The sequence below is a fragment of the Xenopus tropicalis genome, chromosome 2, assembly GCF_000004195.4.
Source record: "Xenopus tropicalis strain Nigerian chromosome 2, UCB_Xtro_10.0, whole genome shotgun sequence".
Lineage (NCBI taxonomy): Eukaryota > Metazoa > Chordata > Amphibia > Anura > Pipidae > Xenopus > Xenopus tropicalis.
In genome coordinates, this window is record NC_030678.2 from 30123588 (window position 1) to 30195676 (window position 72089).

The window sequence follows — 72089 nt, forward strand, 5'->3', positions numbered from 1 at the left end:
CAATAAGGGGCATTGGCAGCCATTGTATCTCATTTATTTTACATGATCCCTCTGGTCAAAGTGCTGATATCATATTGCTTTATATTTAATAACGTCTATTAAGGGAAACACTACTGATATACGTGGAAGCAAAATAATTTGTGTTTTGGGAAAATAAAGCTGAAATGATAATAGTAGTGAAAGAACTAGAGATGTGTAAATGTGTAATGGCATTAGCCATGCTAGCCACGTACCTGCGGCTATACAAAACAGGATCACGACTCTAAATGTGATTAAATAGAAATTATTGTCTGTTCAGGGATTTTGGTTCACCACTTTCCTCTGTAATCTAACAAATAGTTTTCAGCGCCAAATCAGCAAAAAGCACAAAGGCATTTTATATTATGTATTAGTATTATTCAGTTTTATCTTGGCAAGAAAGAACTTTTTAAATGTAAAATTAAAATAAAGCACTAAGGCTACAACCACACGGGAGGATTATTTTGCATTTGAATAGAAATGAAACCTTCTATACCCTTTCATTATGCTTCATAAACTCTTCTCTTGATTTTCTTTGCCTTTGTTGCTTTTAACTACTAGAAACCAAAACTGCATGTTGTATATGGGGCATTACTGTTACTTTGTAGAGCGGAAGAATGAACCTCTCCTTCCATGAATATATACCCTTTAAATACAGAACAATACCTTAGTGGGCCTTACTGCCGGAAAGGTCAAACTCCACTGTCCAATTTCCCACTATAAAAATGTACATTTGCACGATTAATCCTTTATAAAGCCATGGGCATTCCTGTGTATAATGCCACCATATAATCTTGAATGTGATCTCACTAATCCATTAAATAACTACAGATGTCAAATTTACAGGCCTATAATTCTCAAGTTGACATCATAATTCCTTTTTAAATATTGGAATTAAAAGAACTTTCCTCTTTTCCATTGATACCATGTCAGGTAAAATAGAGAAAATCAGAAATAACGTCCTGGATAAAAATGAGCTAAGCTCTTTAAGTACTTGAAGATGTATTCTTTAGACCAGTGGTGCTGAGGACTGGAATTTCTCCAGCATACATGGTGGAGGGCCACTAATGGAAGCTAGTTTGACCACTCCCTTTTTATAAACCACACCCACTTCAAACCACACCCATGTTATCACAATGGTGGTAGCACATCAAAAACCCAAATGCTTGGTCCTCACTGCAGGGATATCAACCATCATTCATATGTGAAAGAATTATATTATGTCATATTAAGACACACCCTTAAATCTATATGCCTCCTCCCCCCCTGTGAATAGCACAGCAACCCCCATCACATAATTACACACCTTAGGGACCATTTAATTGCTATTTTCAAATGTTAACAAACTCCCAGAACAAATCCCCGCCAGGTTCACCTCCCACAGGCAGCATAGGGCAGGCAGAGTATGGCACACACAGGCAGCATAGAGCAGGCAGAGTATGGCACACACAGTCAGTACTCTGCCTGCCCTATGCTGCCTGTGTGTGCTATACTCTGCCTGCCCTATGCTGTCTGTGTGTACCATACTCTGCCTGCCCTATGCTGCCTATGTGCCATACTCTGCCTGCCCTTAGCTGCCTGTATGTGCCATACTCTGCCTGCCATATGCTGCCTGTGTGTGCCATACTCTGCCTGCCCTATGCTGCCTGTATGTGCCATACTCTGCCTGCCCTATGCTGCCTGTGTGTGACATACTCTGCCTGCCCTATGCTGCCTGTGTGTGCCATACTCTGCCTGCCCTATGCTGCCTGTGTGTGCCATACTCTGCCTGCCCTTAGCTGCCAGTATGTATGTGCTATACTCTGCCTGCCCTATGCTGCCTGTGTGTGCCATACACAGTACATACATTGACACAATGCTGGCACTGCTCCTACAGTCTGAGGTGTGAACAGGTGAAGAATGTGGGTAATTACAGCCTGAGCCTAAGGTGTGAACAATGCAGTGGTTGAACAATACAGAGATCAAAAGGTGTGAACAGTACAGGGGAATACATGTTTAAATAATACAGGGGAATTACAGCCTGAATCTGAGGTGTGAACCATACAGGGGGCAACCAGACAGGTGGGGGGCCACACAGAGGGGGGTTGCGGGCCGCAAGTTGGACAGCACTGCTTTAGACCATTGATTCCCAACCAGTGGCTCAGGAGTAACAAGTTCCTCCCCAACCCCTTGGATGTTGCTCCCAGTAGCCTCAATGCAGGTGCTTATTTTTTAATTCCTGGCTTGGTGGCAAGTTTTGGTTGCATAGAAACTAGGTGTACTGTCAAACAGAACCTCTTGTAGGCTGCCAGCCCACATAGGGGTTACCAAATATCAAATCACAGCCCTTATTTGGATCTTCTTTAATTCTGTCTTGCTCCCCAGCTGTTTTTATATTTAAATATGGCTCACAGGTAAAAAAACATTTGGGACCCCTTTAGACACTGCTGCTTTGTTCACATTAACTTTCATTTAACATTTAAGTACCATATCTTGTGTCAGCCACTGCCAACTTGTTTGAGTTAGTCCTTCTGTACGTTAAAGGAGAAGGAAATTTATAATCACCGGGGGAGCCAAATGTTATGCACCCCCAGTTATTATAATCACTTACCTGATACCCCGGTGCTTTTGTTAGCTATTGGTTAGAAAACTGTACTGGGCAGGGTTACATCTATAGAGCTCTACATTGCAATCTTCTTCCTTCTTCTCAGTTGGTGCACATTCAGAAAGCACAAAGTCACCTTTCTTTACATGGGCCATTGAAGAATGAAGAAGAAGATGATTGCTCCATGGTGATCATAGAGAAGTACCCGCTGCCAGGGGCTCAGTGCCAGAGCACAGTGGGGCGCATGTAGTTTAGCAATGAGCACTAAGGGAAGTGCTCTCTGCACTGTCACACCCACTACTTTTAATGATGCTTTTGTATTAGAACTCTCCTCTAAATTAAAAGCCAAAGCTGGCAGAAGGAAGATAAACCTGAAAATAGTGAACAAGTAAAAAAAAAACAAGTGAGACAAAGCAAGCAATGAGGCACTATCCTATGTAAAATAAATACTTGGAACCACCATAATGAGGGTTTAGCAATTTTGTGATTGCACATGTTCTTGAAAATGCACTAGCAAAAAATATTAAAACATACGGTTAATGAATGGCATTGGCTTGTTTGTATGGACCATTATCAAATCCCTTGCGTTTACTGTCATTCAGCTTTCCCTTTAACTGATTAAAAAGCACCTATCAAAAAAAAATAATTTCACCCACTGCATGTATGGTCTGCTAGGTCGGAGGAAAACCGCCATTCAGTAAAATACTTCCAAATATGCTCTTTTCACATTCATTTAGTTGCACTCAGCATATGGCTTAGTCCTTTCTGCCTCCCATCCCAAATTGAGTGCAGTTGCACCTACTGACGCAGAGGAACCCTGAAACTACTACCTGGTCCAGAGGTGGTGGTAGCTCCAAGGCTTCTCTGGGTCAGTAGGTGCAACTGCACTCTATTTGGGATGGGAGGCAGAAAGGACTAAGCCATATGCTGAGTGCAGAGGGAGTGCTTTGCATCAATAGGCACAGCGCATTTGCACCTAAAGCATAGGGGAGCACATTTCAAACTCATATGGACTCCTGTGCAATTGTGTCTGATGTGCAATAAAGTGGGAACATAATCACTAATCAATTGTGACCCATTGGGCAAAATTGTGTCAGGTGCAACGTCCCCGGCATGTGCAAAGATGCTGGAATTCTGCACTTTGTTCACAACACCTGTGGCCCTAAATGACCCCTTTAGTGCTTATAGTACAGTACAGATACAAAGTCTGTTATGCAGTAAGTTATTGATCTGGGTTCTCATTCTGTAATTTAGTGTACCATGCTCTAAGGCACGGATCCCCAACCTTTCTTTTGTGAGCCACAGTCAAATGTAAAAAGACTTGGAGAGCAACACAAGCACCATAAAAGTTAATGGAGGAGCCAAATAAGGGATGTGATTGGCTATTAGGCAGCCTCTATGCACTCTATCAGCTTACAGGGGGCTTTATTTGGTAGGAAATCTTGTTTTTATTCAACCAAAACTTGCCCCCAAGTCAGGAATTCAAAAATAACTCCCTGGTTTGGGGGCACTGAGAGCAACATCCAAGGGGTTGGTGAGCAATATGTTGCCCCGGAGTCACTGGTTGGGGATCACTGCTCTAAGGATACTAGCATTTAAGCAAAACAAAAAAAGAAAAACAATAGGATTGTGTTGCCATCAGCACTGAGTTATACTCTCTTTGCTGACATTAAGTGCAAGGCACTCGAAATAACTTTCATTTAAACATAACTAAGGCGAGTAAGTGGAGATACTGCGATCCAACGAGGACCCAAGCTTTTCAATCTAATTTATCACTACCCTTTTACTTTCATGAATATGTTATAGGAAAAATGACACTGAGTATTTTTCTTGTTTAGCTTGGGAATTCATATTATCGTTGTTATATCTCATTTGTAATAGAACTGAAGGAGCTGAAAATATTGAAATGTATGAAGATTCTGCAAAGCCGTAATGACTAATTTCAGAGCAAACACCTGAATGTTCCAATACACAGCAATTTACTGGCCGTTTGCTGGGACTTCAGTGCTGGGTCATTCAGGGGCTGATTAAATAACGTTGAAAAAAGTGAGAACTTGTAATACTTTGTTTTTTTTCTGCAAAAAGAGATTAAAAAGCATATTAAAGTTTAGATATAAAGTTTAATATGTTTGTATTTATGTATAGGTTCATTATTATAGTGCTATTTGCCGCATTAGTGCCACCTAGAACACTATATTTATTCTGCAGAAAGCTTTACCATACCTGAGTAAAGAGCCCTAGAAGCTCCCTCTGATAGCAACTGCCATTTTAGCTTGGTATCTTCCTGCTACAGTTATAGCATTTAGAAGCTCAGATCACACATTCCTAAGGGTGGGGGGGGGGGAGAAAGGGGGGGAGAGGGAGAGAAGATAGAACTGAGCAGACTCAAGCCCCAAACCTGAAGGAGCCCTAAAAGAGAGGAAGTCCAATACAGAAGAAAATGTTCCCAAAAAATGAGACAAGAAATCCTGTGTTTCTTTCGATACAGGACTCAGTGCAGCGTTTCTGTGAGTGCTTATGGCTGTATTTACATAGACCTTTCTGATAAAGCTTACGTAGTTTTTACCTTTCCTTCTCCTTTAGGTTAAGGGTTGGGGGTAGAGGGAGCTTATATCAGTGTACTGTTTTTGAATATATCTGCTCAAGCTGGGGTAAAGGGGCGGAGTAAAGGAATGGGGTGGTAGGACTTGCACAGGAATTTTCTTTTGTTGTATTTATTATGTGTATTTATTTATTATTTATTGGGATGCTTACTGAATGAATATTTTAATAATTGATTTCCTATACATTTTTTGTCAGTGAATGAATTGCAATTTGAAATTACTGGTGTATATATGTATATAAAATATGCGTGTGTGTTAATATATATGTACTAAGGGTCTTTGTATTTTAAAGATAAAGCAATCTGCGATTCACTTAAAGGGGATGTATACCATAGATTTTTACAATGTAAATAATAAACCATGTAAAATAATGCAAAATAGAAATAAGTGCTTTTATTTTAATACCTTTGGGTTCAAATATGTCCATAAGTGCTTAAAAACTGTGCTCTACCCAGACCCTTTGCCAGCTTCGGGTTTAGGCTGATGCCAGACGAGGCGTAGGGCGGATATTTTCGGCAAGCGGAAAAGCGATTGCTGAAAATACCGCCCTACGCCTCCTACATGTGCCTGCACCCGAATGGATGAGATACGCTCAGGTGCAGGCACATGTAACCGATATACGCATGAAAACGCAAGAGAATGCAAAGTCTCGTGTTTTCATACGAATATCGGCTACATGTGCCTACAACTTCATTCAGGTGCAGGCACATGTAGGAGGCGTAGGGCGGAATTTTCAGCAAGCGCTTTTCAACTTGCCGAAAATATCCACCCTACGCCTCGTCTGGCATTAGCCATAGACTCTTCAGTATGCGGCCGGCCCAGATAGACTTCAGTGACACAGCAGAGCTACTTAAAGTACAGTAAATATGCATAGGGTGGGCTCCTCCCCCCCCCCCCCCCCCCCGGCAGCAGCACAAGCAGAGAGACACAGAAGGAGGAAACTGGGAGGGGTTTCCCTGCTGCTGCTGAGTAAAGCCTGCCAGTCAGTGCTGTGACCACTAAGGGGCTGATCTACTAAGACACGAATTTGAATCCGAATTGGAAAAATTCCGATTGGAAAACGAACATTTTGTGACTTTTTCGTATTTTTTGCGATTTTTTCGGCGCCTTTACGACTTTTCGGAAATTGTCGCAACTTTTTCGTTACCAATATGATTTTGGCGAAAAAACGCGAGTTTTTCGTAGCCATTACGATTCGCTTGTATCTTGTCGCGACTTTTCCGTATTGAGCGCTTGTAAGCGGCGGGCGAAACTTTCAGACTTAGCATGATTTTGGAAGCCTCCCATAGGGCTCAATGGCACTCTGCAGCTCCAACCTGGCCCAAGGAAAGTCTCCCATAGGGCTCAATGGCACTCTGCAGCTCCAACCCGGTCCAAGGAAAGTCTCCCATAGGGCTCAATGGCACTCTGCAGCTCCAACCTGGCCCAAGGAAAGTCTCCCATAGGGCTCAATGGCACTCTGCAGCTCCAACCCGGCCCAAGGAAAGTCTCCCATAGGGCTCAATGGCACTCTGCAGCTCCAACCTGTCCCAAGGAAAGTCTCCCATAGGGCTCAATGGCACTCTGCAGCTCCAACCCGGCCCAAGGAAAGTCTCCCATAGGACTCAATGGCACCCTGCAGCTCCAACCTGGCCCAAGAAAAGTCACCATACTGAAGCTTGAATGAATCCGAACGCTACGAAAAAATCGCAACATTTTATGCAACTTTCGGAATGGCTACGAAAAAGGCGCGACTTTTCACGCAAGTTTTAACGTTTACGAAAAAATCGCCAGATTTTGCGCAACATTTGGAATGGCAACGAAAAAGTCGCAATAATTTTCAGAAAAAATTGCCAAATACCGATCATTACGAAAAAAACGCAATCGGACACATTCGGCCGGTTCGTGAGTAAGTAAATGGGCCCCTAAGTATGACCATTTACTGAATTATGCATCATTGTATTAAATGTTAAAGAACAGTGGCAATGTGAATTTGGGAATTTTCACCTGCAATGCAATTGGTTCCTCACGGTGAGGGCAGTGAGCTTGGGGAATGCCCTGCTGGGGGATGTTGGGTAGGGGGTTCCTCACGGTGAGGGCAGTGAGCTTGGGAAATGCCCTGCTGGGGGATGTTGGGTAGGGGGTTCCTCACGGTGAGGGCAGTGAGCTTGGGAAATGCCCTGCTGGGGGATGTTGGGTAGGGGGTTCCTCACGGTGAGGGCAGTGAGCTTGGGAAATGCCCTGCTGGGGGATGTTGGGTAGGGGGTTCCTCACGGTGAGGGCAGTGAGCTTGGGGAATGCCCTTCCTAGTGATGTGGTAATGGCAGATTCTGTTAATGCCTATAAGAGGGGCTTGGATGAGTTCTTGAACAAGCATAGTATCCAAGGCTATTGTAATATACAATTAGTTGTATGTGCATGTAAATGCAATCCCTTTATGCAGAGGATTGAATATACTGTACATTTATTTGGGCAATTGCATGAATGCCTGTTACCGCTGCTTGATAACACTTTTCGGTTCTGTGTTTTTAAAGTTTAATATATTCTTGTTCCAGAATTCTGAAATCATTCAGTTGCTCTGTGTAAGTAAGCCTGGTTGGTGTGAAACAAGTTATTCAATGACATGCAGGCAGATTATGCCCTGACGTTACCAGGGAGTGAAAGACAAGATTAGTAATGGCTTGTCATCTGTTGTTATGAGGCAAAATGCATGGTGTGATTTCTCCTTTCTTTAAACATCATTTTATTTTTGCATGTTTTGAAGCATGATGCTGCAGCATCATGGCATGATTTTCTTTTATGCATGGTGTGTCAGTTTAAAGTTTATTGTTCTCTTGCCTGCATCACAATGTTTTAGTATGTGCATGGGTCACAAAAGTTACAAGTTTAGGGTTATTTAGGGCTAGGGGTACTAATACACAAAATTTACTCTTTATTGATAGGAAATCTACAATGACTTGGGATCAGAGTCAAAAGATAAAAGCAAGGAAGCCATTCCCAAAAAGAAGTATAAAACAGGGGCAGAAAAAAGATTACAGGCTTCCAAAAAAGGGCTAGCGGGTGCAGGGACTGCACTGGGGCAGCAAAAGCTGTGGCAACCAAAGAGCCAGCCCAGTCAGAGCTCTGCAGAACTTGAGGTCTTATCCCAGGAAGATGCCCCTTTGCCAATAGTGATGGCTTCGTCATCATCAAGAGTTGAGGAGGAAGGTTGAATAAATGGGGGGCCCTTGAGATCAAGTTCTCTGGTGGGCCCCAAGTGCCCCAGTCCGACACTGATGGTATCTGTGGATACCTGAGCAAGCAATCGGCCCTTAAGGACAGTCGAGTAGTTTTAAGAGCTGGCACTTCCATCGGAGTACAATACTATGAGTGCAGCCTTGCCTTATCAGATATATTTGTCATATAGTGAAATAGTAACATACTAAAGCTTCCATTTCCTGTTATATATATTTATATATATATAAAAAATTCTAGTTGGATTTCTAGTTCTGCCTATTTGTTACATGCGCAACAGAATATATATAAAACCAAACTGCTTTTCATGCTAATGCTTGTAATTTGCCCTCTGGCAGTTCCATGTGTTGGGTACAGTCAGCCCTCTAAAAAGCTTGGTTTATTTCTGTGGTTTAGTCTCTGTGGATGGGATTGATCAATATCTCTACAGCAGGAACGTCTAATTTATTGTACATCTTTCTAAAGGCTTAAATCTGACATCTGGCTTCTATAGATTGTCAGCAGTGTTTTATATACAGTGACTTTGAGCACTGTGGTTATGGCTATAGATTGCATTTGTAAAAGATACAATACAACCTCCATTTAAATTTGCTGTGTTAAACTGCAGTGCTGATTATTGCTGCAATTACTTTATGTGCCATTTTTCTAGTTCCCTGTTCCTCCCATCTCTACTCTTTGATTGCTCGTTTTTTGTATTTTGTTCAATGGGTACTTGTCACTTGGAGTCATTTATAAGCACTGTGCAAATTTGCACCTTGCTAGTAACCCATGGCAACCAACAAGATGTTTATGGTCATGGTTCTACTTACAGCTGGATGAAAAAGCTGATCACTGATTGGATGCTATGGGTTACTGCCCAGTGCTTATACATAAGCCCCACCAGTCTTTTCGGGGAAAACATATCAGAGCACAATGTCAGACTGGGGTGGTCTGGGCCTAGCTAGGCTGCCACCTCACGGGCCCATTACCTTCCCCTCCATTGAACTCCTCTCTGTGTTCACCAGCACATTCTCCCTCCTGGCACCACATGCAAATTACCAACTCTGTCTTCCTTACATGTGGCCACGATCTAGGGGAGCACCTACAGATGCCAGCGCAGGTAATGCCTATGCTGTTGCGGAGCAGACCTGGGCCAGCAGGGCACATGATGACCAGGGCCCACAGGGTTTTTTCCAGGTGTCCCGCTGGTCAAATCCAACCCTGTCAGAGCATCTGAATGAAAACTGTAAATTGGCTGAATACTGGCTTGCTGCATCCAAAACACAATGTTCTAAGGCTAAACGGATGTTGGACATTGCTTAAAATGCACAAAAAATCCAATTTTCTTTAAAGTGGGCCTGTCACCCAGACATAAAAAGCTGTATAAGAAAAGTCCTTTTCAAATTAAACAAGAAACCCAAATTCATTTTTATATTAACACATCCAAACCCATTGTAAAAGCATTTAAAAATCCCAGCTGTCAATCATTGCTTAACAAACACAATAGAAAAGAATTTCGAATTATTTCTTAGGGTGCAAGATCCCCTTTAACTGAAGCACTGAAAACCAAAGCAGATATGAAAGAGTTAAATGATAAGTGTAATATCAGACTCATTGCATTCTTCACTGATGGTGTGACCTTCAAAGTAATTCCCAAACGCCGTTGATATGCAAATGCCATGGATTAGGCAAGTGACAAGAGGTTCACAAAATATTCTGCATTTATATCATTCTTTGAAGCCTCTTGAGGTGAGAATCATTCGGGGCTGTTTTGATTGAAAAACGGACTATTTTAGAACATGGTAGGGTTTTATATCACTACGAATGGGAACATTTTCTTGACAGTCGTCCAGGTAAGAAGACCTAATGCCGCGGATTAGTTCTTTTGACAGGATCAGCAAAAGATTTCAGTCGTGATCATGCCAGCGTCAGTGGAAAACTTGTCACTTGGAGCTCAGCACTTGTCCCTGGAATGCATAAAGTTGCCTGTTAATATGAAACACTCGTAAGGAGCGCTGCTCTGCTCCCACTAACATCATGAATACTTCACTGATGATCAAGGCGAAGCTTCATCTTCTGATGAAAATTGTGCAGATCCGCTCCTGACCTCTGTAAAATACTTTAAAGAACATTATGGAGCAGACTGAAGCCGCAGAAAAGCTGCTGACAAAGAAGCAGGAACATTTCGCCTCGATAATAATAGATTCCTTTTCAGTCAGTTACAGCTCAGATTCTTATTTTACTTCATGAAATATTAGGGCTTATGTACATCCACAAGTGCAATGGTGGTCCCTACACTTCCCCTGCAGTCAGTTGCACATACTGTAAAACCACTTTTATTAAAGTTACATGGCATCAAAACTGACAATCGAAATTATTGCACTTCCCCATAGTTGTGCTCGGCAACTAGCTTGCACTCAGTCCTTCCTGCCTTCCATTCTGAATTGAGTGTTGCTGCACCAATTGACACAGAGGAACCCTGAAGCTACCGCCACCTCCTGACCAAGTGGTACCTCCAAGTTTCCCTCAGTGCCCTGCATCAATTGCTGCAGTTCAGTTGGGCTAAAAGAATAGATCTCACACACATCTTGCATGCTGAACACTGGAAATGATACCAGACAGACTAAAAATATTTAGTGAAACTGAATTCGGTTTGCAACATAGCACACGCACAGTTAATTTTGCAAAATCAAGTGCAATTGCAGTAGATGCAGCACAACTGCAGCAAGAGCACAGTCCCTTTGCAACTGCAATGATGCTGATTGCGCTCAAAATTGCACTTTGCTCACTGTACTGTACATGTGCCCTAATAACTTAGGCTTGTTTTTACAATGAATGAGCCACATGTATGAACTTTGTTTTGTACTCCAGCAGCTTGGTTAGGGAAATAATAAAGCCAACACGTATATATATCGCAAATATCTCAGCACTGGTTTATTGGAGCTTGTTATGCTTTCTTAAATGTCTAATCTCAAAATTAGCGCTCACCACAGAAAAACTCATCCACTTCCTGTTCATTCCTAATGGGATATTTAGAAGCGTATTTATCAAATAGTGAACGCTAACTCTAACATTGATAAATACGCTTCTAAAAACCCATAAGAATTAATAGAAAGTGTACAGTATCTAGTATAGATGAAACTAAAGCAACTGGACTTATTAAGTAATCATTGAAACGTCTTCAATGATTACTGAACAAGTCCAGTTGCTTTAGATTTATTTATACTAGATATACCATGACCTGAATGAATGAAAATCTTCATAATCAGAAAGTGTGCAAGTGAGCTCTAATTTCACACTTTACTAAATCCATCTCTAAAAGAAAACACTATTCTTCTACTGAAGTGATTCATATACCGGGAGGCTGTACTGCCTGGAGCTGTGGTAGGGGGGGCTCAGCCTGAGGGTCAGTTTGAGTAAGATTTGGGGATAATGTCTATGTGCTCTCCTCCATGTATGTATGTATATCTTTATTTATAAAGCGCTACTTATGTACGCAGCGCTGTACAGTAGAATAGATTAATACAGACAGGGGGTTATTAAGATAATAATGGATAAATACAAAGTATTACAATAAATACAAATAAATAAAAGATATAGTTGCAATAAGTTAAGAGTCAAAGACACAAGAGGATGGAGGTCCCTGCCCCGTAGAGCTTACAATCTATATGGGAGGGTAAATTACAGACACAAGTAGGCAAATATAAGGGCTTTAGGTCACAGTGGGTGACATTACAATATCAGGTGCGGTGCGAGTGCTCCAAAAGGCAGTCTTTAAGTTTAGTTTTAAAAAGACTGAGGGAGGATTCTCTCCAGAGGAAATCGGGGAGGGCATTCCCAATGTAAGGGGCAGCAAGGCAGAAAGGTTTAAGGCGGGAAACAGCAGTAGTAGTGGGGGGCGCAAACAAGCGATTGCTCTGCGAGGAACGAAGGAGTCGGCCAGGAACGTACGGAGACACAAGGGAAGAGATGTAGTGAGGAGCAGAGGAATGGAGGGCTTTGAAGGTTAAGAGAAGGAGTTTGTAAGATATTCTTTGTTTAATAGGAAGCCACGATAAGGACTTTAGCAGGGGAAGGGCCTGAACTCTCCTGGATGAGAGGAGGAGAATTCTGGCAGCAGTGTTTAACCTGAACGCCCATCTAGGTCTGTTAGGGTGAGCATTTATTATCTGTCCTGGATATTCTTGCACCTATGGCGAATAACTGAAACAATAATATTTCCTGTATCTGTATTCTTGTTAACAGAGGGGGCCCTGAACAAAGGATGGTCCTTCAAGGGGAGCTTGAACTGATATAGCTTAGGGAGATAGAAATTTCAGCAGGCACTCACAGATCCAACAACAGTAAAATAAAAGTAGATTTGATTCCAAACAAATGTAGGGCACCCCATTGCCTAAAATGTTTTGTGCACACAGCACTTACAAATAGGCCTATCATTTTCCTGGTAATGAATAGCAGGTGAAATTTAGGCCAATGTAATTAACCTGTTTTTGTGCATTAACAGTCAATTAACACACAATGAAAATCAAAGGATCACTTACTGTTTTTTTGGAGTTATATGTTGAGTTCATGGTAAACTGGCACATTTCTTACAGTAATCTTGCAGAACAACAAATTTAGCCACAACATAATTACCTTATTAATGCATCCGGTGCACGCAGCACAGAATTGCTTGCAAAATGGTGTGATCCCATGTGTGTGATGAATTTATAATGTACTGTAAGAAGAAAACAAAATAAATGTTACAATGTTGGTAAGCAAATAAATGGTTTCATGACATGGACTAAGATACCTTAAGCGTCAGGATCCAGTACTTAAATGGCAGCGTATTTAATGGCGTGCTCACAAGATATTGCTGAAAGCTAAATGGCTTAGGTCACCTCCTGGACCAGAGCAGTGCTTCCCTTAAGCTCTTATAGACCTAGGGCTGTGGGTGAAAAAAATTCTTCCTGTAATAGTACCCATATTTATATACATGTGTGTGTGTGTATATATATATGTGTATACTATACATACAGTATATGCTTAATCAGGAGGTGCATGGCACTGTGCTTCAATAGCCGCAGCAGTGCTCAAATCAGAACAAAAGGCAGGAAGACCCATTCCCTGCAGAGTGCTGAACTAAAAAGTGCATTTGGATGCAAGTATCAAAAGGATTAGATGCTATTTAAAGCCACCAATGTGTGAAGTTCAGTGAAAAGCTCTATCCAACCTTGGTTTGGGTTCGCCAGGTCCACTTCAGCATATAACATGAAAAATAACAACATCCACTGGAGAGCCAAGCAAGTGCAACTTTCGTGTGTTTATTTAGATATGCATAGCACTACATGTTTCAGATCTCATGGGTCCTTCCTTTGGTGCAGTACTAGAGGAAGGACCCATGAAGTCTGAAACATGTAGTGTTGTGCATCTCTAAATAAACACACGGAAGTTGCACTTGCTTGGCTCTCCAGTGGATGTTGTTATTTTTCATGTTATTTGGATGCAAGTACCCTGAATGAAAGTGGTTTTAGATGCAACTTACTGCAGGGAAAAGTGCATATTTCCCACTGCATCTGCACATGTAAATGATCCCTTAAGTTTCTACCACTGTCAAAATGCCCATATACCCCAATGTATTTTGCATGAAAACAGGGTCCAACTAGGGGTTGCAGGGCCCACCGGGACTGTCTCCCCTGGGGCACCCTCACCCTCGCAAGGGGCCCATGTTGTGGTTGCTATGGGTTACTGCTCTTAGGCAGACTTTGTACCTTTTATTACAAAACCCCCATGTATTCAGCGTGAAAACAGCCGCAGCAAAAAAATGGTGCAATAAAAAAGTCTTTGTGTAAAAATCCCTATTGACTTCAATGTGTTTCACGGATTTTTACAGTTCTCATGGTTTTGCACATTTTTTGTAGAAGCACAACCGGACAAATTCACTCATGCAGTTACCCAAGTTACAGTTACTTAATGTCCAAACTGCTTAGCTGGTAGATTTATTAGGAAACCACAGAAATTAACATGTTAGCTAATGCATACCCCCCAACTGTCCCGCTTTCTATAGCGCATCCCGCTGTCCCGGATAGTTCCCTGAATGTCCCGCATTTTCGTAATAGATTACGGAAATGCGGAACATTCATAGAAGATCCACGACAGCGGGATGAGAAGGTTTAAGCTGAGCGCTCCGACTCCTTGCACTGCTTCTCTTTTGTGGCTCCTTCTCCGGCGGTCCCTGGCCCTTTTATAAGGTTGTGCCCGTGCGTAATGACGTCACACGTACACACGGGGCGCAACCTTATAAAAGGGCCTGGGACCGCTGGAGAAGGAGCCACGTAAGGAGAGAAGCAGCGCAAGGAGTCAGAGCGCGTATGGGGGGCTCTGTGTATGGGGGGGCTCTGTGTATGGGGGGGCACTGTGTATGGGGGACTCTGTGTTTGGGGGGCACTGTGTATGGGGGGGCTCTGTGTATGGGGAGCACTGTGTATTGGGGGCACTGTGTTTGGGGGGCTCTGTGTATGGGGGCACTGTGTATGGGGGGTACTGTCTATGGGGGCCTGGGGGACACTGTGTATGGGAGGTACTGTCTCCCCTGTGTGGGGGGGCTAAACTGGTAGATAGTTATAACTCACTTATATTTATTATAACATTTGTCCTCCCTGTGTGTAATTCTGTATATTGTAAGACTGTACAGCGCTGCGTACCCTTGTGGTGCTTTATAAATAAAGTTATACATACATACATAACTGACTGCCTTCTCTCTATATTTGTATTTTATATGTAGGAGTTGCTATATTGTTTTCCTTAGGTAGTACAGTATGAGGGAATAGCACATTTGCATCTGATCCCGCCATTTCAACTATATAAAAGGAGTATTTTTAGATAAAAATGGTGTGTGTTAATTCGAGCGTGGTCACAAAAGTGGGCGTGGTCGGATGTCAGTTTAACTGGAGGTAGTCTAATTATATCAAACAGCTTATTAGCATAGGTGGATTTTCAATAAGGCTTGGGGGGCTAAGCCTCCCCAAACCTGCTTTGGCACCTTAAAACCTGGCTCCCTTTCTGCACTGTCCTGCAAATCTTCTCCGGGTTCTGCAGAAATCAGCTGTGTTCTGATTGGATCTTTCTTCTTGACAGGCAGTAAAATTGACCAATCAAGGCGCAGATGCAGACAGGGATTGGGAGATTTTGCAAACTGGAGGGAGTGCAGAACTGAAGACTAAAAAGAAGAATCTGCAGCTGTAAACTTTACCCAAGAACCAACTTTGAACTTTTGCTGCAGTTTTAATCCCACTATACACAAGTACTATACTTTATATGTTCTAAAGACTGACCCACTATCTGAAATTAAATTGTTTTTTGTCACCTGACATCGATAATATCCCTATCCCCTACCCTAACAGATGGAGGGTAAGTTAACTTTTCCCCCTGACAAAGCTCATTGTGCTTTTATATATTTGTTATGGTTTTTTGCACTTTCTATTTTTCTTTTACTTTTGTCATTGTTTTTTTCATTTCTAGTTAGTTACAGTGGAGCCAATGTTGTGTATCAGTGCCAGTGTTATAGTGCCAGGGCCTGAATATCTGCCATCAGTACCCTCAGTGCTCCTCATGGCATATAATGTGCTGGTTTTGTATATAAAGACTGCGTCTCACTGCATATAATGTGCTGGTTTTGTATATAAAGACTGCGTCTCACTGTATATAATGTGCTCGTCTTGTATATAAAGACTGCGTCTCACTGCATATAATGTGCTGGTTTTGTATATAAAGACTGCGTCTCACTGCATATAATGTGCTGGTTTTGTATATAAAGACTGCTCCTCATGGCATATAATGTGCTGGTTTTGTATATAAAGACTGCGTCTCGCTGTATATAACGTGCATGGGATGTCAGTACCTGCTGCCTCTCTCTCTATAAAGCTAACTTAAACACATCTAAAGGGGAGGTTCACTTTTAAGTTAACTTGTAGTATGTTATAGAATGGCCTATTCCTAGCAACTTTGCAATTGGTCTTCCTAGTTAATTTTTTATAGTTTTTGAATAATTTGCCTTTCGCTTCTGCCTCTTTCCAGCTTTCAAATGAGGGTCACTGACCAAAAAGTATTGCTCTGTGAAGCTACAGTTTTATTTTTCCATGCAGGCCCCTTAACTATTCATATTCCCATCTCTTGTTTAAACCACTACCTGGTAAATAAGACCCTAGCAACCAGATAGCTGCTGAAATACCAAATGGAGAGCTGCTGAACAAAATAACCGAAAAACCATTAAAAATAAAAGAGGACCAATTGCAAATTGTCTCAGAATATCAATGTCTACCTTATATTAAAAGTTAATTTAAAGGTGAACTACCCCTTGAAGCTAACTGATCACAAACACAAATGTATAGAGAACCCCTAACAGAAGTGCACGTATGAATGCTTTTACATCCTAAGCATTTTAGGGTTAAAAAATAGCACCCCCACCCACACTTTTGCGCAGTATCCCTGGGAGTCAGTGGGAACGGCAAGAGGTAGTTGGGAAGTTAATTTTTTACACCAGCAGTGAATCCACTAAGTGTCACATTAGCTGTAGGTCAGTCTGTGTATGGGCCATCTTTAGCCTCCCCAAACAAAAAAGTCACCCTCCGCCTATGCTTATTAGTGTAAGTCACTGGTTTGCTTAAATGTAAAATATCTACACTGATATACCTTATGGTAAGTCTCTCTTTGTCAGCTACACACCCTAGGAAGTATGATACCATTGGCTGATACACCTCTTGTGAGGTTAATATAAGGCAAGACTATAGACCTGTGAAAGGAGAAAAGGAACATTGTAACTAGATTATTATTATGGTATAATATGCCATAACAAAAAAGATGCAACATTCCTGGTAGTTCACTGCCGCCCCCAACAGAGAGGATCAAGCAAATCTGCATCTGAATCTGCTTCCATTTCCAGGCTGTTTGGGTTAAGCATGACCCAGCTGTCTTGGTACATATTAGTACTGACAATATTATTGGCAGATGGAGGACCTTACCACAAGGTCCTGTGCACTCACGCATTATCAATATATATATATGCCAATAAAAGGGCAACTATTTTGGGTTTCTTACCTTGAAAGCAAGCAAGTTGCAGATAAAATTCAGTCCCTTTTACTAACAGTTAACTCAATGCTGAACAGCCACTTTAACAGCAGAACCCCCTTTTTGGGCCCTGGAACTTTCTGTGGCAGGGCCAACAGTGAACCTTAATGCTCCAGAGACAGCAAGGTAACAACAGTACCAATCCAATGAAATGTAAGTGGTATCACTGAGACCTGATGGGATTAAACATGTGACTGGGCGGTACATTTAGGACATTTATGTTTCCTTCCCCATTCTGCCTGCCCTGCCTGTGTGTGCCATACTCTGCCTACCCTTTGCTGCCTGTGTGTGCCATACTGTGCCTGCCCTACCCTGCCTGTGTGTGCCATACTCCGCCTACCCTATGCTGCCTGTGTGTGCCATACTCTGTCTGCCCTATGTTGCCTGTGTGTACCATACTCTGCCTGCCCTATGCTGCCGGTGTGTGCCATACAATGTCTGCCCTACCCTGCCTGTGTGTGCCATACTCCGCCTACCCTATGCTGCCTGTGTGTGCCATACTTTGCCTGCCCTATGCTATTTGTGTGTGCAATACTCTGCCTGCCCTATGCTGCCTGTGTGTGCCATACTTTGCCTGCCCTATGCTATCTGTGTGTGCCATACTCTGCCTGCCCTATGCTGCCTGTGTGTGCCATACTTTGCCTGCCCTATGCTATCTGTGTGTGTCATACTCTGCCTGCCCTATGCTATCTGTGTGTGCCATGTCTCCCTGTGCTACCACGATTAATGTAGATATGGTCTTAACAGGTCTTGTGAGCTACCACAGAAGTTTAACAGCACTGGCCTGGATTATTACTGTTATAGGGATGCTGGACCTCTTTGTTGGTTCAGTAGATTCAGTATGTAAAATATAGATTTTTATATTCATTTTCAGGCTTCTTTAAAGACTCAAACCAGAGTAATATGCAATAGCTTATTATATATCAATGTTTTCCCCACAGCAATAAATGGAGTACATTTTATAGAACAAGCTTGCATCATTCATTTAAGAAAACATAATTGGTTGAATGAATACACCAATAATTGGCTGCCACAAATCTCCCAACGAGGATTTCATGTTGAGAAAAATGTATGCCTAGATGGTGGAATGAGCCTGCGCCTTACAAATATTGATTGAAAATCTGATGTATAGCAATCACTATTCATCTACCTAAGATATGAGCAAAACTCAAACTGGAGGTTGAAGAACCATGCGATGAGTTACGGGGTTTGCGTGTTCATGTTGTACTTATGAACTGAGTGTCTGACTGTCATGACCTTTTCTCGAGAAGAGAATTTAAGTCCACTGGTATAAAAGATTTCCCTGGGACCTGGATGATTACCCAGGGTCAGCCAGTCTCATTCTGTTAGAATTACATTACATTACTGTAACATTTTGGCCAGGTGCAAATTTGCCCAGTGTTGGTAAATGTGCCCAATAGTGATGTTGCTTGTACTTTGTTTGCAGGGCACCATAGTTTATATATTTGTATGTATTGGTTTGTACTGGCTTATTTTAGTGCAGTGATCCCCAACCAGTGGCTTGGGAGTAACATGTTGCTCACTACCCATTTGATGTTGCTCCAAGTGGCCTCAAATTAGGAGCCCATTTTTACATTTCTAGCTTGGAGGCAAGTTTTGGAAGCACAGAGACACAGTTTTACTCCAGCAGAGCCTCCTGCAGGCCAGCCAAATAGCCAATCACAGTCCTTCAAAAAACATTTTTTATGCTTGTGTGGCTCACCAGATCCCTGCTGTAGTGTGTGACATCATCTCGTGGGGGGGGGGGGGTTGATTAACAAACGTGGAATTAGCCTGAAGTTGAAGTTGGAGAAAACATTGTGTCAGAAAATTCAATAACAAAACTTTAGAAACGTGTTTAATTCCAGTTTCAGATATTTGACACCTCCCTACGGCAAAATGTGTTTCTACAATGAAGAAGTAACAGTGTCTGTGCCAATTTAATGTTTTCTAAATGTAAAGCTCATCAGTTCCCACCCAAAGACCTCTGTCTGGCCTCCCTACTCAGGGTCCTTACTTCTCCATTAGCACTTACTAGTACCTGCTTACAGTACTTTGGGCCAGAATTAGTTTAGTGAGAAAGAGGTTTATCATGTGAAAACTGATGGATGAAATTCAATTTGAGATGCTGTTCAATTCAGAAAAACATATTTCATAGGTTATCGTATGAAAACTCTATTGAAGTCTATAGGAAAAAAACTAGTCTTGAATTTAGAGAAAAGTTTTTTCTCCTCAAATTGAATATTGTCCATGAGTGTTCAAGTGATACACCATGAGATACATTTTCCGTACTGAATTAAATCTGGCCCAATGTCTGTAATGCATAATATGTTACTCTTCATTCATATCTTTTCCAGCCTAGTACTAGTGTAATACCATATCCATTAGTGAGGCTGAGAAACCATCATGGTTCTTAGTACCAGTTGATCCAGGGACTGCTCCGATTGCCATCTTGGAGTCATGAAGGATTTTTTTAAAGATGCTTCAGATGGGGTTTTTCTTGCCTTCCTCTGGATCAACTAGCAGTTATGAGGGTTATATATAGGCATTATGGTTGAACTTGATGCATGTGTGTCTTTTTTCATACTAACTTATTATGTTACTATGTAAGAAGGGCAAAAAGGAGCTGAAAAGCCCATCACAATGTGAGACATGTAACAAAGGCTTTCACTGCCCAGGTGTTAGTGTTATGTATAAGCATATGGAGCATACATGTTATATACAGGCACATCATCTCTACTAAGATTCCGTAGATCTTTTTTTGTAATCATTGGTTTAACACTAAATGTATAATTTGGCCTTCCTACAAGCAGCTGTACTTATAATAGGACTGGCTGAGCTTGCACATCATTTAGCATAATTGTAGACCATATTTAGAACAATAATGAAGATTTCCATAATTGTTTTTATCTTGTTGTTAAGTAGCTTTTAGTGATTTTTAAAGGCATTCAATTTTTAAACGCTCCCAATGCTTTGAAGCAATCACTATATATTTTTTGTTGTTGTTGTTGTAATGGTGGTACATTTAATTAAAATGGCCTATTTTATAATATTTTAACTTCTTGATGAAAATGTTAGAGTAGCCTATAAGGAACACAACTCGAGGCAGTGCTGTTGTGGCTTAATTACATGTAAGTGCTTACAAGTACTGAAAAACACTTCAAATCCCAAGGTACCCAGAGCTACCGCGGCACATCAATATCCTTGTCAGCAAGTCGTCACTTGAATTCCCAAATTGCCAGCTGGAATTTGTATGGAGAACAATGATAAACAGCCAAAGGGATTATTTTAGCATGATATAGTTGGAAGACTTAGTACAGGTATGGGACCTGTTATCCAGAATGCACAGGACTTGGGGTTTCTAGATAAGGGATCTTTCTGTAATTTAGATCTCCATGCTATACATCTGCTAAAAATGATTTAAACATTAATTAAACCCAGTAGGTTTGTTTTGCATCCAATAAGGATTAATTATATCTTAGTTGGGATCAAGTACAGGTACTGTTTTATTATTACAGAGAAAAGGGAATCATTTAACCATTAAATAAACCCAATAGGGCTGTTCTGCCCCCAATAAGGGGTAATTATATCTTAGTTGGGATCAAGTACAGGTACTGTTTTATTATTACAGAGAAAAGGGAATCATTTTTTTAAAATGTGAATTCTTTGAATAAAATTGAGTCTATTGGAGATGGTCATTCCATAGTTTAGAGCCTTCTGAGTACTGTATTTCTGGATTATGGATCCCATACCTGTAATGTGTTGGTTGCTACATGTGTGGTTAGGTTTATGGGCTGGTTTAAAGGTTCTGACTATTAAAGCAATTTGCAGCGTATTTGATTTTAAAGCGATTTATAATTAGGATTAAATTGGTGGACTGGGATAAACATAAAGTTTTAGCTTGATATAATACTGATTTCTCTGCCTTTTTACAGTTGTAACTGAATTTTAATTGATGGGTGCAGTTATATTTTTAATTGATGGGTGCCAGAGAGCTCTGAATTGTGGGACGATCATCTCCCATAGATTCCAATTTAAACAAATAATTCAAATTTTTAAAAATTATTTCCGTTTTCATTGTAATACAGGTATGGCATCCGTTATCTGGAAACCCGTTATCCAGAAAGTTCCGAATTACGGAAAGGCCATCTCCCACAGACTCCATTATAAGCAAATAATTCTAATTTTAAAAATGATTTCCTTTTTCTCTGTAATAATAAAACAGTACCTGTACTTGATCCCAACTAAGATATAATTACCCCTTATTGGGGGCAGAACAGCCCTATTGGGTTTATTTAATGGTTAAATGATTCCCTTTTCTCTGTAATAATAAAACAGTACCTGTACTTGATCCCAACTAAGATATAATTACCCCTTATTGGGGCAGAACAGCCCTATTGGGTTTATTTAATGGTTACATGATTCCCTTTTCTCTGTAATAATAAAACAGTACCTGTACTTGATCCCAACTAAGATATAATTACCCCTTATTGGGGCAGAACAGCCCTATTGGGTTTATTTAATGGTTAAATGATTCCCTTTTCTCTGTAATAATAAAGCAGTACCTGTACTTGATCCCAACTAAGATATAATTAATCCTTATTGGGGGCAGAACAGCCCTATTGGGTTTATTTAATGGTTAAATGATTCCCTTTTCTCTGTAATAATAAAACAGTACCTGTACTTGATCCCAACTAAGATATAATTAATCCTTATTGGAGGCAAAACAAGCCCTATTGGGTTTAATTAATGTTTAAATGACTTTTTAGAAGACTTAAGGTATGGAGATCCAAATTACAGGAAGATCCCTTATTTAGAAAACCCCAGGTCCTGAGCATTCTGGATAACAGGTCCCATACCTCTAATAGAAAAGACTGCAGGGCTTCATTATCAATCCCATGGCTGCAAATGCTGGAGCCCTAAAAGGACACAAGTGCTCATTTATGGACCACTTATTTCTGTGGTATCAGTGGTTTAACATGTGATCTAAATCTTGTGTCAGACTGAAATGCAACCAAATTAAAAATTTTCAGAATGTTCCCCCAAAAAATTGTGGTAAATTAATCCCAGTTCTCCTTTATGGGCACTTTCCAAATTAGTAGAAACATTCTACCTAACTATGAATCGATAGGAACATGAAAATGAAATCATTAAAGAAAACTTTAAAATGAATTTGTTTTGCACAGCTGTTGCTCCACTGAGCACAAGGTGTAGGGTTTTTAAGATAAAATGTACAATTTTTTTTGTGCAACAATTTCCCCTCCTCCATGGCACACTGTAGTAGAGGCTTCAGAAGGGGTTTTTTGCCTTCTCCTGGAGCAACTAGCTCTTTGGCAGGTTTTATATAGACATAAAAGTTTAAACTCAGTGGATGTGTATATTTTTTCAACCTAAGTTACTATGTAGAATATGAATTTAGGTTAAAAACACTATTAGCAGATACATATACTTTCCCTGACATTTTAACCGTATGGAAATAATAGAAAAGGCATGGGCTTTGCCTTCAACTCCAGTGTCCTTAAAGTATACCGGTCTGATCCAAAGAAACATAAATAATCTCATAGAATTTATAAGATTTATAGAGTGTGGTTAAATTAAATGCATTTAGCTTCCTCTTAATCACAGAATGATTTAATTATTGCTCATATCATTTTCTTCTTAATCTAGTATGTAATGTGCTGTTTAGAATTATCCTCAACATAATTTGAAACATACACAGCGGTCCCATCATTTAATTGGTAATGACAGAGAATAAATAACATGCTAATAAACTTAAATGTAGAAGTCTTGAAAATATCATCTCAAACATTTAAATATTATTAATTTTAATGCAAAAATAGCTGTGCTATTTACTCTATTAAATAACCTCATTATTTATTACATAGTTCATGTTAGTTAAGGATCCAGTTTGTATGTTACACAAGGTTCCATTACTTCCACGGGTTAACTAGTTGCTATGGGTAACTGAACTGGAGCAATTTAGCAACTATGCAAGTAAATAAGCCCCATAGTATTTGATGTTTGTAGTAGTGATGTGTGGGCCGGCCCGATACCCATGGGCTTACCCGTGGGTTGGGCGGGTTCCGGTTGACCCTGTCACATTATTTGCTTGTTGGGTTGAGCTCTTCTGCCTGCTCCCCATGCCCGCAACCTTACACTGGGGGGGGGTCGAGTTTTTCTCAACCTGCACATCAATACTTTGTAGCCATTCAGTTAAATAGCACAAGAAAGTGACTAGTAACCCGAATCAGTAGAAATGAAACAAGAGGTTCAGATGATGTGTGCTGTAGTACTCTTGGGCTTTATGATTGCATCTCTTCTCCCTCTGGGCTGCCCAATATTTCAAAGGGCACATATACCTAAGGTTGCCACCCAGCCAGTATCGGACCAGCCTAGAAGGCAAATCACCAGCTAGGGCCAGTGCCAGTATTACAAATTTACCGGCAATATAGCTGCCGGTAAATGTGTAAGGCTGGAAACCCTACCTATAAATCCCTCCCTTCCCTAACTCTCTCCATGGCCGATCAGCCCCTTTTAAATAGAGACGGTGTCTGCCTCACCAATTAGCCCATTTCCCTGCCCCGTGACATCATCGCCACCCCCAAGTGATGTAACTACTTGCCCCCCACACCCGAAGGCTGAAAAGAGAAATATGTGGCAACCCTACATATACCTATATCTTTCACTTAACATGATTATATATGTGAAAAAAAATGAAATTATGGCAATTATTTTTTTTTATCCAGTTTCTCAATCAAAAATAAAAATAATCTCCTGTATCACCCCTTCAATTCCTCTTTTCCTTGTTTGGAGGAAACTTGCACCTCCCCTAACCACTGTTCCATAGGGTGCAGTGTTGCCAGATTTATTTTTCCAAACCAGCCAAAGTCAGTTCTAAAACCAGCCTAAAACTAGCCAAAAGCCACTTTGAAAGTAGCCCAAAAATAGCCCAATAAGCACAATTAAAAAAATTTCTAAAAAATAAAAGTATATATTTCCTTGCCCTCTGTGCCCAGTCTAAGCAGGTTATAGTAGTTTTGCTGCTTCAGGTTCAGCAAATAGAAAAGGGAGCTTCTGGCTATAATTGCATGCTGGGTATTGTAGTTTTCTATTAATCTTAGCTGTAGGCTAAATGTAAGATACAAACTACATGTCAGAGGAATAAAACCATAGGTCCCAACTGTCCCGCTTTACGCGGGACAGTCCCGGTTTTTGCCTGCTGTCCCGGATACTTATCAAAATGTCCTGCGGTGCCTTTAAGAGTCCCGCTCGTCTGCAGGTCATCTCGGGTTTTCTCGGCTCATTCCGTCACCGCTATCTTCGGATCTTCACGGCTTCTTCCGCGCGTTTGTCTTCGGCTCTTTCCGGCTCCTTCAGGTGCTTCGGCATTCGGTCCTTTTGTAGTTTTATGCAAGTTTCGCGAGATGTGAGTATGGCAGAGCAAGCCATTTCACTTGAAATTCAGAACGAACAGGATGGGTGCTGGTGCTGCTCCTGCTCAGGCTGTGGGTCACAAAAGTTACGCTGGTGCTGCTGTGCCTTTATCTACTACTGTACAAGCTCTACTTACTGCTCCTTTTTAAAAAAAAATAAGCTTGGTGAGTCCCTGACTGTAACAAAGGTGTTTATTAATAATTAATAAATAATTAATATTAATTATTAATAAACACCTTTGTTACAGTCAGGGACTCACCAAGCTTATTTTTTTTAAAAAAGGAGCAGTAAGTAGAGCTTGTACAGTAGTAGATAAAGGCACAGCAGCACCAGCGTAACTTTTGTGACCCGCAGCCTGAGCAGCACCAGCACCCACAACAACAAAAAAAATGTGCAGGAAGAAGCTGTGAAGACCCAAAGACAGCAGTGACAGAAGGAGCCAAGGAAACCCGAAGGAAGCCAAAAAGACCTGAAGACGAGCAGGACACTTAAAGACACAGCGGGACATTTCAGTAAGTATCTGGGACAGCGGGACGGTGTGCAAAAATGGGACATCTGGGGGTGTGGCCATATAGTGGGCATGGTCAAGAAAATATTTTGTCCCTCTTTTTCGTTTTCAAATGTTGGGAGGTATGGTAAAACTTTGGCTAGTTTCCAAACTACAAACCCTCCAAGGCTCCAGAAATTAGCCCAAATATGTACCTTGGTGGGTTTGTACTTTGGAAACCTGCCTGGGCTTTAAATTAGTAGCCCAATTAGGCAGAAAACCAGCCAACCTGGGAAATAGAGACCCAGGGGCGGGACTAGGACTGCTGCTACACAGTTCTGCTTGTCACTCAGTTATGACCATTTCCTGGAAGAGTAAAAGGACACGCCCAGCCCTCATTTCAGCATTGGCACAGAGCAGAAAGGTTGTCTCTGCAGCTCTGCTATAGTGACATTTTTAAAAGGTAAAACATGATTTAAACCAATTTTTTTTCTTTTACTTTATACATTAAAAGGAAGGAGGAACATAAAAGTAGGAGGCTGGCACTATGTAGCAGATTAACATTCTGATTTTCATGGTTTTAGTTTTTTAAAAACACGACTAAACTGATTTCCGTAAAAAACAGGAATGTCTAGTCATTGATTAAAAGATCTGAATTGAAAAATCATGAATGAAAAAAGACGTGGAAAAAAAACTGACTTTTTCTAATTGTTGCACAAATGCAAGTGTCAAAAAACCCACAAAACCTCTAAACCTACGAAGCAAAAAAATACCTTCCAGTTTTTGCTGGCAGTCCCCCCCCCAATGGTGTTCCTTCCCCCTTATGCACACTGAGGGGAGGACGTCAAGCGGGGGCCCCTGCGGGGGGCTAAGGAAGCACGGGGGCCCCTAGGGGGGTTAGGGGGTGCAGCGGCGGACCCTAGGGGGTGCGGGGGACGCAGCCATTGGGGGCAACTGCAGATCCCCTGGAGCAGGAGCCCGACTCTTTTTAAAAGGACAGCTGCCACTGACATTTTTGCGAAACTGCATCAAAAATTTGGTGCAACAAAAAAATTTGCCAAGAAAAAACACCCATTGACTTTATTGTATTTGTGAGAAAAGTCATGCACATAAAAAAAATTGCGTACATTAAAAAAAGTTGTGCGGTAGGACTCACTTTGCAAGTTTTTTGCTATGGGACGGATTTCGCTAATCGCTAATATAATATTATATAGGGATGAACTTGCAAATGCATCCAAGCTAAAGGCAAAGCAAACCCACAGCAAGGCACCTAGCAATGCAACTTCACAACCCCTTCCTGATGTAAATATGACAAATAAGAGATCAATCACCACTGCATTAACATAAATATAACTATAACTGCATAGTAGCGCAAGAAAGGCACCCAACCAATTTTCCCCCTAATTCATAGATAAACCACTGTTGCAAAAAAGGAAATCAATGCTGTAAATGGTGCTTATATGTTATTCCTGTTACTTGTTTTCTTTTACATTGGTCTTGAAATCAATAAAACGATTGTAATTCCAACTGAACAGAAAGAAACTTTCAATGCTCCAATGGGCTTAATGCTCTAATAATTAACAGATAACCATTATGAAAAGCACATTTTAAAAGGACATGGAAAGGTAAAATAACTGGCCACGTTGTTAGGCATCCCCCAGTGATTCTGGTTGTGGGGAAATGCAGACAAGTAAACAATAATCTTTCCATAAAAGTGTAAAATTATATATATATGATGTCTTGATAAAGGTCTTGATAACACCATTACATTTTTGCACATAATTTAAGTCCCATGGGTGCTCTGGGTCCTACATGCTGATATATACTGCTGAATTTTGCTATTTAAAAGATAATTATTCTGAAGTTGAGGAGGGTGTAGGATGGTACTCAGGTTGCTCATATCTTTCAGTTAAAAACTGTTTTAACATAAAAGGAAATATCAGGAGCAGCATGCAATTATGATTTAATTGTGCCATAAAAACACGTTTTAATTCATGCAGAGGTCGTCATCAGAGCCAAAAAGCAAGAGAACACATAATAACAAAGTCTTCTGTTTCATCACCTTATCTTCAAACACTTCCAGCCATTGGATATTATGAATTGCATGGGGAATTGGCACTTGCAGCAGTAAATACACAGCTAAATAATGTGCTTCAGTACCACAGGCATATGCGTAATAAAAGGCAGAATCAAGAACATAATTTGTAATGGGATATAAACTGATGGAGCATTTACGTGAGTCACTACTGAGCACTCAGATTATTTAGCTGTACCTATAATAGCTGACCTTTGAATCCTGACATTAAATATTGGATTTGCTAAAGATTCATGGAAAAAAGTTGGATTTATAATCAAAGCTCCTCTATAGTTTCATTAAAACTTACTTGGTATTTCACAACACCCTCAAATTAAATACAGGTACAGGTATAGGACCCATTATCCAGAATGCTCGGGACCAAGGGTATTCCGGATAAGGGGTCTTTCCGTAATTTGGATCTCAACACCTTAAGTCTACTAAAAAATCAATAAAACATTAATTAAACCCAATAGGATTGTTTTGCATCCAATAAGGATTATTTATATCTTAGTTGGGATCAATTCCAAGGTACCGTTTTATTTCTACATAGAAAAAGGAAATCAGTTTTACAATTCTGAATTATTTGATTATAATGGAATCTATGGGAGACGGGCTTTCCGTAATTCGGAGCTTTCTGGATAATGGGTTTCCGGATAAGGGGTCCGATACCTGTATATACAAATGTATTCACTTGAGCAAAATACTAATGGTTTGGAAACTAGGAAACTGCTAAACAATAATGTTCAGATGAGTTTCTGTTTTTATTGCCGTTACAGTTCATTGATCAATGATTCTTCTCTGCTTGGCAAAAAGAATATAGACTTGACATTGCCCTCAAATCTATTTGTTACAAGAGCCTCAGACATTACTACTATTCTCTGTGTGAGATAATAGACTTGTACACGACCTGTGATTTATACAATAGATAGCATTGTGATGCAGTATATTCATAATGTAAATAGCTGAATACACCGTGCAGGTAACAATAATATAGCATGGCAGTTACATACAAAAGATACAAGCTGTACTCTTCATTCATATTTTTCTTACTTCCAAGAAAATATATGATCATATTCTGCAGCTTTATATGCCATTTATCCTTTCTGTGCTCTATTGATTTATTGCCAGTAACCTTGAATTTTCTCAGAAGATAAAGACGTCAGCCCTTTGTTGATGTCATCTATTGTATCTTCCAGCAAACCCCTCGAGAGCAGTGGCAGGGTTATTCAATGGAGATATTTTAAAAATAGATAGGTTTATACCTGTACCCATAAGCATCATTCAGACTGGCAAGTTCATGAGTGCCAGCAGGCGTAGGCCGTAACTAAGCCTTGTGCTTACTGGCTGCCCTATGGCAGGACATACATTAAAGCTTATCTTAGATAATTATTAAACGTCCAGCACTATGGCTGCAGCTAATCTACATGAGTGTCATTTTAAGATCTCTGCAGGCTGTTGATCATAGGCTAGTGCTGGATATCCGTTATGTTAATAAGAGCAAACAATAATTAGATCCCAATGGCTGAGACCTGCATTGGTCCTACCTAGTGATAATCAAAATATTTCGCCAGACCTAGATTCACAGCGAAATTCCACATTTCACTATTGGCAGTTTTTTTCACCAAACAGTCAAAAAAGTTGTGGTTGTGTCAAAAAAAGTCACAGTTGCGTCAAAAAAGTTGTGGTCACGTCAAATACATCGCGGTTCCATCAAAAAAGTCACAGTCAGTTCAAAAAATTGCGCATGAGCCACGTTTTGCAAATGTTTAGCCATTTTGCAATTTTTTTAGACAGATTCACTAGTTTTAGCCAAAAAATCCAATAGCACACTGAAGTTGCAAGCCGTGTAAAAAAGTTTTTATTTGCCCAAGTACATACAAAAAACAAGAGCAACGTTTTGGGCCCCTTCGGACCCTTTCTCAAGCTTGCAAGTAATTTTTAGGCAAGGAATTAGTTCATGCTGATACACAATAAACCTGCAGTCTGAAAGCTGCTAGAGAGGGGGGAGTATTTTCTCCCAAAATTTGAGAATTTTATTAAAAACCACAAACATTTGAGATTTTTAGAACTTTATGTGACTTTTTTAGACTGCCGAAAACCATTGAGTTCTATGGAGGAAACACATTATTGTTTTCCAAGAATGGGCGCCAGTGCTCCAAAAATGGCTGCTGGAGCACCTCCTGTTTGGGGAAAAATAAAGAGGATTCATGGAAATGAACAGCCATTTAAATTTTATAATATTTTTGTTCAACCCTACCAACATTATTGTGACATCTAATAAATGCAAGAATGGTCGTATTTTATTTAAAAAGATACCAAGTTGAGTTTATATGAGTTTCCAAGCCAAATTCTAGTTTTAATAAATCTGCCCCTAAGATTTTAGTAAAGCTCCAACTACAATTTGCAGGTTTACACTAAACCTGTTTGCTCAGGCAAGGAACTGCAGCAACAGGGGTCCTATACATAGTCTCTAATAGCACCTGGTGCAGACACAACATGCAGTTAACCCCTATCCTTGCTGGAACAAGCAAGGATTCAGATTTATAGCCTATAGACAACACCAGCAAGCATTCTCCCCCTACCTGGGCACAAGTAGTCAAATGCTCCTATACATAGTCTCAGATAGCACCTGATTGGTGCAGACACAACATGCAGTTAACCCCTATCCTTGCTGGAACAAGCAGCAAATCAGATTTATAGCCTATAGACAGCACCAGCAAGCATTTTACAAACATTCTCCCCCTACCTGGGCACAAGTAGTCCAATGCTAACCCAGTCTGCTTCCTGTAGAGTTAAACTAACCATTATTTTCTGGGGGGCAAATACTGGCTATGGGCATGTAAAGATTGTAATTAGTGATAAGATATTAATAGTCTAGTATAGGGATCCACAACTCTTTTTACCCATGAGCCACACATGTAAAGAGTGTCAGTGAGCTGCACAAGCATGAAAAAAAGCTTTTTGGGGATGCGAAATAAGGTCTGTGATTGGCTATTTGGTAGCCCCATGTGGACTGTTGGCCTGCAGGAGGCTCAGCTTGGAGTAAACTGTCTCTGTACTTCCAAAACTTCCCTCCAAGCCAGAAATTTAAAAATGGGCACCTACTTTTAGGCCCCTGGGAGCAACATCAAAGGGGGTGGTGAGAAACATGTTTCTCCTGACCCACTGGTTGGGGATCACTGGTCTAGTACAAGCTAGAAAATTAAACCAAAACTATGACTGGCTGTGGTTAAAAGCACAAGTGCTCCAGGAAGCTCTGCTGCCAGTGGCTATGAGGCCGCTTACAGAGCCTGCTTAAGAGTTGCTGGGGGTTGACATAAGTATCATAATCAGGTCAACAAAGTCTATATTTTCTTTTTTTCATCAACTATAGGCCAAATTCCATTAGTTTGTTACAAGCAAACTCCATTGAAGTATGTTGCCACAATTGTCATTGAACTGTTTGGCTGACACACCTCTGCACTGTACAGTATTTAGTGCAGAGACCAAAAGCAACAAATCTAGTGGTGGCAGGTTTGATTAATAATACAGGTATAGGACCCATTATCCAGAATGCTCGGGACCAAGGGTATTCCGGATAAGGGGTCTTTCTGTAATTTGGATCTCCATACCTTAAGTCTACTAATTACAACTACAAAGTACTGTTTTATTATTACAGAGAAAAAGGAAATCAGTTTTAAAATTCTGAATTATTTGATTAAAATGGAGTCTATGGGAGACAGGCTTTCCGTAATTCTGAGTTTTCTGGATAACAGGTTTCCAGATAAGGGATCCCATACCTGTACTACTTTTGTGACATGTGTTTGCTATCTGGCTGGTTGGAATTCTGGCTGGTTCTGGATAGGGTTGGCAGAATCTGAAAGCAGCCAACTTTCCTTATAGTTCCATGTAAGGGAAGTAATTGTAAACCTACTGTAGTCAGAGTAACCATTTGCCAATGTAATCACATTACAGCAGTTATAACCAGTTAACTACCATTTATAAGACAATAGTAAGTGATTGGATCGGTACTTACCTCTTACTCACACACACACATTTTCACACCTTCCAGTATTTTAAACTTTCCTTCTCCTTTTACAATCATTTTAAGTTTTACAAAGCAGGCAGTTCGTAATGCGATTGTCAGAAATGTGCTTTGTTGATTATAACCTTGATGTTGATACTGAAGGTAAGTCCTCTATGCAGATGTCTAAGCATTTCAACAACAATTATAATCATCTAAGAAAAAGCATGGCTAGGTAGGGTAATTCAGGCCGGATGACTGAAAAAGTAATCTTATCATTTTATAGCATAGCTCCTATACAAGTAACAATTACAATTAAATTGGAGAAGAACATGTTCCTTTTCTGAAAAGTACTGCCTTGAAAAATATAAAATAGAGTTAAAAGCAATACAATATTTTATTACAAATCCAATGCTTCTGTTTGAGATCAGTTTTCTGAATTCACTGCCAAATAATAGTGTTACCACTGCTTTGCAAGATGTCACAGTTTTGTGCCATATCTTCAGTTCTTCTTTAGCTTCTGGGAATTTTACATTCCAGGCATAAGCAAAATGCATAACATGAACACCTATTTATACACCTTGCCTGCCACATTGAAAACAACCAATCCCTTGCTAACTGGGAGTGGCTTACCCCTATGGCTCTGTCATGTCCCTTGGTTCCCTACACTTTGTTACGGGTCATTTTCGCCATTCAGGCCTGTGCCGTGCCTGTTCATTATGTCATGTCATTTATAGATACAAATGCACTATGAAAAGTGCAATATCAGATGCAAATCTCCATACTATTTAAACTGTACAATGTGCAGCATTTTTCCTATAATTCCAGTGATACTGCGACCGCACTCTGCTGCAATTGCAACCTGGTACAACAAAACACACTCATTCATTTTACTGAAAAATCAGGTGCAAGTTACTTCTAGCATTTTCTGAGTAGGGGTTGCATCGTTTCCAGAGCACATGTTCAAATGGCGTTTGCATCTGATTCACTGGGCAAGAGTCTAGCGTAGCTCCAGGGTTCCCTAGTAGGCTCAGCTGCACAGCATTCATCAGAATGCAGAACGTACCTTAATAAATTGTGTCACTATATCACCTGTACTTGGGGGTGGATTTGTCAGTGGGCCCTGTTATGTTCCTCCTGCTTTACTCATTTTCTGAACACCAATTTTGGACCTGTTTGACAGTGTGCAGTCTGTTTTTTTGTTTTTTTTTTAACTTCTTTTATTGATCAATACAACATCTTCATCACATTATTATCATTTTTCTTTTTTAATCAGCAATGATATAACACTTATTCTGTGTCAACATATCACTTTAACATTATTTGTTATCTTTTCAGAGAGAGAAGGAAGAAGGAAGATTATCGTGATGGCCTCATTTCGGTACCCAAGGGGTGAAGGAAAGGGTGAAAGAGGTAAGAACATAGGTATACAGTGGAGGGCTACAAAACCAAATTATTTCCTCCACTGTATAGTCAAAAACATTATTATATAACTTTAGATTTTTTGTACAGACACCAGGTTTGTCTCTTAGTTGCTTTATATATATATATATAGTATTCCTTTGAGGGTTGTTAGCCAGGAGGGCTATATATTTTAGCCTATTGGTATGAATCTGCCGTCAGGTGCATTCTGGTTTGCTCTTTTGTTTTGGTATTTGAGCCATGGTCCCCAAGTCATTACAAAATGCTCTTGTTTGTTTTCGTTGCTGGCTGCCATTTTTTCCATTGTTGCTCTCGTATCTAGTCCTTGTATGATTTGATTTATGTCATAAGGGCCTCCTGTTTTCCAGTGTTTTGCTATATATGTTGTTGTAGTGTTAAATATTTGGAATAAAAGTTTTGTCCATGGAGGGGGGGGGGGTTTCTGGTAGGTGTAAAAGCAGTGCAGTCTTTGAAGATCTGTTGTTAATAATTTAAACACATGTTCCCAGAGCTCGGTTACTGGTGGGCAATACCACCACATGTGTAGAAGCGTCCCTTGTTGACCGCATCCTTGCAGTCTGTTTTTTGACTTGTACAATCTTCCAATACATCCTAATGTAAAATTGCAATTCAAAAGGGGTGATTCACCTTTATGTTAAATAGAATGCTCCATTCCTAGCAACTTTGCAATTGGTCTTCATTATTATTACTTTTTTATTATTTGTCTTCCTCTTTAAGCGTTCAAATGAGGGTCCCCGGCAGCCAAAAACTATTATTATTGTTACTTTTTATTTCTTATCTTTCTATTGTACCTGTGTTGTCAGGAGAACTGGTATATTCTTTTAGTTTTAAATAAAATTGGTATGGAGCAGATATCTAAATATTTTTCGCCAGCCCTTCAACCTAGACATGTCCCCCTTTACTATTAGTGAGAATAAATTTACTCTGAGATATTCATTTGCTATCTGTGATCACCCAAGCGTAACCGTATATAGTTCTGTGAAATTCTGAGTACAATATATTTTGTGGCACGATACAGGAAGTTATTTTATGTAAAGCAGGCTGTGTAATATCTGTACTTTTTCTGTCTCGCTGATAAGCTCATTGAATGTACCAATATGTTTCTTATCAGTCTATACATTTTTCTTATAATACAATTCAGTTTGCAAACAGTAAAAACCAATAGAGCTTCTGCGTGTTTGCTTCTTCATTATGAAGTCATTATGTCACATATATTATCAGTTTCACTGTAGGTGTTAGATAAACCATAATATGAAAGCCTTTGTTAAACATATGCTAGTAGATAGTAGCTCTGTGTCGCCCAGTTGCTGCCCACAACTGACTGACCTTATGAAAGGGAACAGGATATTGGGGAGATAATTCTGTCCTGGTGTGGTTGGCCTTTTATCTGATTCAGTGATCGTTACACATTTAATATTAACAGAAAGCATTTACCATATTCAGTGATGAATAAGATCGGGTCATTTTGACACATTCATGGTGTGACATAATGTCCAAAAACTGAAGCTATGTGGCAAAGTACTATAGGCATTGATCTTGCTACATGCCCTATAGATAAACGCACATTAATGCCATAAGATAAAAGCAGGAAAATTGATTGAGGGAAAGTATGTGGCCACCAAGTTTCATACCTACAGCAGGTAGGGTAAACCCCACCAATGTTGCTTAAGTAAAGGAAATAGCTAAACATGGTTAAACATGGGCAGTGTTTACTGGGAATCCTAAGGCCTGACCAGCTGTGTTTACTTAGGTGCCAGCAGCCCCAGTGCCCCCCCTTTACCTGCTCTGTGCTTACCTCTTTGGCATTGGAGCGGATGAAAGAATGCATCACTAGTGCAGAGGGTGATACTGTGATACGGTGATACTAGAAGAACTGAGTTTCTGTTTTAAAAAAATGGTAAAGTAAAGTCAGTTTTGAAAAAAAACTGACTGACTTAAACCAATAAACAAACAACTTTGTAATGTATGTCTGCTTAGTAGTACCTGCTTTGAGATTTCTGCAGCTGTCTCTTCTCTCCCTTGATCACAATCCTCCTTAAGGCCCCCATACACGGGCCGATAGAAGCTGCTGATATTGGTCCCTTGGACTGACTCGGCAGCTTATCGGTCCCTGTAGGGGCAGAAACGAGGGGCCTGGCCGACCGATATCTGGCCTGAAATTGGCCAGATATCGATCGGCCAGGTTAGAAAATCCAGTCGGATCGGGGACCGCATCGGCTCGTTGATGCGGTCCCCGAACCGACTGCCCCATTGCTGCGTGCAGAATTCGATCATTTGGCCCCAGGGCCAAACTATCGAATTCGCCTACATGCCTCCCCGATATCGCCACCCGTAGGTGGGGATATCGGGTGAAGATCCGCTCACTTGGCGACATCAGCAAGTGAGCGGATCTGCCCATGTATGGCCAGCTTTAGGGTGAAGACACACAGAGCTATTCGTAGCAGCTACTTGTCATGGCTACTAAAATAGACAATGCTGATCATTTACTGATAACTGTCTCTACGTGTGTTTTAGCAGAGGCAATTCCCAGTATTGTCTATGGCAGGGTATTTTCTGGAGTTTTGTAGCCATGAAAAAGTAGCTCTGTGTGTCTTCACTCTTAAAGTTAGTGGCTTCTGGCTGTTCTACTCTTTGGTGCTTGGAGGGGCAACCACCTTGACCCCCTTAGGGTAAAGACACAATGAGCTACTTAGTAGCAACTACTTGTCAAAGCTACTAAACTCCAGAAAATACCCAGCCATAGACAATACTGAAAATTGCCTCTGCTAAAGCATTGTCTATTTTTGTAGCTGTGACAAGTAGCTGCTACTAGTAGAGAAGAGAAAATCTGCTTGCATGTACTTCAAAGAGGTACAGCATTTTTCACAGAATTACAATACAAAGTTAAACATAGAGGAAATCAGCCAAAACTCTCCAAAATATGTGGGGGATGCACATTCCCAGACCTTCAGCTTAAAGCAGGTTGCAGAAACTGTTACTTCATAGTTAGCAGGTTGGCACAAGGCTGGATCATCGAAGCCAAAGCATCTCAACACAGAAAGCCTTACACGTTAATAGCCTATGATTAAATGCCCTGTCTAGTAAGAAATGTATAAAGCTTTCCCTGTTGAGATGCTTTTCTTTTCAATAAACACATTTGAACTGTACCACTTAAGCTTTGATGGCAAGTACAATACAAAGTTGTTTCATTTAGTGCTAAGAACCTATGGCTGCATTTTTCTAAATGACCTTAGACTCCTTTTAAAGTTACCAGAGATAGCCTTTTGCCGCCCCTGGTAATTGGCCATTCGCTGCTGACTGAGGCAAGGTTCTCCCTGTGCCTATGGCAGGAGTGGCCCTGGGCTGTCCCATCTGCTGTCGCGGCTGAATAACTCAGCAGTTGCCATTTTACTTATTCAAACCAGGAAAACATAATTGTTTAACGTAAATTATGAACTGGGTAATCTCCCCCCCCCCCAAAGAAAAACTATATTGTCTGTAAAATACTGTTCAAGTAGGGCTTATGGTCTACCTGTGGCAGAGATATTTATGGCCACCAGTTTGTCCAAGAGCTCCATATATATGGTACTAGCATTTTCCAGTAAATCTGCCTTTGTCCAAAGAGTACACAGATAACTGGCCCGCTTCTACTATTTCTTTTCTTCTATGTTGTCTTTTTTGCACGTTTAAAGAAATAAAGGGGTTTGAAACTAAAATCTGGAAACGTTCTGCTCTGGTACAGCGCATAAGCTAATTATTTAATAATATGCTAAAGGAAGAAGGCAATTATTTGTTCAGTGAGTTTTTGTAATGGGCTTATAAAACATTTTCACCGAAATTAGCCAGGGAACAGTAAAACTGACTTAATTTTGTGGTTCAGTTTACCCGACTAAATAACAAGGCTGCAGACACTGGAGAACACCATAAAATAAACATTGGATTCAGGAGGATGGGGAGTATTTCTATAAGGCAGCCCCAAGGTGTACATATTGGCATATAAAACAATTCTAAAGAAAACAAAATGTGCTAGGTGTGATGCATTAACCCTTCCCATGCCATCCTGCCATCTAATGTGATACCATAATATACACACTGCAGCATATCTCAAAGAGTATGCAATTTTTATTTATTACTGATAGCATTATATTAATAGTCCTTTAATGAGTCATAATTATCTATATGATTTTCCTTATGATGTCCTTCAGGATAATGATTAATCTCCAAGGACAAATAAGGCTTTAAACTAGGGATGTCAATGGATATAGAGTAATAGATTATTATAGATTATACCATAAAGTTGAGTAAGAGGCAGTTCAGTACAAATTCCCATCATAGAGCAATATGGAAAGCAGAAATTGGCAATATCACAAAGTCACAGAAGTGGCAGAAACCTCAAGCTGCTTAGAACTGTCATGTTTTGTTCCTGATAATTTTGTATATCTACTGTACCAGCCCAGTGTGTCAATGCCGGCCTAAGTCTAATTTTTCCCACCACCACAAGCCCCATGAATTCTGGACACCACTGAGGGCAGCAAATGGCAAATCCAGCCCTAGACAGATCTTCTCTTTTAGTCACTACCCTGTCATTTCCCTGTATCTGCAAGAAAGACACATTGTAATAAAAGGCACTAAGTTTGCCCATGAGCAGTAACCCATAACAACCAAAAAGATGTTTGCTTTTAAACAGGTGCCCAATTTCCAATTTCTGCTGATTGTTTGCTATGGGTTACTGCTCCTGGACAAAGTGTATTTTATTAAATAACCCTAATTGTCTCTATTGCAATCTTTAAAGTGTCTTGACACTTTATACTTTACATATAAACTGAAAGATATGTGAGATATATAATCTCAAGTAACCCTATTGGCTCTTTTTTAAACATTTAGCACATAAAATGTAGTATGCTGTGTTTCCAATCATCAGCAAAAAGATGCACTAACATTCTTATTAATAAGAAAGAAAAATGGTAGATCAATAAAATATTGGTTTTGGGGACTGCACATCCACATAGCAATAGCCTTGGGCAGTGGCGTAACAATCAGCAGGATAGAATTTTACATTACAATGAATTTTTCTTTTGACTCTGCAGGGTTCTTAGCTTTTACAGATATTTCTATGGAAAGTTCAATAAAAATGTATTATATTTTCAAGTGACACATTACTATGCAATACTAAGGGATTAAAAATTCTGATTTTAGTACAGACCCAAAGGCCAGTGGTGTAACTATGCTTCCTAACTGGGAGCCGGCATTGAGCATGTGAAAAATGGAGGAAGCAGACCCTGCGGTCGCATAAGGGCCAGGGGTGCCAGTATGGGTGCTTAATAAAAAAAGTAGGGCCAAGATTTTGGACAACCACAGTTGAATGCATACATGTATTATACTTTCTATAATTATCGAAGTATTCATTTACCACCAGCTCTTTGTTTAATATTTACCATTATTTTCTTAAAAAAAGTTATCAGGTCTGAGATGATGAAAAACATTACAACTTATTGGCAAAATTGTTCCAAGTTTGAACCAAATGGAGCCAAGTGCAAGGGTCACCCAAGTGAACACCCACCAGGGGAAAAAAAAAAGAGTCAAATGTAATATGATAACAGAGAACCAGAATCTTTTCAGATTTATAGTATATCTGTGTTTTAGTAATATTTATATAAGGGCTCGATGTGTCATATTCCTAGAGAAAGGTATTTAAACTCTCTCTGTGCTGGTACCCAGTTCCCATCACCCCTTTTCCTTTAGGAGACCTCTATAACTCCTTTTCTGTTAGTTATCTGATACTGAGTGGATACTGAATATGGCCTTAGATGTCTCAGTCCATTAGTTTTAGATTGATATATACTTTAAAGTATGGTATTTTGTTTTTAAGAGGGGAACTCAGTATTTGTCAGTAAGTATAGTAGCTTAGCTAAGCACAACCATGGGGAAGATGTTCTGTTTAGAAAGGTAGGTCAACTTTGAAGTTATCAAAACTTTTTGTTCAAAGGACAACAGTAAATAGCAAATGACAGAAAGAATACCAAGGAAGACCATATATCACTGGAGTCTTGTTTATACTACTTTCATGACTTTGTTATACACACAAAAATCAGAACTCCAGGTGAAAGCCTGCAGGAATCCAGGGACATATAGCAAAATAAAAGAAAATGTGTGACTTCAGATTCTTGTATTTATTTGTATTGATGTTCTTCTTTCTCTGTTTTGTCTGATTTATGGGCTTTGAAAATCCAGATCAGGCATTTCCCGACTCAGCGGCACAAAATTGAATCATGGACTGTCTAGTGGGGGGCAAAATAATAGAAACACTAAAATATATTGTATATAGTTGGAAATACTGTATTCAATTTAACATTTTTAGTGTTTTAACTTTTATAATAAAAGTCAATAATTGAAATGGATTTTTGTTTGCACTCAAATGTTTTAACAACTTTTAAACTTTTTACTGAAAATGTTCTTGAGACTATAGCGTGTGGCTGCAAACTCTAAATATATTAGATATACCTTTCTTTTTATTATTTGTGTTTATAAAGTGCCAACATATTAGATGTAGATGTATAATGCTTTGTGGCCAAGTAGAACTGCATAGGGCAGATTGTGTTTGCCAATAAATGGTGCCTGATTCCTGACCTATTGTAATTACAGCCCTGGAGTTCTGGTCCTTCTTTTAATACAAGTATTTCTTCCCCTAAGCTATAGGTCTGGACCATTTGCAGCCAGCCTCAACCTATCAGCTGTTAAATAGTGGTACTATTAGCACATACTGTAATATTTGTATAGGAGGGGAGTCTATAAATGGGGTGAGGTTGTTTGGAATCAATAAGATAAAAAAAAAATGGCCTGTTTAGTGGTAAAAGGTTTAGATATAGATTTGGCACCCAAATATTTCTTTGGAGCTAGTAATGCATCTCCTTTTACAAACTATTTGTTATTGTAGGATGGAATTTTAAATTATTAAAGGGGATGGGTTCCATTTTTTGGGACTAAGCCGTAGAAAGCTCATAACTGGGCTACTACACTTATTCACTTTTGCACTTGATCTTGCGAGTGTTCACTGATATATTAGGAAGGGTTTCACTGCTGTTATGCATCAGTAAAGCTGTAAAGATGATAAATCATAAGATCAACAGCACCATTTTGATTGGTACAAATAAATGTAACACAGTTAGTCATTATTTACTCACATACAAAGCTTCCCAGAAGCATTTACCTATCAGGGGTCAATAATTGAACAGTCCAATTCTCAGTATCAGGCCCCCCAAGTAGAACCTAGGCCAGGGGTCCCCAACCTTTTTTACCCACGAGCCACATTCAAATGTAAAAAGGGTTTGGGAGCAAAACAAGCATTGAAAAAGTACCTGGGAGTGCCAAATAAGGGCTATGATTGGCTATGATCTGTTATCCCCTATGTGGACTGACAGTCTACATGAGGCTGTGTTTGGCAGAAAAGCTTTTTTATTCAACCAAAACTTGCCCAAGCCAGGAATTCAAAAATAAGCACCTGCTTACATAACATGTTGCTCATGAGCCACTGGTTAGGGATCACTGACCTAGGCTATCTACAGTCTGTACACTTGCAACCCTATCCTAAAACGTGGTACACTCATGGCGCTAATCCTTCTAATTCTCCTTGGCAGAGCTTCAGGCTGCTCACTAGCTAACCTCATCCTAACCCAATAGCTATTGAAGTAGGGAGGAATAGGGAATGAATGTTGCCTTCCAGGCAGCTCTACCTATTAGGCAGATAACAAACCAGCCACACCCTCTTTCTAGGCTAAACATACCTCTGTCAACTGATTGGTCAGTACACTCTAGCATGAATGAACTCTGTTTAGCCTAGGGAGAGGGTGTGGCTGGTTTGTTATCTGCCTGGTAGGCAACTTTCGTTCCCTATTTTACTCAACTGCGTGAGCTATTACAGAACTATCCTCACACTAGCGTTATCTACTGATGGAATCTGAAGAAAGAGGCAGAGAACATATAGGCTTTTCCTTTTATAGAATAAAATGGTGACATCTTCTGGCCACTTAATGGACTGCCAGGAAAATATGTTCCTATGTAAATTAGGGCCACCTTAGCTGGCCAAACCCTTAGCGGACTGCCTGAATTAATTCTCTGGCGTAAGTTGTCTCCTTGAAACCAGATAGCTACTGAAATTCTTAACCAAAGAGCTGTGTGTGAAAAGTATAAATAATCCAAAAAGCATCAAAAAACATCTAACTAAAACTAAATACATAACTGAGAACTACCATATACTAAATTACCATTTTGTTTTTGTCTATAAAATAGGTTATGTTTGTTGATTATTTCTACACCTAAGGCTAAAGAGCCTATTTATACAGTATAATATATAGATTTTCTTCTTTTTGCTTTTTTCTGGTGTTTCATATAAACCATTAGTGAAAGGTTGTTTTCACCCTTTACCCACAATTAACACCAATAGGCTAACTGAATAAGGACTCTGTGTTTGATTACACATCAACCAAGACGTTTCACATAAAACTAGAGAATCACAAAAATCACAGTAGGAAAAAAATAATTTGATTCTGGATCTAACCCATTGCCACTGTATTAAGCACCAAACTTGTATAGTTGCTTTTTAAAAGTCCCCAAATTTCAGTTGTTAAACTCCTTTTTTGGGAAACACTTTAAGGCATTTGCTCAGCTCTAGGAAAAATGGAACTCTATGTCAATCTGTTGATAATAGGGACGAACAATTTTTTTTGGCAAAATTCAAATACTTTAGCAAATCTACGCTAGAATGCTGGCATGCGTTTTGTTTCACCAGATTAAAAAATTGCATTTTTTTCATTTGGGAAAAAATTAAAAATTACCCAATGACACCAATGCATTTGGCGTGAGAGAAATGCAATGAAAAATCACCTATTTACTCCTGATCATTTGGTCAATTTCTTTGAAATATTGCTATTTTGAGAATTTTTCAGCGGTTTTAAAAACATTTCAGCAAAGTTAAATGGGGCAGTTTTGCTCATAACTAGTTGACAACTGGGAAGTACTTAGATAAGAGTTTAACTTTCTTTAAGAAACAAAACAGTATTGGAATATATATTTTCTATTGACAAAAAAATCTGAAATTCTGAATTTTACATACAGTTGATACACATTGTAAGAATGCAATATACAATACATTTTACATGGATATAAAGGAAAATGTATGTGTGAGTGGGTTGATGGCTTGACACTATCACCTCACAGTAACATTTAATCATTTTAAACAAAAGCACTGCAATAATGGATGTCGCACAAAGCTATGGCAACAAAACATGTAGATGTTCTAGATAGGAGTATTGCTAGGATATTGTCCAAGCCTTTCTAATTAGCCATCTAAGAAGCCTTCTGAAGCATCTCTCAGAGCAATATTGCTTAACTGCATACTACTATGAAGTCCAAAGAGCAACCTTGATATATTTATTGCACTGCCAGGCAGTAGGATATTTGTGTTCATTCCCATTACTATTATGTCCTGCAGCAATACATCATGGAGATATTCAGTAGGACACATAAGGGAGGGTGTATTGCAGGACATGATAGAGGTTATACTAAATAATGATGATACAGAGACAAGGAAGATACAATCTGACTTCTGAGGGAGAAAGGCAGGAAATTAACTAATATTAGTTGTTAAGTGAGTGTATCATCACCTAAATCAAATAATAACCAGGAAATGAAGAGTTAATATAACAGCCCCAGACCCTGGATCATGGAAGTCTCCATAGCATTTTATAGTGGATAGGGGTCAGAGTATTTAGAATATAAGCTGGTGTAGATCATTATGGAAAATAATACCCATAGGAATTTAGGATTTATGCTCCACAGATGTCTCCCATTCTAGCCATACACTAAATTACTAACTTCACTACATAATTATTAAAAAAAACTAAAGCAACTTGTATCCAGTACTTAAATAATTCTGGACTTTTTGGCCTATATAGTAAACACACCAGTGACTGGATCTATGGCCAAAAGAGAATGTTGATCACAAATGATAAAAACTGGCATCCACTAGGGATGATTTGAGGCAAAATTTGCAGTTTCACAAGTGGCACTAGCATCTGGCTAAAATGGTCAGAAAAAATGACCATTAACTCCAATGTATTGGTGCAAGACAAGGGCTGAAAAAAGAGCCCAATGATGCTAGAACATTCGGTGCTAGAAAACTGTGGAGAAATACACCCACTGACTGCAATGCATTCGGGGAAAATGCTTATTGTCTTCAATGCATTTGGTGCAAGAAAAAAACGTGACACGAACAGCAATTTCTCACTCTAGAGTTTAGGAAACAAACGATACTTGCCCTTGTTTTCCAAAGGAGAATACTTACTATATATTTCATGGGATTAAATATATATACATACATATATATATATATATATATCATTATAGAATTAAAAAAAAAATTAAACTGGAATAAAATAAAATAATATCCAAAATAATAACATTCTCAAAATATTTTGTCATATTAGCTAAAATAAGAAACATAGAAAGCTATATAAATTGGTGCAGCCATCGCTCATATCAAGTGGTCGGAAATTAATTCAAAGGGATGTGATCCAGCCATTAATAATCTGGGTATAATTAGGCTGAATGGTTGAGAGTTTGTATGGCTTTTTGTAAATATCTGATTCCATATTTACTTATTACCCGAGGTTCCAGGTGAGAAACCTTTTACAATGGTAGGTGTTCCAACTGGTTCCCCCTGGTATCTCTGTTTCCTTGAATTGTATGATGGGCATTTAAGTGTCCAAAGATTAGTGTTAGAGTGTTTAGTTCACTGGAAGCTGTTGTTGTTGTTCTGGGTTCATCTGTCACTGGATTATCATGGCACTAGTGTTTGCACATTTACAATAATCTGAAGGTGAAATATCATTGTTTGTTGTACATTACTTCCCAATGAAAAAGGTCTATTAAAGTTATGTGTCTGTGTAAATTTGCAAGAAATAGAACAAAAATATAGAAAAACCTCTACAAATGTTTTCAGCAGGCAGTGGGCAAGTAAAATGACTCATTTTATAATAATGCATGGTGGCTTGGTGTTATTATAAATGGCTCGCCATCAAACCAATGAAAGATGAAGATATAATAAATAAGTAACATGAGTTGTCACTCATTCTAGTGCATGCAACTGCTCTTGTTTACTCTTTATATCCATCACTATAAAATAAACACAATTTTATAAGGACACCTGACACATTTTGTTGTAAAGTTTCTTTTATAAATAAACAACAATAACTTGGAGCCAGAATTACTCTATCAATACTTTTATTTAATCTTATTCTCACCAATATCTAAATGTTCAAGTTTTTTTTACCAGACTAGCTCCATAGAGACGCCTCAGCTATAATTACTCTTCCATTCTGTTACCTAACAACAGTTCTATTGCCATACACCAAAGTACTTCTTCTACCATATATACCATACAAACATTATGGGGCATCTAGACAGATCACCAGAGGGAAAGCCACAGATCCCATCATTTGTATAGGATTATTCAATTTCTTTCTGGAAAACTGTGCTGAAATGTCTTATCACACTTTGATAAATGCAAAATGCAGAATTTGGATAGAGAGTGCAGAAACTGTTTACGATAAGATCAGTCATGGAACCTAATATGTTAGTTCATGGTAATGGGCTTAAGTTAACCAACTTGCACAATTAGTTATCTTTCTGACCAAGGGGCAAGCGAGACAAATTTGGGGCCAGATCTATCAGCATTCAAAATCATGCTAAACTGTCAAACATTTTCTATTTATGGAGAATTGATTCAAGCTGATGAATGGGGCACTAAAAGAAAATAGACACCACCATTACTGCTATATTGTGCCACTTGTTCATACAGTACTAGCAAGTGCAGCACACGATTAAATGGTGTGTTGAGTATTTCTCTTGGAATCTTTCTGTAGCATCATGAAGATTTGATATTGGATCAAAGCTTCTTTAAAGAAAGAAGCCCAAGTTGAAAAAAAATGTTGAAACATGGGTTATGAGTTATAATGGGACCGTGCCTAAGAAAAACAACAAACCTTGAGGCAGTGCTTTCAAGGGAGCTCTTTGGTGGATCCACCCATTGTGTTTTAATCTCCAGAATGTGTCATGATGATATAGTATAATGCTGAGAATGTACCACCAAGATACACATCTCCAAGCATGTACAACCAGGTCTTTCTCTTATTTCATTTTCCTAAGTATCCTAGGGTTGGGTCTAGATCATGTTTTTTCCCATAGTTCTTATATGTGACAGACCTGGTAATTATGAATGATCAACTAATCCAGATGTTAAGATGCTAATGTATTCTATTTGAACCAGACAGTAGATTATTCTCCCATCCACTGTCTAGAGCAGTGATCCTCAACCAGTGGCTCGTGAGCAACATGTTTCTCACAAACCGCTTTGATGTTGCTCCCAGTGGACATAAAGCAGGTGTTAATTTTGAATTTCTAACTTGCAGCAGCAAGTTTTTGAGGCATGTGCACTGCCAAACAGGGGCCTCCTGTAGGCTGCCGGTCCACATGGGGCTACCAAATAACCAATCACACTCCCTTTTTTCATTCGTGTGTTGCTCCTCAACTTTTTTTTATATTTAAATAAGACTTATGGGTAAAAAAGGTTGTGGACCTCTGGTCTAGAGTCTGGGGTCGAAGTTGGCTCAGTGAAGATGTGTTTCCTGGAGCAAAATGTTTAGCCAGAGCCCAGGTTATGGCACAGTTATCCAATAAGAGGGGGTTTGGTATATGATGTTTATATGCTATGTGCTAAAGAGACTCATATGCACCAAGAGTTATTAAGTGGGCTTTAGTTCACATGAGAAGTGTGCACCATTGTTGAATAATAATAGAATGTATTTTTTCCATTACAGAGAAATGTACAATGGTAAGGACGTGCCCCCCTACTGATTCATTATCACATGGCTTTCTCAAACACTCAGCTGAAAAAGGTCAAGTTGGCCCTGGCAGAGGTTAAGCACACTTAAGGTGGCCATACACCTGGCTATTTGCGATCTTTCGTGCTACCATTGGTCGCAAGAAAGATCGTACAATCCGCCACTAACCTTCAGGGCTGAAACGGCAGGTAGAAACAATAGGATTTCAACCTCCTTCTGCCGATTCAGCCCTGACGGCAGATTTTGCTCAGGCGCCTTCTATGGCGCCCGATCAAAATCTTTTAACCTGGCCGATCGGCGAGTCGACCGATATCAGCAGCCTCCTGCGATATCTGTCGACTCGCCGACTTGCCATACACGCACCGAATATCGTACGAAACCAGGTTTCATACAATATTCTCGGTGCGTGTATGGCCAGCTTTAGGTATTCAGCACTTCAGTCACTGCTTGTATGTTCCTCATTTCTCTTTATGTTTTCCTGATCTTTCTTCTTTATCCAACATAACATTGCAATTGTTATATGTTGAGGATTTATCACTTACACCATGCAGAGCCTTTTGTGCTTTGGGATGCAGTATTCATTTGACCAGTGCCCAGGCAACTGCTCATTCTAATTAGTGTGGGCATTGCCTACTCCCTCTGTGACTAAATCAATAGAACTAAAACGCAATTTAGAACTTCACCAAATGTAGCAGTAATTGAGCTCTGTGTATGTGCCAAGCATGTCCCAGGTGGGTGGAAGAAAATCTTATTTCCTGAGTTTCTGTAATAAAGCAATATTGTATTTTATATTAATATTTGGGTTTTTAAACTTGATGAGCATTTAATGGCTTTTTAGCTTAAATGTTTTTTTTTTTAAAGAACCTTAGTAACCAGTAAAACTGCAAGCAAACAATTCTGTGTCTTTCTCTACAAATCTGTGTCTTTCCGTCACCTATTATTAAACATTTACTAAGCGATAATGATAATAATTATTCTTATACTTTAAGAGGAAAAAAGCATCAGTGTCTTAACAGGTCGGCTAATATACAATTATATAAAATACTTCAGTTTATTTCCATTTATAGATAAAGCCATTTGGGTTTTGTGTGTTAAATGCATCAAGAAGAAATTGTGTTATCTAAAGTCACGCAAAGTCAATTACACATTTAACCCTTTCCAAGAGCATGCAATCCCACTATTGTTCACATGAGGCCTCAGAAAAACACTTCTTAATTAGAAGGGATGTTGTGTACCCCCCCCCCCCCCCACCATGTAGCGCACTTCCTCCTTACGACCATGATGGGAGGGGGGGACCCAGCGTCTGTAGTTATTGGTGGGGGGAGCGGGACTGGCTCGGCAAGGTCTGCAGGGCCCACAAGAGCTGGGGCCCACCGGGTTTTTTCCCAGTGCCCTGCCGGCCCAATTCAACACTGAGTTTAGTTATTCTGTGTTAAACACATGAACCAAAGTTGCTTCATATATAATTGCCCTGCCTTGTTTCTAAATATATAAGGCTGCCAGTACATGTATCCCTCCTCCTCTTCTTCTGAATCACATACAAATATGCCCATTGACACAGGGAAACCCTACAGCTACCGCCATCTTCATGCAACAGTCAATGGGCGCAGCACCCAGTGAATCATGAGCAAACGTCATATTAACACAAAGTGCCTGAAATGACAGAATTCTCTGAAAAAATTTAGATGCATTTTAGAGTGTGATTTGCAGGATGCATAGACACAACTGTGTTTGTTATGATACATCAGGCATAATTGTGGCTGGCAGATTTGTGCCTGGACATTAACTCATAGAAACCAATCAATGATTTGTTAGAACAATGGCTATTAGTTGTTTTTGTATGTTTTATGTAAACGCCCATTCATTGTACAACACTGAGGAATATGTTGGCGTTACATGTTAATAAAAAAAGTGAACAATGATAGGTTGGCGTTGTTTGCTGCCCAGGAACAAATTTACCCAGTGCATATAAATGACCCCTATATAGGATTACTTTATTTCTAAAGAATTAACTTGGGGTAACCTGATATATACAGGAGTATGGAAGTCCCTGATCTAATACAGTTCAGCATCTAGACTCGTATGAATAAAATAATCTATATATATATACCCAGCCGTTGCCCCGATACTGGTGAGTGCCAATTTTTTTACAAGACTATATAGTCTTGTAAAAAATCGGCACTCACCAGTATCGGGGCAACGGCTGGGTGCTGACAAAAATAATGCATCAAACTCAACAGTAGAAAGCACTCACAGCTATAGCATCAATCAAGTCAGTGATTTATTTCAGCATACCATCTACGCGTTTCGATCACCACAGGATCGTCATCAGGATGATAGACAGGAAGTGAAGTGTCAGGTTAAAAACCCGCAGTATCCAATCAGTGTTTATACAACATTAACCCATTCAATAACATGTGCAAAGTGTAATCAAATACCAGGCACTTAAAAATCCCCATATGATCAAAAATAGAATAATTATCAAACATCTAGACTCATGATAATACATAAACTAGGACCTATCCCATATATATCAATGTAGTAAGCCACATGGCAAAGCTCATAGTGAAATATAATTTTAAAACACATATAAGTCAATTTATCAAGACACATGACATATCCCATATATATCAATGTAGTAAGCCACATGGCAAAACTCATAGTGAAATATAATTTTAAAACACATATAAGTCAATCTATCAAGACACATGACAAAGTCACATGTCATGTATAAAAATTGAATTTATAAATATCACCATTAACTTCAATACTCATCTAAACTCATGATAGTGCATAAACTAGGACATATCCCATATATATCAATGCAGTAAGCCACATGGCAAAGCTCATAGTGAAATATAATTTTAAAACACATATGAGTCAATCTATCAAGACACATGACAAAGTCACATGTCATGTCTAAAAATTGAAATGATAAATATCACCATTAACTTTAATACTCATAAACATTAACTATTACATACTAATAGGGAAAATAAGTTGCCCACCCAAAATTATGTGATAAAAACGTTTTACAACACGTTAGTTTTTATCACATTATAATTTTGGGTGGGTAACTTATTTTCCCTATTAGTATGTAATACTTAATGTTTTTGACTATTAAAGTTAATGGTGATATTTATCATCTCAATTTTTAGACATGACACGTGACTTTGTCATCTGTCTTGATAGATTGACTCATATGTGTTGTAAAATTATATTTTACTATGAGCTTTGCCATGTGGCTTACTGCATTGATATATATGGGATATGTCCTAGTTTATGCACTATCATGAGTTTAGATGAGTATTGAAGTTAATGGTGATATTTATAAATTCAATTTTTAGACATGACATGTGACTTTGTCATGTGTCTTGATAGATTGACTTGTATTTGTTTTAAAATTATATTTCACTATGAGTTTTGCCATGTGGCTTACTACACTGATATATATGGGCTATGTCTTAGTTTATGCACTATCATGAGTTGAGATGAGTATTGAAGTTAATGGTGATATTTATAAACTTAATTTTTAGATATGACGTGACTTTGTCATGTGTCCTGATAGATTGACTTATATGTGTTTGATAATAATTCTATTTTTGATCATATGGGGATTTTTAAGTTCCTGGTATTTTATTACACTTTGCACATGTTATTGAATGGGTTAATGTTGTATAAACACTGATTGGATACTGCAGGTTTTTAACCTGACACTTCACTTCCTGTCTATCATCCTGATGACGATCCTGTGGTGATCGAAACGCGTAGATGGTATGCTGAAATAAATCACTGACTTGATTGATGCTATAGCTGTGAGTGCTTTCTACTGTTGAGTTTGAGATATATATATATAATATTTGCAATAGGAATATCCTGTGTATAAATATCTATTCTAATGTAAAACATATATATTATGCCACACAATGTTAGAATTTTATTTCACTGGTTAACAACAGTACAGGACCTTGGAGCTCATTTACTTGTACTGGGCAAATTTGACAAGAACAGTGACCTATAGCAATTAGCTTTGATCTGCTGCAGGTAAATAATCTCTATGGTGTTGCTACTGGTTACTGCATTAAGGAAAATATACCAACAGCTATGGATTGTCACTCCTCATTATTTTCTTACCCCCTCCCCAAAACAAATACTATCATTTTAAAATGCCACATTCAGCCGGCCAGATATCAGTTATATAGTAAATGCACAATGAGTATCTACATCTATGCGCAAAGATAATAAAAAGCCAACATCTGATGTTCAGTGTATTCCTACATGAGCTTAACTGTGAAAAACATTCATCTATGGAGCTAAAGAGAAAGGAGTCAAAGATGTTTAGTATTGTAATTATTTGAAGGAGAGAAGAATAATTCCACAAAGTTGCCCAAAAAAACCCCACCTAATCCATCCAATAGTCAATATCAGGAATAGTTTTTGCTGATTTTTTCGTGGAAATTTTCTCTTGTCCCTTTGACAAATACCCACAAACAAGAGATATCTGGTTCCCACTGGTTACGACTCTTAGCAGTGTTTATGAACAAGGAAAAGTAGGTCCAACCAACACATGTAGAAGGAACTTGACCTTTCCTCTGGTAACAATATCATCCCCCACTTGGGCATAATACTGGTAAATTATGGATAAGAACATAAGTCGGGGGGCTGGAGTTCAGGCTGCTAAGATGTTAAGAACTTTGTGCCTAACAGATCATTTTGGCTTGTGCAATATGAATAAGTTATAATCTGGATGAGACGGGTCACTCGTGATAGAACTAATTCTCTTCTTGCATCTGGCTGTGCTCATTAATGTAACAAGAACATGCTGTATTTTTATTATATGGAATCTGTTACTGTATTTTATTATACCTGTTAGTCTGTTATGTGGGGCGCCATACCTTACAGTTAATCAAATAAACACAAACATATGGAACTGTTTGGACATTATCAGGGGTTTCTGTATCTCAAGTAGTAGGTACTGTCTACTGTAGCTTAAATGGGACACTATGGGAGATGACATTGGCGTATTTCAGATCTCCCTGGATAACAGGATTCTGGATAATACATTCCACCTGTACATATACATTTAAAGAGGGTGTTCATCGTTAATAGACTAGTATGATGTTTAGCAGCTTCCCAGTTTGGAATTTCAGCAGCTGTCTAGTTGCTAGGGTACAGATTATCCTAGCAACCAGGCAGTGGTTTGAAGGAGATACTACAACAGGAAGGAGGAGAGAGCTGGAAAATAGAGAGGCAATAAAAAATTACAACAATAAAATTGTAGTCTCGCAGTTCAATAGTTTATGGGTTGCCGGGGTCAGAGACCCCCATGTGAAAGCTTGAAAGAGTCAAAAGAGGGATGTAAATAATAATAAAAAATTAATACCAGTTGAAAAGTTGTTAATAATTTTACATTCTTTAACATACTAAAGGTTAATGTCAAGATGAACAACCTAGCCAAGCGGCCATTAGGTGCAAGAAAAATGTGCCATCTCCTCTTTTAAGTACCACTGACGAATATGTCCCAATGACTAACGAGGTACAAAATGACATGACATTAATAGGAAGAGAGATCATGAAACAAAGGCCACTAAGTAGTATGTACCAGAAAGTGAAAAATTATCCTTCCAGAAAATTCAGAGCAATATTACAAAATCCATATTGCATATTTAACTCAGTTTTTGCATATTATCCATGCTGAAATCAAATCCATTATCAAACATGATTAAAAGAATGTGATGTGAGCAGGGCCCTAGCGATCCTTCATGGCAGGGGGGCTCACCTTGTGCAATGTGATATAACCAGCGAGCAGCGCGTGCATCAATACTCTGAGCATTAACATATAATTCCCTGGAACATAAAGTGCCCCTTGATGAGCCCAGTTCTTTATCCACTATAGGTAATCTTTAAAGTCATTTTAAAGGCTAATTTCTAATACTGATATGACCTTTAACAGAGAAAAAAAAAGGAAATCAATCTGTTTTGACATGTTGATGCTTATCCTTTTACAGGCAGTAAAAACTGGAAATATTATGCTAGGATATTATTGGGGGGGGGGTGGCCTATCATCTCTAGATTCATTAACATTATGGAGCAGTAATGTGACCTTTTCACATGAGATCATGAAGACATATAAAGCCTGAAACAGAATAAAAAAATGGATTTAACATTTACAGTAAAAACTTAATCTTACACTTGAGCATTTGTGGTGTTTTTGTTTTGCCTTCACTGTTTCAGCCATTGGTGTGTCCCAGAATGCACTGCAAATGCAGAAGGCAGCTCGTAAGTCCGGATACTATTGTACAGGATTTACAAGTCTATCCTTGCAAGTGAAACAGGCTACAAGAAACCTTCGGGTCAAGAATGGAGATACAGTAACTACTAGAGGTTTTGGCTGTAATGATGTTGGGCTGCTGGGTTACACCTTTGGGCAGCTTCTTGTAAAGGGACATGATTAGAGGCCAAATAGATGTGATATTAGTGACCAATCAGCATGAAACAAAAGATACTTGGGGAAAGACTATGGGCACTGAGTCACACTGCAATTTTGGGCATTTTTGTTGGTGATTAATACAAAATACCAGGAATCTCTCCTTATTGATTTACATGGCAGTTATCTGGAAAGTTCAAAGGGAATATTAGTAATGCCTCTGTGAGTCAGGAGCACCAGTCGGTGCCTCATTCTGGTTTGATACTACATCCAAAATGGCAGTGCCCATGGCCAAATGGGGGTTCTAAATGTGGGAAGCCATTTAAAAAAAAAAAAAAAAAAATCACATTTCAAATTTTTTATTTTTAATTAAAAAAGAACTGCAAACATGTGTGCTTATGTAATAAAAAAAACTCAATTCTACCATCATTTTCAATGAGTTTGCCAAATTTCTAATTAATGGCAAAAACTTTAAAAATAGTTTTACAGTCTTTGCTACAGAATTTTTTTTTTTTTGAGGTAAAAAGTTGAGTTCAAATGTTGATAAAGCTGCTTAGAGCATAGTTATTACACATATTGGACTAATTCACCTGGCTCCAAAAATTTTTTTTATGGATTTGAATAAATACTTACTCAAGTCGAGCCTGGCCCCAAAGATCCCCCTGGGCCTGACTAGAAGCATTTATATTGACTCAGGATATTAACCAGACAGCTTTATTTGAGGTATACTTTAGTACAGTGTATTGAATAATGGCTCATACGTCCTGAAAACTTGTGAGGGAACAAAATCAAATACAAAATGTTGCCATTTAACCATTTCCTCCTACATGGGGCTGATCCCATGGCATCCAATCATCATCCCTGTTTTAGCAACTGTGTCTCTCTGTCCATCATTGGGAAAGGCTTAAGTGTCTCACTGTCTCAGCACAAAAGCTCAAAAAAAATTCTCTACATCAGCACAGGCCCAAACAAATAGAATGGCCTTTACCCTTGAAGCCATTGGAATACCTGTGACAGGAGACATTGGATACATTCCTTGTTCTGTATAAACATTCTAGGACCCAAGCAAATAGAATGGCCTTAACCATGAAGTCATTGGAACACTTGGGGCAGGAGCCAACGGATACATTCCTTGTTCTGTATAAACATTCTAGGACCCAAGCAAATAGAATGGCCTTAACCATGAAGCCATTGGAATACCTGTGACAGGAGCCAACGGATACATTCCTTGTTCTGTATAAACATTCTAGGACCCCAGCAAATAGAATGGCCTCTATTTTAAACAGGGGGCCAGTTCATGGTCCCTCAGACTGTTGGGGGTCTGGACTATAGTTTGAAAAAAAAAAAAAAAAAATCAACAAATTCCCATGGACACTGCACTTATCTTATTTGTAGTGCAAAAAAACATAAAAGAGCAATACAATTTTTCAAAATGAAGAACAATTTCAAACCTAAACTTCAATGGGAAGTGTGGGCATGGGCGTCCGCAGAAAATTTTCCAAGGGGGGGCAAGTAAGCTAGCATCATCCTGCAACAGATAAATATATATATATATTTTATTTTTTTTGCAGGATGATACTAGGGGAGGCTAAATATGGCCCATACACAGACTGACCTACAGCTAATGTGACACTTAGTGGATTCGCTGCTGACGTAAAAAGTTAACCTCCCAACTACCTCTTGCCGTTCCCACTGACTCCCAGGGATACTGTACAAAAGTGCGGGTGGGGGTGCTTTTTTTTTTTACCCTAAAATGTTTAGTATTAGTAGTAAAAGTATTCATACGCGCACTTCTGTTAGGGGATCTGCAAACATTTGTGTTTGGGATCAGTTAGCTTAAAGGGGTAGTTCGCATTCGAATTCACTTTTATTTTTAATGGTTTTTCAGTTATTTAGCTTTTTGTTCAGCAGCTCTCCATTTGGTATTTCAGCAGCTATCTGGTTGCTAGGGTCTTATTTACCCTAGCAACCAGGTAGTGATTTAAACAAGAGATGGGAATATGAATAGTTAAGGGGCCTACTTGGAAAAATAAGTAATACAAAATTATAATAATAATAAAATTGTAGCCTCACAGAGCAATATTTTGGCCCCCATTTGAAATCTGTATAGAGGCAGAAGAGAAAGGCAAATTATTCAAAAAAATTAATTAGGAAGACCAATTGCAAAGTTGCTAGGAATAGGCCATTTTATAACATACTGAAGGTTAACTTAAAAGTGAACCACCCCTTTAGATGTGTTTATGTTAGTTTTATAGCAAGAAAGGCAGTGGGTACTGACTCCCCATTATATACAGTGAGACGCAGTCCGTATTTACAAACCCAGCACATTATATGCCATGAGGAGCAGTGGGTACTGAGGGCAGATATTCAGGCCCTGGCACTATAACACTGGCACTGATACACAGCATTGGCCCCACTGTAACTTACTAGAAATGAACAAAACAATGACAAAAAAAAAAAAAAAAATAGTAAGTGCAAAAAACAACAACACATATATAAACACACAATGAGCTTTTTCAGAGGGAAAGAGTTAACTTACCCTCCATCTGTTAGGGTAGGGGATAGATTATAAATTATTATAGATGTCAGGTCAGGCAAAAAACAATTTAATGTCAGCTAGTGATTCTTTAGAACTGTATAGTACCTGGGTATAGTACCTGGGTATAGTGCCTGGGTATAGTGCCTGGGTATAGTGCCTGGGTATAGTGCCTGGGTATAGTGCCTGTGTATAGTACCTGTGTATAGTGCCTGGGTATAGTGCCTGTGTATAGTGCCTGTGTATAGTACCTGGGTATAGTGCCTGGGTATAGTACCTGGGTATAGTGCCTGGGTATAGTACCTGGGTATAGTGCCTGTGTATAGTGCCTGGGTATAGTACCTGTGTATAGTGCCTGGGTATAGTACCTGTGTATAGTGCCTGGGTATAGTGCCTGGGTATAGTACCTGGGTATAGTGCCTGGGTATAGTACCTGGGTATAGTACCTGGGTATAGTGCCTGTGTATAGTGCCTGTGTATAGTGCCTGGGTATAGTGCCTGGGTATAGTGCCTGGGTATAGTACCTGGGTATAGTACCTGGGTATAGTGCCTGGGTATAGTGCCTGGGTATAGTGCCTGGGTATAGTGCCTGGGTATAGTACCTGGGTATAGTACCTGGGTATAGTGCCTGGGTATAGTACCTGTGTATAGTGCCTGGGTATAGTACCTGTGTATAGTGCCTGTGTATAGTACCTGGGTATAGTGCCTGGGTATAGTGCCTGGGTATAGTACCTGGGTATAGTGCCTGGGTATAGTGCCTGGGTATAGTGCCTGTGTATAGTACCTGTGTATAGTACCTGGGTATAGTACCTGTGGGATGAAAACTGCAGCAAAAGTTGAGAGTTGGTTCTTAGGTAAAGTTACAGGGGCAGATTCTTCTTTTCAGTCTTTATTTCTGTTTCCAGTTTGCAAAATCTCCCGATCCCTGTGTGCATGTGTGCTCTGATTGGTCAATTTTACTGTCTGTCAAGGAAGCTGTGCTCTGATTGGAGAATCCACAAGAAGAAAGATCCAATCGGAGCACAGCAAAAACGGGCTTGAGGGGACTGCAGAAACGGAGTAAGGTTTTTGTTTTTTTTGCTACTTTTCCAGGGGGGGGCAAGTGCCCCCTCTTGCCCCCTTCTGTGGACGCCCATGAGTGTGGGCCTGCTATTGGCTGATGAGATAGTCAATGTCCGGTTCCATATTTGTCACTGCCAGTCGTAACAAGTGATGCAAGTGTGCATCAGTTAGTCTGGATCTGGTTGGCAATTTCAGATGTTTTATTTGGGAAAAAGTCTGTTCACAGACATAGGTACTGCCAAAGATGGTTGCCATTTTGAGTTCATGCTTCCTAAGATTCAGATATGTCTCAGAGGGGAGAGATGCATAGATGCAAGGCTGCTTGACTTGAATGCGTCTTTCAGAGAGTCACAATTCTGTAGTTCGGCCAGTTCCATTTAGTAAAATTGGATCAACAATTTCAATGTCAATTGAAAATGGGTTCCGGAAAAGTTGTATGTCCTGTTCATGGAGATGAAGTTCTTTAAATCTCATTTGAAACTCCCTTTGCAACATTTCCAGTGAATCCACACATTTCTTGTTTGGGAATGCAACTGTTGGTTTCTCAGCCATCAGCTTTTGAGTAGTGGGAAGATGGCAGAAGTTTTGCTCCTTCACTTGTTTAATGAGGAGGTCCAATTTTACTTCAAATGCTTTTACATGTGAATGCATATCACAGATGAGCTTCCCCTTACCTTGAGGTTGCACATTGAAACTGTTGAGTAGCTCCGTTACATCTGTCAGAAAGGCAAGGTGCCATTTCCATTCTGCATCTTTAAGCTCTGGTACTTCTTTGATTTTTGAAAGCAGAAACCTGTGGAAGTAAGTCATAAAAATGTTTCAAAGCTCTCTCTCAACTCTGTGTGGTATAGAATATCTTCATAGGCAACATTCAGCTCGACAGAAATTCCTGAAACTTGTCTGTGGTTTAGTGCACGAGCCCAAATGAAGTTAACACAGGACACCACAACTTTCATGACACTTTAGTGATTTACAACACATCACTTGTTGATGGATGAGGCAGTGTATGGCTATTGGACGGGAATGGTTGTGTTTGTCCATCTCTTGGTTAATCTGTGCAACCACTCCTTTCATACACCCCACCATGCTAGGAGCACCATCAGTTGTCACACGGGCTAGTTTAGCCCAGTCCAGCTACAAATCATTCATAGTTTGGTGAACCTTTTCATAGATATCCTCATCTGTTGCTGTTGTTTGATGCTTTGCAGTGCAGCAAGCTCCTCTGTGACTTAGAAATGATAATTTGTGCAAAATCACGAACATCATTGCTTTCATCGAGTGCCAACGAAAAATAGCAACGTTTTGCAGATGCTGATGCAAATTGTCCCCCATTTCTTCAATCCTTCGTGTAATTGTAGGTCCTATAAGACTCACTGTAATAAATAAATCAGCCTTTTCTGGACACATCTCTTTGGCAACAGAAAGAAGGCATTCTTTAACAAATTCTCCTCTATGAATGGCCTGCCAGTGTGCGCTATTAGCTTGGCTACTTGAAAGCTTGCTTGCTGTGATGAAATATTTGGTTGCTTTTGCTTCCTATCAGCATTTTGTCTTTTCTCGCTTTTCCGACCAAACAATCATATTTGTCTTTTTGTCGAGTTTCGTAGTGTCGACGCAAATTCCTTGAACACAGCCACTGAATCCTGGCATACCAGCCAAACAGCTCTCTCCTTGCACTGCATGAAAAAGTAACCGTAAGTCCACTGTTTTTGAATATCCTGTACTCTGAGTCAATTTTTCTTTTTTTTATGACATATTTGTTTCCTAGGGATGCACAGTGGCTGTTCTTCTGGGTACTGGGTGGCAGGCAGTAATAAATCCACACACTTTTTGTTGGTGCCGTGGCATTCATAATTGTCTCTTGGATATTTAGTGCTCAGCATTTCCAAACAGCAATGGTCTGACAAATGAGTACACCCACACTGGCAGGGGTTTGCCATAACTCAATGAGGGGAGTGTACTCTCCCCACTGGGCCACTGAGTGCTGCAGGAGCAAAGGCTCAAAACTGCCTTGTGTACCAGAAAAATATACAGTTGGTGGTGCATCTGGAAAAAAGGGGAATGACTCCAATCAGACTGCAGTACAAGGAAATGCATTTCACATCTGGCTGGCTTTAGTAAATACTAAAGTGAACCAGCCATTGCTTGGGCAATCAAAATACAAACACATTTAAATTTACGGCTTCTAAGTTACCTCCCCACAGCAAAACAAGATTCCCCTGCCCTGTAGCAGTTACATAGATACACAGTTATCTCTAAGGATTGTAAATGTGTTATATCCTTAAAGTGCAAAGCTGCACACAAACCCAAGCAAGATGTTGAGGGGCAAAAGCCCCTAAGCAGCACAACTAGAAATAAGGGGCTACAGCTCCTTCCCGTTTGCTTTTGGATCTGCTATTTGGGGCCATATGCTGATACAGTTACCTGACATCACCATATTATGCCAGGTAACTCTATCAACATATGGCACCAAATAGCAGATCCAAAAGCAAACAGGAAGGAGCTGTAGCCCCTTATTTCTACATGTGCTGCTTAGGGGCATTTGCCCCTCAACATATTGCTTGGGTTTGTGTGCAGCTTTGCACTATATTATATACAGTATGTCTATATTAAACCTCACAGCTCTCAAGGTGTCCATGAATCTGTCAGCCTCTCTAGGCCCTGAGTATTTTTAGAAGTTTCTACTGCAGAAATAACTCTTTTCAAGGCTACAGGATGTCTCTATTAAAGAGGAGAAGATGAGAGAAATCAAGTGTTGGACTGTGGTGGTCTGGGACTATTGGGGCTGCCACCTCAAGGGCCGCTACCCCCACCCCTGCAAGGACTCCTTCCCATGTTCACCAGCACATTCTCCCTCCTGGCACCACGTACAGTTCACCTACTCCCTCTTCCTTACTTGTAGCCACAATCTAGGGGAGCACCTACAGATCCCAGCACGGAGAATGGCTAAGCTGGTGGGGAGTGGGACAGGGTCGGCAGGGGCCCACTGGCTTTTTTCTCAGTGTCCCGCCATCCAGTCCGACCTTGAAGATAGGTCACTAAAATATATAACTGTATGGATATTAAAGCTAGAATTCTTCCATTTACCCATTTTTCAGACAATTGCAGTGTGGACTTTATTATGATTAGTTCTATTAATTAGAGGATACTATACTTATAGCTACTGTAATTAGCTTATATTTTATATTCAGCAGAGATTTTATTATACATCCAGCCTGTGGTGACCTTAAGTACACAATATTGTGCTATAAATCCAGCTGTTGTCTGAGAGAGCTGCAGGGGGATGTTGTGCATTATCCTTATGGTGCAAGACTGGACGGGGAGGAAATCTTCCAGATGCACCCCCATCATGGCCGTTTGTCTAGTACTTTCAAATAAAGTGTGGCATGTGAATTATTCTTTGCACAGGGCATTGTATCATTAATACCTGCCGGGTACACTGTGCAGCATGCTTGGGAACAGTCAGAGCCATAAGCCAGAGAAATGTAGTCTACTGTGTGTGCTAAGGAGCACAAGAGAACCAAGCACTTGAGCCCCAGGGGATTCTGCTCTCTGCACCCAGTACCTGATCAAAAATACATTTTTTTTACTGTGCCTTTCCTTTGTTGTAGGAGCAGTTCAGTGGCAGAGGCACAAAATGACTGCGGAGCAATCCATTCAATGCCACTACAAGAATTAAAATGGCTTTATAAAGGCCCAAATGGGCAAGTCAACCTGAAGCATTTATTGCCCATTACTAGGGTCTCCTGGCGGAAAGAATATATTGTGAAAAGAAGAAGGAAAAACCCCCTCCACAGTCTGTAAAATGGAGCTGCGCCAAAAATTTGGTTGCATGAATGTGCAAAATGTTATTAATTCCAAAATATCAGGGGGGTTAAAACCGTACAAGCTACAACCTAGCATAAAGGTTCTTATAATGGACTTGTGGAGGCACATTTATCCACATTCTGATTTTAGTGGTTTCAGAGTTCTTTGAAACTAGAAATAATCTCATTTCCGAATGTCTAGTCACTTATTAAAGATCCAACTTGGAAAAATGAGAGTGAATTCAAATGCAGGACGAAAATAAAAAGAACATGAAAACCTCTCTTTTTTTGTTTTGGTAAGAACTGTAACAATTTGCCTGGGACAGCTCCCATTGACCTTTACAAGACCGTGACAACTTTTAGATGGCAAAGTTTTGTCTTTTTTTGTATGTTTTTTTGCCAAATAAATCACACATTTTTCAAGTTTTCTAATTAGTAAAATCCAAGGTTTTTAGTGCTAAAGGATTTGTAAAAACAAAAAAATATGAACATTAGCAAATGAGCCCCTTAGTCTTGTAATGTCACAAACATATCCTGAGGGTACCATGCAAACAAAAATAATGGAGTAATCATGATAAATAAGTATCCTGGGTACCCACAACAATCACGCTGCATCACATGGCCATAGGGCAATTAAAGCCTGGAACTTGGAGACTCGATACAATGATGGGGTGTTGGTAAAACTGGGGATCTATATGTTTAATGTTATTATAGAATGTTTTGCAATCATCTTGTAAGCTTTAAAGGGGTGGTTCATTTTTAAGGTAACTTTTGATATGTTATGGAATGTCCTTCCTATGCCAGGCAACTTTGCAACTGGTCTTCTTTATTTATTCTTTATAGTTTTTGAGTTATTTGCCTTTATCTTCTTTCTCTTTCCAGCTTTCAAATGGGGGTGACTGACCCCGGGAGCCGAAGCCTATTGCTCCGTAAGACTGTAATTTTATTGTTATGGTTAATTTTTATTACTTATATTCCTATTCAGTGTTCCTCCTATACTTATACCAGTCTCTCACTCAAACCTCTGCCTGGTTGCTAGGGAAAATAAGACCCTAGCAACCAGATGACTTCTGAAATACCAACAAATAAAAACCATATAAAATCACTGTATACATCATACAATACTAAGTTAATCTAAAGGTGAACCCCTTTAAAATGTTTGATTAATCATTTAAGCAATGACCATGCTGTTGTGTTGGCAATAAGCTGGCGTTATGAGTGCATCCATGTGAGCTGCTAAAGCCACTGCTGCGCTGCATTGTTGAAAAGATGAAGTTCTGCCATTCTATAAAGGAGGGATAATTGTATTTCTTCCTTTTAATCAACTTCTGCTAAATTACTTTTTTTAACCAGATGCAGACAAGTCTGCTTTGTACCTTTCTCTTATCTTCAATTAAAGCCAATTATTGACCTTATTTCCTGGGTCTGCAATGTACTTGGAAGCTTCAAGAGTCCATAGAATTTAAAAATAATTTTTGCAGATGAAGAGAAGCATTTATTCTAAGTGTTCAGCATATTCCTTCTCTGCGCAGAACTATTATTTTATCACTAGAGATAAAAGAAAGAACTTGTTTATATCAAGTGACACTTTAATGTGCAACATTGACAAGTCTATCTAACCTGAATCCCAAGGGAGTTATTAAAAATTCATGCTGTTCAGAACCTTTGTGCTCCGGCACTTATATCATTTCATCAATGTGGATGACTTTAAAGTTCTGCTGGCTCTCACAGTTATTCCTCCAAGTCCTAAAGTAATAAAAATAAACCCAGTTCTGTAAAATTAAACAGGAATCTGTCGGCTATGTTTGTGCGTATTTTACATCCAACAAGAGTTTGCCACGGATTGAAATTGCTTCCCTTATTTTCAATAGTATTTATTAAGCTTTTAAGTAAATAACAACCAAACATATAGGGGCACATTTACTAATACACGAATCCGAAAAATTTGGATTGGAAACGAACATTTTGCGGCTTTTTCGTAATTTTTGAGATTTTTTTCGTCATCGTTACGACTTTTTCGTAGCCGTTACGATTTGCTCGTATATTGTCGCGACTTTTTCTTATTGAGCGCTCGTTAACGGCGGGCAAACCTTTCAGACTTTGCATGATTTTGGAAGCCTCCCATAGGACTCAATGGCACTCTGCAGCTCCAACCTGGCCCAAGGAAAGTCTCCCATAGGGCTCAATGGCACTCTGCAGCTCCAACCCGGCCCAAGGAAAGTCTCCCATAGGGCTCAATGGCACTCTGCAGCTCCAACCTGGCCCAAGGAAAGTCTCCCATAGGGCTCAATGGCACTCTGCAGCTCCAACCTGGCCCAAGGAAAGTCTCCCATAGGGCTCAATGGCACTCTGCAGCCCCAACCTGGCCCAAGGAAAGTCTCCCATAGGGCTCAATGGCACTCTGCAGCTCCAACCCGGCCCAAGGAAAGTCTCCCATAGGGCTCAATGGCACTCTGCAGCTCCAACCCGGCCCAAGGAAAGTCTCCCATAGGGCTCAATGGCACTCTGCAGCCCCAACCCGGCCCAAGGAAAGTCTCCCATAGGGCTCAATGGCACTCTGCAGCTCCAACCTGGCCCAAGGAAAGTCTCCCATAGGGCTCAATGGCACTCTGCAGCTCCAACCTGGCCCAAGGAAAGTCTCCCATAGGGCTCAATGGCACTCTGCAGCTCCAACCTGGCCCAAGGAAAGTCTCCCATAGGGCTCAATGGCACTCTGCAGCTCCAACCTGGCCCAAGGAAAGTCTCCCATAGGGCTCAATGGCACTCTGCAGCTCCAACCTGGCCCAAGGAAAGTCTCCCATAGGGCTCAATGGCACTCTGCAGCTCCAACCCGGCCCAAGAAAAGTCACGATACTGAAGCTTGAATGAATCCGAAACTTTCGGACTCGGCGCGACGGCTACGAAAAAGTCGCAACGCTTTACGAAAAAGTCGTAATGGCTACGAAAAAGTTGCGACAATTTAAGAAAAAATCGCAAAATACCGATCATTACGAAAAAAAACGCATTTGGGCGCTTTTCGAATGTTCGTGGATTAGTAAATGTGCCCCATAGTCTTTAGATAGAGTTGCCAGTTTACACATGGTGCCAGTACAATTCACCAGTAAAGAAGTAAAGAACTTGGCAGGCAGCTTTGTCAGTGTACTCAGCCAAGGAGCCAGTAACTTCTAAAGGAGAAAACAGCCATCAGTGTGAAAATATTTCAATTATAGTATAAGTATAGTTATGGTAAGGAATGTCCACCTATGGACCCCCAGTATCTGTCAAATTTATTCTCCTGGCTTCATAGGTAAGTTTTATCATTGGTAGCATTTTGCTGACTAAATTGAAATTGGTTCCCTTTTAGATAAAATGTAGTTGAGGCATATAGCAATGGCTGGAAGTTGGAAATTTGGTAAATTAGAGACATCAAACCTTTGTCCATCTAGGTCAGGGTTCCCTAACCTTTCTTACTCACGAGCCACAGTCAAATGTAAAAAGACTTGGAGAGCAACACAAGCATCATAAAAGTTCATGGAGGCAGCCTCTATGCACACTATCAGCTTACAGGGGCTTTATTTGGTAGTAAATCTTGTTTTTATTCGACCAAAACTTGCCACCAAGTCAGTCATTCAAAAATAATTACCTGGTTTTGCGGCACTGAGAGCAACATCCAAGGGGTTGGGGAGCAACATGTTGCTCCCGAGCCACTGGTTGGGGATCACTAATCTAGGTAATAAAGCTCTCAGCAACCTCTGCTAGCAACTGAATGACTTTCCAGTGTTAATAAGAAAAAACAAACACCAAAATATCATAGAACTGAAACACCCAATATATGTAGTAAAATGTACTCTTGTGCCCCTTAGTGATCTAGCACTTGCATCCCGGGGAATACAAAGTTATCCCTGTTACATTTTTCTAACAATGGAATTAGGATCTTTATAGGTGGGAAAAATTCAAGTAACTGACAAACTTAAAGAACCCACATTTTTCATGGACCAGAAAAAGAAAGAAAAAAATGGTGTAATCCAGAAAAATGTAAACTCAGGAAAATGCATAATAGATTATATATTGGTGGGGCCACAAAAAAAGGTGTAAAATGGAAAACTTAAATACAACATAGTTTTGCCCAGGGCAGCAGCTTTTGGGGAGAGGCCCACAGGTGCCCATATAAAAGATTTTCTTTAAATAAAAAAATTAAATCCCCCCCCCAGCCCCAGCTGGAGAGTTTCTACTGATATCTGGTGCCAGAACTGAAAGGGAGTGAGGGAGTTCACCGTGTGCCGTGGCCGGTGTCACTTGTACAGAAGTGAGGTCACATGTGGTCAGAAGTGTCATCACGCGCACACTGCACGTGGTGCCACTTCTACATCTGGGGGGTGTCACTTCTGCATCTCAGTCTGGTGCCTAGGGTGTTACCGGACCTAAATACAGCACTGCCTTAAGTACGTATGGGTTCAGATTTCTACAGAGCAACACAGTGGGCTCATTTACAAACTGGAACATAGGGTGCAAAGAGCAAAAAAACAGATGCAATCCACCATATTTTGTACTTAGCACTGTGCCTTCCATCCATTGACAAATTGTCACAGGCCTCTGCACTCCTTTTATTTACTAGCATTAATGTCATTTATGCACAATTTAATTAATTATTAAATAAATAGTTAGACTAGTCTGAGCACCGCTGTGTCTTTGTTTTGTTCTTATGTAGTTTTATTTAACTTTATCACAAAATAAATACAAGGACTGGATTCTTCTTTATCATGTTCTTCTTAAGCTTTTTACTTTTGTGCTAATTAAGTGAAAATTCTAATTACAAAGGTGATGTAGGATGTAGGTTGAGTAGGAGCAGTGGAATATATCAGTAGCTTGGCAAAGATTTGCAGCTTTCCTCTTTGTAGGGTTCTGCCCAGAGTCTCCCATTGTTGCAGCTTTATTTATGCAGCTTGATTTATTGGTTTCCAGTCTGAAACAGGGAATATTTATTAAAGCGAAGGCACTAAGCGGTCTATTAGTTACCCACGAACATGAGTAATCGGACAAACAACCAGTAACAAAAACATTTCAGGCATCTGTGGAGCCAAGTTTGTATTATTCGCTGTGCAGGGCATAAATACCGGATCATATTTTATTCTAGACAGCAGGGTTGGCGGTTGCCTCACCCAATTGCAAGACTGTGGTTCTTCTAGCTCTAAAACTTTTGCTTTTTTGCTGAGCAGAATTCAACTATTATAAGGTCAGCAAAAGGATTTGGTGGGCAAATTGGTGGTGGTGATGATGCATAAAAACCTTTGAGCATTTTAAAGAGGGGACAGTGCAAATACATGTTATAATAACCACAACCATGATACACAGATTGCCAGTGTATAGCAGCCAAAAAAAGAATGTAATATCAATGCTACACAGAATGCTATTTTGCCCTTGGGTTGCACACCAACCTCCAACCTCCCCCACCCCTTCCATGGACCCAAGGAAGCACTGCTTATGTTGAAACTTAATATTATTTATATATATTATAGGAGATGTCTTTTTAGTATTTTGTATAAAAAGGGATACTAATGGAAAGTGGCAGAAGGGACTAGTGTGTATGAAGCCGCGGCTACATCCTTTTCTTTAAAAAAAAAATGGCTGAAACATTAATTTGATATTGGACAGGTTTTAGTCATACAAATGTCATACCATAGCTGTGTAAATGTCATGAAACAGCCAGAGGCAAACAAGTTATAGTGTCCCTTTAGCATGGACTAATAATTCTTTAACAAATCCAGGGTCTTCTGCTTGTCCAGATGTGTCAGCTCCCCTGTGTGGGTCACTACAGTAATTCTTCTCCCTAATTCTGGTCATAATACAATTTGTTTCTAAAGTTAAACTAGATAGTTGGATATTTTGGTCACATAGGTGGATCCCTAGATAGTAAATCGGTGTGGAACAGGTTAAGGTCATCTTATATGGGTCCCTTTATTGCTCCACAATGGTGTTCATTTCAACACATTGGGCACACTTACAGCAGGAGCAAAACCAACCACAATTATGCTGCAATTTGGGGGGGAAATGCTGCATTGTGTGTAAAATTTGGTGATTTCCTCAGATTTTTCACACTACACTGCCCTTCATAAATGCCCCTTACTGTATAAAATAAACAAAGGGAATAACAAGGCAGTGGGTGTTCCAAAGTTACCTGCTTGAACTATGAACATCATTTGTCTTCTAGGTAAATAAATACACTGGGAGGTGTTTAATACACACAAATAACTGGTGTCTGAGAGAGTAAATTAAATGGAACATGAGAATGATTTTTCATGCTAATTCTGGGTGATCCTGGGTAATGGTGCAGAGCAGAGCCAATACTAAGGCGGAAGGTCAGGTATATTTTAGGTAAATTAAGCCCAATTGCCAGGGAAAGGCAGTGCATTGCCAGATATTATTTGTGAGCCACCATAGCGCTCTCTATAACAGTTATATTATATAATCCATCAGCAGAGGAGCATTTCGGAAATGCAGGAAATAATTTCAGTACCATGGACAGCAGGCAGAGTGATGGATATCCCAGGACCATGGACTGTGCACATTCACTGCTCCCAGAGATCCTGGTAACGGAATAAGGTCTGTGTTTACTAACACCGGAGATAAATATCACCAGTGATGTTGCACATAGCAACCAATCAGCAATTAGATTTGAACTGTCACCTACAAGTTAGAAAACAAAAGGAAAGCTCTGATTGTTTGCTATGGCAACATCACCAGTGATATTTATCTCTGATGTTAGTAAACATGCCTCTTAATGGGACTACTTTTTCTGCACATATTAATATCCATGGAAAGAATAAAGGCTAGGCTTGCTCTGCAATTACCCTCCCACCCACACACGAATATGTCTGCACACACATACCATTCTCACATTTAGTTCTAGGTCCTACTAGTTCTAGTTCCTGCTACAGTAAGGTGCAGATTTATTCATCTTTACCCATTGTTTGGGCACCTGACTGTATCACTAACTCATCATCAATCAGTTGCCCAAACACACAGATGCAAAGAAAAATAAATCTGCCCCAAAGTATCAAAATGACTTAGGGAGACAAATGAAAGCTCCTGCTAATGCCTGGCCCATGACTGGGGCTGATTTGAGCAACCACACAAAACATCATAGAAACCCTAGATACTGTATGCACTTTAAAATACTGCAGGGCTCATGTAGATCCGCAAGTGTAGTCGCAGTCCCTGCACTTACCCCACAGTCAGTTGTGTGTAAAACCACTTTCCTAAAAGGTACTTGCATTAATGGGCTCTCCTTGCACTTCTGTATATTTGCATTCAGCGCCGCTTAGTCCTTCTTGCCCTTCTTTCTGAACTGAGCGCTGCTGTACCAATTGACACAGGGACACCCTGGAGCAACAACCACCTCCAGCTTTATTACTTTATGTGCAAGTCCAATCTCAGGGCACAGTGGAAAGAAGTGAGCGCTGGGATTAACACCAGATTTACAGAGCTGCCCTTTGCCGGCTCCAAGGGAAACAATTTACAGCCAGTGAATCTGCCGCTTATGCTGTTATTGACGCTGCGCTCAGCCTAATATCACTTATATACTGTATATGTTTCCAGTCTAAGCATTAATGCTCAGATCCCGTCAGCTACTGTTCAGCACCCTTGGTTATAGAAAACCTACTGTTTCTTGTTTACCTTGAGATTTGTTTTTTTTCTTTGTAACAACTGATTGGTGCTGATGCCAGGCTTGTTTTTTTATCTGTTTTGCTCTAGGGTGCCAGCGTCATGTTAGTGTTACATTCTGCACTCCCATTCTGTGGATTACTTGTCCACCACTAAGACTTTAAATAGATTTAATAGATACAAATATTTGCAGGTAAGGGCAGTAATTATCTACAGATCAGGGCCTTTTGTTGCTGCAACACTATGGAATGTATTTCTTAGTGCCTTTTCCCCTCAAATACCCCTTACATATACTGTATAATAAAATAAGAAAAGGGTTAAATCCTTGTTTGTTACAATTTAATATAAACATAAATAAACTTTGCACTGAGTGGGAGGAAATCACATTACCACTAGTGACTACAGTATTTCAGTAGAGTCGTCCGAGTTGTTCAAGGAATGTTACAGTGGCACAAACAATCCTCAGGTCAAGGCTTCTTTCAGAAATATATTTGTTATGCTAACACCCTGCATGGCGTCTAAATTACATAGTTTTGTGCCACTTGTATTATTTTCCCAGGCATTGCAATATAATGGAGTATAAAAGAGTTGTGTTCTATTCACATCTTGCCTTTGTCCCTGGTTTCATTGAACACAAGTTGTTAACAGTTTAACAGAAATGTAAAGAATGATCTGTTCATCAGTATAAATAATAATAATGTGTAGTTCATTGCAGCCGAGGTATCTTAAATTAAATAACTGACCTCCAGCAAAATAGAAAAAGAAGAGGCACAAAGAACTGTAGTCCGCTAATACATTGTTAGCTGTAAGTAGTACATGAATGTGTAAATAACATTTGTTATTCATATTATATAATTGTAAACAAGAACAAACAGTGAATTAGGTTGTAAACATGTTCAGTGATATAAGGGGGTTATGTAATAAAAGGTACTAAGTTTGCCCAGGTGCAGTAACCCATAGCAACCAATCAGCAAGTATTATTTTCTGGTCACCGGTTTAAAACCAAACATATTATTGGTTGCTATGAGTTACTGCTCCTGGGCAAACTTAGTGCTTTTTATTACATATGGGGGAATAGAATGATACTGACATGTTCCCCCTAAGCCCCTCCAGCCCAGTGGTACTTATCACAGCCAACACTCTGACTTTAGGGTCTTTCCTGCAGAGAGCTGGTTGTGTCAGTCACACTGGGCTGGAGTCAGCACAATACTTCAATATGTTCTTGATTCTTGCATATGTGGGCAAAACAAAAAGGGAGATCAGCACCAGAATTGGTGAACACAGAGGAAGAATATGAATGTGTGATCTGGAAAGGCTGATGCCACGCGAGGCGTAGGGCTGAACCGCTTGCCGAAAATTCAGCCCTACGCCTCCTACTTGTGCCTGCACCCGAATGAATGGGATACGCTCGGGTGCAGGCACATGTAGCCGATATACGCATGAAAACGCGAGACTTTGCATTCTCTCGCGTTTTCATGCGTATATCGGCTACATGTGCCTGCACCCGAGTGTATCCCATTCATTCGGGTGCAGGCACAAGTAGCAGGCGTAGGGCTGATTTTTCGGCAAGCGGTAAACTGCTTGCCGAAAAATCAGCCCTACGCTGCGTGTGGCATCAGCCAAAAGTATGTTACAACAGTTAGCAAGCATTTCAAGTTACAAGGCCATAGCAGAACACAGCTGGGGTGGTTGGTTCTGCAGGCCGTGAAAGATCCACCCCCCCCCCACCAGGGGACAAGACTATAATAGAATACTACTTCAAAAGGAGGGTAGTATGGATTTACAAAATACCATGTCACCTATGGGCATAAATGTGTATAAATATTTATAATGACTTTCATTGTAATGGTTTTAATGTCACTGATCACCATTTTTCTTTACAGCCACATTTGGACCATCATGGGTGCAACTATACATTAAGAACGAATAGAATTCTAATTTTGGCAGATTTATCCTGCCTATTGTTTGATTGTCACTGACTGGTATTTCACTGTTTTCATGATTGTAACTAAATAATTAGTAAGGAGGCCGTACACCTATTGATTTTCTATTCTATTCCCTTTATATACCGATTTGCTAGAGCACTTTTGTGAGAGCACTTGAGAAAAGGAGGTTGATCCCCTGAGATCTCAATTAAATTTAAATCACATTAGCACAAATGCTGGATTTAAGTGCTATCTGTTAGAAATGTAATTTGGTAGGATTTTTCAATAGGTGATAATACTGTTTCCATTTGTACTTCCTGAGAAACAATGGCACAAGCTGCACAGTGATGAAGGAAGCGTTGCTGCTACTGCTCGCTAGGTACAATAACTGCAGGTAGCGCTGGGCTGGGAGTAACTTTGGGAATTTGGGTATTACCATGAGGGAAGGAAATTTTTCAGATAATCCTTTTCCACAATAAAAAAATGCTGCATGGAGAACATGCTTGTAAAACAATGTCCACTGAACAATGCATTTTGCATTAAAAATGTAGAGAAAAAAACTCTTTTTCTCTTCTTCATTTTTGCCATCTTTGTAGATTTTTCAGTGGTTTTGTGATTGTTTTGGTGAAAAAAATGGCACAGCCAACTGTGTATAGAAAGAATATTGTGTCTCTTCTCTTCAATAATACTGAGTGATTCTAGTGATACTGATTTTCACAAAAATGTGTCATTATCTGCAGTTTGTGTTCCCAAACTTTCATTCCTTATCCATTTTGAATTTGCTCTTGAGAACAGCAATCTTTAAATCTGTGGTTGGGGCAGTTGAAGTGATTCCAGGCAGGTTTGGTTACTGGTATTTCTCTGCCTGAGGCTTTATATGGGCAGTAGATAGTAGTAGTAAACCATGTTGGAAGTTGGACATACGGTATGTAGCGGACACAGGTACAAGAGCAGTTCCAGAAAGGACAAAGAAAGTTTGGCAATACAAAATGTTCCATTCCCTAGGACTTAGAGAAGGAGTTAGGACTTAAAGGGGTGGTTCATCTTTAAGTTAACTTTTAATATGTTATAGAATGGCCAATTCTAATCAACTTTTTAATTTGACATATTTCTATTTTATTTTTACTCTATTTTTTCTTTTTATAGTTTTTGAATGATTTGCCTTCTACTTCTGACTCTTTCCTACCCACAAATACTCTGAGAGGCTACAGTTTTATTGTTATTACTACTTTTTATTATTCATTTTTATTCACAGTCTCTTTTATACACGGTCAGCCTCTCATTCTAATCAGTGCCTGGTTTCTAGGGTAGTTTGGACCTTAGCAACCAGATAGCTGCTGAAATTCCAAACAGGAGAAGTGCTGAACAAAAAGCTACACAGTGCACAGAGGATCCATTATCTAGAAAGTTCCAAATTACAGGAAGACCATCTCCCACGGACCCATAGACTCCATTTGAAATTCAAATAATCCTAATTCTTATTACAAATGATTTCCTTTTTATCTATAATATAAAAAAGTACCTTTAACTAATATATAACTAATCCTTATTGAGGCAAATGAATAAATGATTTAATGATTTTTTAGTAGAATGTATGGAGATCGTAATTATAGAATGGTCCCTTATCCAGAAAACCCCAGGTCCCCTGAGCATTCTGGATAACAGGCCCTATACCTGTAATAGTATGGTGAAGCTGTTACCTGTTAATGTTTGCCTATTATCCATATTATGAACGAATGTTCTAAACTGTTATGTTTAATGCCTCTCTTTGCCAATTCTATATGGGGATTGTGAATGAATCTGCCAGTCAAACTGAAAACCTCTATGAGATTTTTATCAGACACGTGAAATAAAAGAAACACTCACGGGTTATTAGCAATGAAAGAATGTAACCAATCACAGGGAAGCGGAAACTATATTCATACTGTAAATGGATAAGAAACAGAGATATTACAATTTACAATGACTTCCATGTAAGCTATGTAGAAGGAAGGAGGGAATGGCCTTCAAAATAAATAATTGAGGAATGGCTAAGCACAGAGCTAAAAGGTCACTATAGTAAATACAATTCTGCCACAGAAATGATCAGTTTAAGCTTGTTGTTGAATGCCCATTCTTGTTTGTATTACTCATTTGTCCAAACGCAACTAGTAGGAAAACAGAATTCTGGGAAAAGGTCAAATGTTATTAATGAACATTGCCAGCAGTTGAGGGCTCCTCCAGGAATTATTTGTAACAGAGTGTCAGAGAGTGAGTGTCAGAGAGTGAGTGTGAGTGTCAGAGAGTGAGTGTGAGTGTCAGAGAGTGTGCTGTCTCTAATGGAGAGAGGCGGAATAACAGAGGTCACGGTTACTGAGAGTATGGCTTCTCCCTCTTATAGTGTTCTTATATCATTGTGTTTACCCTGCGCATAGATACACAATACACATTTGTTCTCTCTTGCTAGACCCATTCTGTGGAGATACAGGGCTGGCGCTAAATGTAACTTTTTGTCAACAACGAGGTGTCAGCAATGTAGTGTCAGTGGAGCAAGACTTGTGCCTGTGTGTAATGGTAAATGTAAGTTGCACGAAACCTTTTTAGGCCATGGACAAATATAAGTGCATCAATTTGCTTGATTTTACAGGCAAGAACAAATGGGTGCAATGTGCAAAGGGAGCTTTGGTCAGTGGTAGCTGTAAAGTACATATCCTCTTCTGCACTGTATCTTTCACCTTTTTACTTCATTTACATGGTGGGTGCATTGGCACTAGGAGCAAGAAACAAGTAGGGGGCTGATAATTTAGTTACCCTTTTATGTTGCCGGCAGTCCCAAAGGTTTGTAGACAGCTAAGATGGGCTCTAAAATGTAGTTGGGAGAAGGCAACTGTT

General features: G+C 39.7%; 1 long non-coding RNA gene across 1 annotated transcript; it reads left to right on the forward strand.

Annotated features, from left to right (window-relative positions):
* The first annotated feature begins 32831 nt into the window (after positions 1 to 32831).
* Positions 32832 to 59933, forward strand: LOC116408673. The gene is made up of 3 exons (XR_004221141.1): positions 32832 to 32916; positions 45798 to 45896; positions 59458 to 59933. It is a non-coding gene; the product is annotated as an uncharacterized LOC116408673 (long non-coding RNA).
* The last annotated feature ends 12156 nt before the right edge of the window (positions 59934 to 72089 follow it).